Here is a 70,035-nt window from a genome sequence, read left to right on the forward strand (position 1 = left end):
CAGCTCAACGCCCTTGATGTGGTACTAGTTCCTGCTACAATAAGCACCTGCAAGCAAAAAAATAATAATAATAATAATGAAAAGTAACAAATAGAACTATGCATGTGTACTTTTTCCCCCATTTAAATGTATTATAATAAAATAACGTATTTCCAACCGTACAATTACCAATTTTTTTTATTATAAAAGAATTATGCATGTATAGTAAATTATATTAAGTTTGAATTTCATTTTAAATTTCGTAAATTTCATTTTAAATTTTTTTCCTAACAAGTTTGAATTTAATTTTCTGAAAGTCATACTTATAAATGCGAAATCTAACAAAAAAGTTAAATACAATTTTTGGAGGACAAATTTATCAAATGCGAGCTATTTGCAAAATTTTAAATATTTGCAAAATTAAAAAAAAAACATTTAGGAGCTCGCATTTAGCTCTTACTATTTTCTGGAAAAAATTCTCTAGCTCGGACATCCACTCATGATAGTCAGCTTCGTTTCTTTGCTTTGCCTGCCCGCTATTTCTGAAAGAAATAGAGTCAAGTGTAATTTTTTTTTCTTTTTGGAAGATTTGCAGTTCAAGAAAACTAACATTGAAGTCTCTGATGCCTCCAGTGCGGGGTGAATTCTTAGTTTGTGATGAAAAAAAAAAAGAATTCTATAACGAGGGCGGATTTTGAAGTTGTTTCTACAAATGGGGTCTTCGCATTTTGAGAATGCGAGCTCAGCTCATGAGCTCGCATTCTCAAAATGCGAGCTCAATGCGAGCTCGCATTTTCAGAATGCGAGCTCACCGAGCTCGCACTATCCTGCATCCAGCGCCAAGACCCATTTCGAAAAAAAAAAACAAAAGTGAGTGGGAGAAGCAGAACACAGAAAGAGCTGGTTGAATAGCCGTCGAACAGCAAAACAAAGAATTCGGAATTGTTGAATAGCAAAACAAAGAAAACAGAGCTGGTTTCTGCACATTGAAGCATCCAAAGATCGGAGCAGACCGGAGCATCCAAAGACTGGTTTCGCGTTTGCCGCTTCCCAAAATTTGCCAGCATTGCCGTCCCATTGCTACTGTCAAACAGCATAAAGGTTAGGCTTTTGCACCTGCAATGCCTCACGTATAGCATTTTAAGTTTAATGAATACTTGAATACTTTCATCCAAGGGCAAGTTCAGATTTGTTGTGAAATTTGGGTGTAAATGTGATGTGGGTTGTGCTTATTTTTGCAATTTTTGTGGTGGATTTGAGGAAATACGTTATATTTTTTGAATTCGGGCAATTTTTGTGTTTCCAATTTGTTGCAGTTTATTTGCAGTTTCTGCAATTAGTGCAGAAAAAGCATGATCCGTGACAGGTGCCGAACCTGTGCAATAATAATTACTAAAAAGTCCTAATTACCACCTCAATTAAATAATTATAGAACAAAACCAAGTACTGGAGCAGGGACCCTAGGTGTGCAATGGGTTACTTGATTCACCCTGTTCCCGAAGAGTTTGCTTGATCCGATATACCGGGTTTATCTATAAAAATACTAATTTTGCGTACAATGGCAAGTAGGGTCGATTCCACAGGGAGCAGGTAGGAAATTATTTCTTTCCAAATCAGTAGAACAAAATTGGGGAATTTTCAATGGGAGAGAAATAAATAAAATAAAAGTAAAATAAAAATAAAGCGAACTAAATTCAAAACCAACTCACAAAGCACAATTAACTAAAAATAGCAAGTAATAAAAGTCTACCCAAAGGATCAACTGCTCAGGCACGGTCCAATTAAATGATCATCGATGCAAAGATATTTCACCCATTCATCACTAGGTTGGTTATAGTTATCAATAAGCTCTGACAACCAGTTCTTCCTTACCTTTTCGACAGTCAAGGTACGACCATTGACTGCTTCCCTAAACAGATAACAACCCTAGGTACGACCATAGGAATTTAATTACCCAATTGCATTAAAGTTAGAAGAACCCAACCCTAACCAATAAACACGCTAAGAGGGTTTATTTAAGCTAGATCCTGCGTTTTCCCATCATAAAACCAATTATGGTGGTTGCCACGGGGTGTTAACTAAATGAACAATTACGGATTCTATTTAATTAACGTGGCAGTAGGCTATTAACCGGAGCTCATCTTTAACCTCGCATTTCATGAATGCGAGCTCACTGACTCGCATTTCGCAAATGCGAAGACCCTCGGACGGAATGCTATGCCAAAATCACCCCTTTTGTAGAATTTTTTTAAAATTCATCACAAAATTAGAAATTTCTCTCCAGTGCGGGCCCCCTAACGCTTTTGGTGCTAACAGGGGCCTAGCCATCTTCTGAGCTAGCCTTTCCAGTTCATGACGATTGGTGCTAATCAGGGAAGTGGAATTCATTCTCTGACCCAGGAGCTCCTTTCTTTTTTTAGGAATATAGAGGCTGCTAGAGAGCTCTGGGGGAGCTAGTAAAAAAAATTAAATTAGAGCTCGCATTTGCGGAATACGAGCTCAATAAGTAGAGCTCGCATTTCGCGAATGCGAGCTCTATTCTAACCTCGCATTCGTGAAATGCGAGCTCTACTGAGCTCGCATTCCACGAATGCGAAGACCCCCGGACGGAATCCATTACTAAAATCACCCCTTTTGTAGAATTTTTTTAAAATTCATCACAAAATTAGAAATTTCTCGACACCTCTTTAGACTTTATAGTTTATTCCCATTACATGTTTTCACATGTAATGGATTTGGTTCTCGGGTGGTGACACTAAGATATAGTAGTATTCAAAGGATGTAGATGCTAATATAACAGACGTAGGCACTAACACAATAAAATGAAAAAATACCATAGAACCTTGGTCCCGAACATTGAAGGGACTAAAGTGATGGGATAACTATTTGTTTATCCAATGTGGGCTGATATTGCTACTAATGCAACCGCTGTTGTCTGTAAATGTCAAGAGATGTATGAGATATCTAACTAGAATTAGGTTCATCCTGTAAAGATTATGTGGTGAAATTTTTGCCTTTCAATATACTCCAAACTTGAATATGGGAGATACGCATGTCTTGAACTAACTAACGAAATTCTGAGAAGTACATCAAACAAAGGTTAAAAATTTCTTGCTTAAAAAAGAATAATGAATTGAGGAGTAGTATGAAATTCTTAATTGACACATTGTAGTTTGCATGCATGGCATAGGTGGCTCCTCACTCTATTGGGAGTGGTATTTATATATGGTTTTGAACACACTTTCCTTGACTCATTCTTTAACCGGATGCAGCAACACCAACTAATCAAGCTTAAAGGAGTACGTAAGAAGGGAACCCTATATATGGCCATTGGTCAAATTGCATTACAATTCCTCAACATACTTCCACTGTCACATCCTTCCACAAATTCCACTATCATGTAGTAATAATAATATTCTATAAATGATGCCATTGTGAGTTAGTTACACTCTCATGTAAACTACTCCTATTGAGTGAATGGCCACATAGTTCGCATAATTGACTGTTTCATTTAGTCTATTTGGATAGTGATTATTTGTTAAATTTTGTTTATTTGTATTATCGACATATTTTTCCATCATATTTTTATTTCACATAAATCAGATTAAAAAAAGTGCTATAATTTTTTTTTTCAAAAAATTATTCTAAATAATCTACTATCCAAACTTAGCATATTAATAATATGATGAGAAATGTCTTAGAGGATGAAATTTTACTGTACTTTTAAGTTAATTGTTCCACCAAAAAGATATCAGCTGAATGTCTTAGTGATTGTTCCGATATATAATACTAATGAAAAGTGCGTCCTTTCTTTTTAGATTAAATACCACATTTTCTCGACATTTTACGAGGCAATAAATAATATAACATGTACTCCTCACTTAAGAGGAGGGCAGTATCGGAGAAGAGAACATAAGAGGAAATTATTACTCCTATAATTAGGCATTTTAATATGTATCTTGGTCTGGTTGTCAAAGCCTGCAATCTATATATTATCTACAAAGAAATCTTTTCTTTTTTCAATTCCCTGCACAGAACTTGAGATACGTGGAATTTCTTGCTTTTGACTTGTTTAAACAAAGCAGTGGTCATTAGATTTATTTCGGCACACATTTGCTTACAACTGACCAGGAATGTCGCAAACATTAATTTATGTTTACGATAGTTTGCAATGCAAAACTGACGTACCATATGGTCCTCTGTTTGCACTTTTGGAATATCTTATTTGATCGACTGATGTTCAATCCTCAACCAATTAGTGTATTCCCTCCTTTATTTAATATATAGGATAAATTATACTTTATTCCCCTATAGTTTAGCACTTTTTTACGTAACTCACTATAGTTTTAAAAGTTATATATATAGCATTCTCATGGTTTGAACTGAAGTGTTAAAGTGACAGAATTTGCATTTCATAATGGAATCAACTAAAATGTCAAAAATACCTTTATGTAAAGTTAGAAATCATTTATTAACCATAGAGGGGTTATGCATATATTTTAAAAACTATAAGGGGTTATGTGGTAAAACACTAAATCGTAAGGAGTTTCGTGGTAAAACATAAAACTATAAGGAGTTAAAGTGTTATGCATATTATGCATATATATTTTGGTTACTTTAACCATTTTAATTCTTGAATAAGAGTAATCTCGACATTTTCGTGGGTTCCATTACAAAGGATCATTTTCATCAATTTGACACTTTAATCCAAATTATGAAAAATTATATATAACTTTTAAAATCACAGGACGGTCATGTGAAAAATTGCTAAACTACAGAGAGTAAAGTGTATTTTTTCCTAATACACACACATACATACATGACCTATAAGTGAGAAATTTTGGATTTGAACCTTTAAAAAAAATATATGAAACGGTAAAATTAATCTACACCTTTTCTGATATGAAAAATAGGAAATTCATGTTCACTAAGGCATAGTTATAGACTGTAACTCAACGCTTAATCTCTACTATAGCTAAATTAAACTTTCAATATTTATAAGGCATATAGTACTTAGAGAACAATTCAAGATCAGCCGATCAAAATTCAAAAGTCTACAAGAAGACCAAGTAAAAGTGTTTATTGACTTAATTATCAGGCCAAGAATGAATCTCATAATATTTATTAGGAATCCTTTGTGCAGGGGATTACGCATATATAATATGACGTTGACTTCAATCTGATCACAGTAGAATTGGGCAGATGTAGAATTGGTCAGTTCCTTCTCCACAACGATTAATCTAATCACGGGAGCATAATCCTGAGCTCTGTTAATCAAACATTTTCAATTATGGAATAACATCTGACGAATGAAATGCGACCTTTTAACACACGGTCGGGGATGAATGTCCATACGCAGATAGCTAAAGTATGAGTTTGTTATATCTCCAAAACCATTGGTGGATCCCTAGCTGCAAACATTAGAGTAATTGAATTTGACCTTAATTAGGTAGGAATCCCATGGGACTAGGAGTCATCAATTTTCTGAATTTTGGCAGCTAACTTTTATGTTGCACTGTATCCCACTTTTACAGATAGTTGGGATGCCCGTCTGGATTGTTATCGTTATTAAAGGGAGTTTTTTCTGTAGAAAAATGTACCGTAAAAATTTGATGCATATGAGATAAAAAATGATTTAAAAAAAAATAGCAATCCAAAGTAGGATAACCCTCTATCTTTGTCCTAACTGTCTTTTCCTAACTATCGTTACATCCCATGATCTTCTTCCTTTTTATTTTTTCTATTTTTTTTTTACAGGTTACAATCCATAATCTCTCCAAATCAGAAAAGAAAGAGAGCCAGAAAAAGATAAAGAAAAACAAAAAGAGACAGCAATTGTATTTCGTAGAAGTGAAGATATGTGGTAAGTATCCTTGTGTTATCATTATTATTATCATTTTGTTTTGGAAAACCAAATTTGACGCTGTCCCGGAACGATCTTGTGGAGGTCAATCAACACACACTAGAGTATTAATCAATGGCACTATCTACCTCAAATACATATTTAAAGCAGCACGCCAGTTGGAGTGACCGCTGTATTTTATCTAGTACTACTAAAGAATTGAAGAAGAAACGAGACCCTCTATTTCCTGGGCACATCAATTGGATGCGTTAATAGTACAGAGTATTAAATTCTCAGCAACTAATTGCCCCATAGTGAAACTTGAGGTCACAAGTTCGAGTCTCCGCGCTGCTGGATTCCTTCGCGCACTTAACGTGTTCGGGCCGAGTTGGGGCGCCGGGCCCGGGCTGCAGGGAATTAGTCGGGCCCCGTAAGCATTGACCCGGACACCCTGTGTCGACAAAAAAAAAAAAAAAAAAAAATTGCCCCCAACAATTCTCCTTTTTTTTTTTCATTTTTTGCCACCAAAGCAGAAAAATAAAAATAAAAAAATTGGTTCACCAGCTTTTATTTTATAGTAATTTTTACTATACCAATGGTGTATACTCTTGCAGCACTGAAAACATACTGTATTTGTAAAATTTAAAATTCAAATTCAAGTTTGCATAACTTATCATGCATGCAAACTTATTATTCGATTAGTGTATTATATATTGACTTGTTATCGAAAAGATTAATCTTTTCATTTTACACATTATACATAGTAAAGTTGTGTACATAGTACTACAGTTGGTGCTGTTTGCTGAACAACTGGGTGATGCTTCAGTTGCATCAACACGCAATATGTTAAAGGTCTCCAATGTTGTCAAATTCAGATCAGAGCGGGATCCACTTGAACACAACTTGAAGTCTAAACCCCAAAGTCAGCAAAGTTGTCAAAAATAAAAAAAAACCACGTCTTAGATTTTGTTTGTCTTTTGCTTTCATACTATAGATTAGCTTACTTTTTATTTATTTGGTCGGTTTCGAAGCTCATGCCTTGCAAAAGCCGACACAGTGTTAAACATGGTGTCTGCAACGAGGGTGCGAATTTCACCTGTAATAAAAAATTTTTTAAAAAAGTGTCAAAATAGTCTTTTGATTTGATCGAATTTGTGTATCTATTAATGTCTGATATCTTCTTTAATCTAGTTGGATCTATATACTTGCTAATCCCTAATATAATCTCTTTAATCTTCTCTTTCTGTAAAATATGATATATTAGCTTATAAAAATATTATTATTGCGGCAAAAAAATTCTTTTATTCAACTTAATAAAATTTAAGCTTGGCATCCTTTTCCCGTGCACGAGATTTTGCCCAAAAAAAAAAAAAAGGTGTCTGCAATGCAACCCTGAAGGTCAAGAATTATAGCAAGTGATGATTTGTTTAGTTAATGGGGAGTGATGATTTCTTGGTAATTTGATAGTACCTTAACGGTTTCAATTTGGACCAAAAATTTTCAACCTTTTCATACCGATGAATCTAACATGTCGGCAGCTTTCAGTTCACGATTTTCTCGTCCGAATTTTGTTCTTCTAGAAGGCGATTAATGAGAACCACCAGGTACTAAAGGGGAGACATTAATGTGTGTTTGAATTTGCTACCAATTCATAAAACAATTGGTAAAGGGGAGTAGTACCATTATGCATGTAATCTTGCTTTGCTTCTCCATAAACATATTCTAAAGTCTAATAATACGCAGAAAATGGCCTTCTTCAGAGATGTCCATTTTTACTGGATAGTAATTAAAGAAACGATAAAATTTTTCTACAATGACAAAATATACACATTATATTAATGTGAGTGATGCTTTAAGGAAAAGCTTGTGAGATTACTGTGCCACTAATCCCACTTTTGTTATAAGATGGATTATCCAAGCTACAAATGTAATTTCATTTTATCTGTTCTGCTGTAAAGTTAATGCAAAATACCGTCCTACCACATGAAATTTGTTTTTCCAGTAATTTTTTTTTTGGTCATTCATTCAAGAAATTCTTGTCATTTCAAGGTTGCAAGATTGTGTTAGAGCTTAATGTTCAATTACATAATTTAATGGTAGTGTAGGATCACTAGACACAAACAGTTTGAGGAGGTAAATAGTGTAAAATAATATAATTTGATGGGCTTAAAGTGCAATGCTGCAAGGTCGAATGAAAGACTAATTGGTTTTGACTTGTTACATGATCACTTGGTCTTGTCAAAACAAGAAAATAAAGACAATAAATTGCAACCTACTTGGTAAGAAAATTAAGACATTTTAATTGTAACTAATAGATTTGAATTATTAATGGGATAAGTGGAGAATCACCGTTAATCTTCTTTAAAAAAAAAGGTAAAAAGTTGGGGAGATTACATCTTAATTAGGGAAGAGCTTAATGAGCCTGATGATGCACTGGAAATTTTAAATTTAGGCATAGTAATATGTATGGATGTATGTATGTGTGCATGTGTAAGTACGTATCTATGAAAGCATGCATGCGTGTGCCCATATATTTTGATAAAGAGACAATTACATATTCACTCAAAACTGCTATATTAATGACAACAAGTATATCAAAGAATACAATAAATAGAAATAAATTTCTTCAAATTTGAAGGAATAATAAAAGATACTGATATAAAACTCTAAATTTTCTTACAAACAAATACTAACCATTACTGCTTTTCTAGTTGTTGGACAATTTGATTCGAATAATGTTTGAATGTATTCATTGATAAGTTGTACACTATGACAAATTAATGAGTTAAATACAGATTTAGTTTTGAAATGGTGTCAAATTAAAAATCTCAAATCAAACTAATGTAATGTGACAAAATCAATTGTCGTCCAAATTTAACTGACGCAGTAATAACTTTTATTTCATCTCTTTTTTTGTTTGAAAAAAAAAATTTAACTATACAAGGGAGAAAGAGGATATTCACGTTCAAAGAGCTAAAAAGTCAATTGTCATCCAAATTTCTATCCTATGTTTTTTTTTAAAAAAAAACCCTAGAATTCAAAATTAGGTAAAATTTGTCCATTAAATTTTTATGTACCATTAATGTTTGTGTGTACACATTAGCAAATGTAAATGTATACAACACATGCATAAAGTAAATTTTAAATTTGAAATTAGATTATGTAGCTTTTATACTTGCTAGTGTAATTTTAATTAATATTCCTATACGAGTAGTGCATTAAACATTAATTCAGAAATTATTCCCAAAAAATACAAAAGATTAAACCATTATTTGCAGATATTTTTCTCTTCTCTTGAAGATTAATTAGCTAACACAGACACACGCACAGAGAGGGAGAGAGAGAGCGAAAAGAGAGAGAATATTCACATTTAAAGACACTAAAGCAAATTATTGTCCAAACAATAATCCTAACAACAGAAGATCCCCATTAAGAATTAATACTCATAGCCATTATATTACCCTAGAAACAAAATTAAAAAAAAAATCCCGCAGGAATTTAACAATACAGAAACGGCCCACCTCGCACGCGCTTTCATGATATAAACAACTTAAAGCCGCAGAGAAGCTTCCCAAACTTGGTCAAAAGATTACAACAAAAAACCACTTTTGCCCAATTAAACAAATTTCTGCAATTATCAAGTCAAGAAACCTCACCCAAAATGTTCCCCTACTCCTCACCACAGTCCATTCCCCTACATCTCACATCATGACCGTTCATTCTCATCTGGCGGTCACTATGAATCCACACCACCAATTGCTGCCCTTTTTTGAAGTTTCAACGTTCCTTCATTTTCAACCGCGGGAACCTAACTGCTGGAACTGGATGTGCCCTCTATTTGACCAGGCCTTGAGTAATGAATACAGTACTCGAATTCAAACGCTTTGCGATTTCTTTCTTTCTTTTTTTTTTTTTTTTTTATAATTCGCCCAGAACAAAGAAGAGTTCTTGCTTTATTGCTTACCTTAACGGTTAGCACTTAGCACCCCACATTGACTATCTAAGTGTGTATATATATAGCTTTCTAAACGAACAGTCTGTTAAACACAACATCTCAGTTTCTCCTTTGGCCAAAAGGGCTGCTAGAGAAACTGACTGAACACGAAGAAGTTGGGAATCAAGATTCAATTCGTTCATTCTTTGTGCACTGTTGGTAGTCTTGTAGCGTGCAGTTTTCTGTCCCTGGAGTTTTATTTCTGACTTTTGTTGTATAGTTTGAGGTGAAGAAAAGAAAAGAATAGAAGGGGTCTCGGAAAGGAAGTGATCAGCGAGAGTTGGAAACAATGGCTGCTTTTGCAGGGGATGATTTGTCGAGGGCGACGAGTAGTAGGAGGAGTTGGGGGTCAGGGAGTGTGAGGGGGAGTGTGAGGGAGATTTGGCAAGGTCCACCTGATATTTTTGTTAGGAATAGTACTAGGAGAGAAATGGTGGATGATGAAGAGGAGCTCAAGTGGGCTGCTATTGAGAGGCTGCCTACTTATGATAGGATGAGAAAAGGGATGCTTAAGCAAGTGGTGAGTAATGGAAGAGTGATCTCAAATGAGGTTGATGTTACTAATCTTGGTGCTCAGGATAAGAAGCAGTTATTGGATAGTATTCTTAAAGTTGTTGAAGATGACAATGAGAGGTTCCTTACAAGACTCCGAGATCGAACTGACAGGTGAATGTTCTCTCAGCTATCTTGCTATTGTCATCTCTTTGATTACTGTAAAAAAAATGATGTTAAAAGTAGCTTTGGGCTTCACAATTTTGGAACTTAATAGGTTTCCTGTTTTGATGCTTTTATATGATGATCAGAACAATCTTGTGAAGGTTTTTGACAGCTTTTGTTGGGATTTGGAGATAACTAATGTTTTGACTTGTTTGGTCGAGTGCAGGGTGGGTATTGAGATTCCAAAGATTGAAGTGAGATTCCAGAATTTATCTATAGAGGGAGATGCATATGTTGGCACCAGAGCACTTCCAACTCTGTGGAACTCCACCCTCAACACGCTTGAGGTGATTAGCTGTTCTGTTCCTCCCCTGCGTCTTGACACAGTTCATGGAACTAATATTTAGTTGAATGGGATTTCCCACAACTTAAGTTTCTTAATTCTCCGGTGTTAGTTTTATTGGTAAATAACGGTGAATGCTTAATTAGATGCACTACGTCGAAGAACTGCAATTTTCGTTAATAATCTTATCAAGGGGAACATAGGAAAATGGTTGAAATAGGGAAGATAGAGCTTTTTATACAGTTTCTGAAGTAGAAAGATTGAGGGGTTTTACATTTAAGCGTCCTGTTATGGTTCTTTTCCAGAATTTATTTTTTTGTCCGATAATTGCTGTATCCTAGTTCTGAAGTATTATTCCATTCATTTTTATGTTTGATTAGGCTGCTATTGGATTGATTGGACTTGCTCAATCAAAGAAAAGAGTTGTTAGAATTCTTGAAGGTGTGAGTGGAATTGTTAGACCAACAAGGTATGCTTCTCAGAATTTCTAATTAGAACTCTTTTTTTTTTTTTTTTAAATTAGTTTATCTAACTCTTGGATATTGTCTTTTAATCTAAATTTTAAGATTAGCTCTTCCATCATGTTCTTACACTTCTGCTTGAAATTTACTGCTTTTTCAGGATGACACTACTGCTTGGGCCTCCCGGTTCAGGAAAAACTACCTTACTGAAAGCTTTGGCAGGCAAAGCTGATGATGATCTGAGAGTATGTCCCCTCCCCCCACCCCTTTCCTTTTAGACGTTTTCGTTATTTGTCATTCTTGATGAGTTGCTGATTGTAAGTGAATGAACAGGTCACTGGAAAAATCACCTACTGTGGTCATGAATTCCATGAATTTGTTCCTCAGAGAACAAGTGCTTATATCAGCCAGCATGATCTTCATTATGGTGAAATGACAGTACGTGAGACAATGGATTTTGCTGGTAGATGCTTGGGAGTAGGAACCAGATATGATATGCTGGTGGAGTTGTCAAGAAGGGAGAGAGAAGCAGGTATTAAACCAGATCCTGAGATTGATGCGTTCATGAAAGCCACAGCCATGGCGGGACAGGAAACCAGCTTGATTACTGATTATGTGCTGAAGGTCCGTTCCTCAGAACCCTTTTTTTCTTTGGGGATTATGATGTCATTCAGACAAGACTAATGTGCTCATAATGTTCCAACAGATTCTTGGATTGGACATTTGTGCTGATATTATGGTGGGAGATGACATGAGAAGAGGCATTTCTGGTGGTCAGAAGAAGCGTGTTACCACTGGTATGCACGCATCGATTACCGAAAGCTCTAGGCAGTATAAAACGATTCAAGTATCACATATTTGAATAAAATTCTAATGTGCAGCTCCCGATTCATTATGCTTTTCAACTAGAAGAAAGATACACTACTATGTTTTGAATTGACATTTTGCAGCGTAAACAGGCTTTATCATCTTTTGAGTTTTAAGTGATCTTTCTTCACGCATCAAATCGTCTGGACTAACGTTGTGATTGTGTCAAATGCAGCTGAAATGTTGGTAGGACCAGCAAAAGCATTTTTCATGGATGAAATATCAACAGGACTGGACAGTTCCACCACTTTTCAAATAGTGAAGTTCATGAGACAGATGGTTCATATTAATGATATAACCATGGTCATCTCTCTCTTACAGCCAGCGCCCGAGACATTCAATCTTTTTGATGATGTCATCCTACTTTCTGATGGGCGGATTGTCTATCAGGGTCCACGTGATAATATTCTTGAGTTCTTCGAGTACATGGGATTTAAATGTCCTGAAAGGAAAGGAATTGCAGACTTTCTGCAGGAGGTTACCTCAAAGAAGGACCAACAGCAGTATTGGTACAGAAAAAACCAGCCTTTTAGATATGTCTCTTCAGAGGATTTCGCAAATGCGTTCAATTCCTTCCATGTAGGACAACGACTTACAGCAGACCTTAGAGTTCCTTATGATAAGGCCAGAACCCACCCTGCAGCATTGGTTAAAGAGAAGTATGGAATTTCGAATTGGGATCTCTTCAAGGCATGCTTTGATCGTGAATGGCTGCTCATGAAGCGGAGTGCTTTTGTTTTCATATTTAAAACAACACAAATCACTATCATGGCCTTAATTGCCCTGACGGTGTTTTTAAGAACAGAAATGAAAACTGGTCACGTGAATGATGCTGCTAAGTTTTGGGGAGCATTGTTTTTCAGTCTTATCAATGTGATGTTCAATGGAATGGCTGAGCTGGCCATGACAGTTTTCAGGCTTCCTGTTTTTTTCAAGCAGAGGGACTGTTTGTTCTACCCAGCTTGGGCATTTGCTCTGCCAATTTGGGTCCTCCGTATTCCCATTTCAGTCATGGAGTCCGTAATATGGATCATTTTCACGTATTACACCATTGGTTTTGCGCCTTCTGCAGCCAGGTAAGTTCAAGTTCATGCAATTTCGTTGAAGCTTTTAGTCAATTCTTGGCAGGCATCTAATAATGCTTTTCTTTATTTTTATCTTCAATGTATCAGGTTCTTCAAACAGCTCTTGGCATTCATTGGCATCCATCAGATGGCTCTCTCTTTGTTTCGTTTCATTGCTGCAGCTGGAAGAGCACAAGTTGTAGCAAACACGCTTGGAACCTTCACCTTGTTGTTGGTCTTTATTCTAGGAGGCTTCATTGTTGCAAAAGGTGAAAGCATGATTTATATATACCACAATTTCTCGCAATGACATTTTGTAGTCTAGATATACTTATTGTCGGTTGCGGAAAATCAGTTGCTCCATGCTTGGATCTGTCTTGGCTGCTTTATTTGTAGCAATATAATTGAATTGCTAACCAATTTTATGGAAATGTAATTCATAGATGACATCAAGAATTGGATGATATGGGGTTACTATGTTTCTCCTATGATGTATGGACAAAATGCCATTGCCATCAACGAGTTTCTTTCTGAAAGATGGAGCAACGTAAGACCTCCTGATAATTGCCTCTAAATGTGTACATTCTTTCCAAGATCTGTAAAGCTAGAGGATACTCTATATTGATTTTGATCGTGGTTCTTAATTTTCATTCTACAGCCCTCCAATGGCTCTGAACCTACAGTTGGAAAGACACTTCTAAAGGACAGAGGTCTATTTACCACTGAAACTTGGTACTGGATTGGTGTAGGAGCTCTTTTCGCTTTCTCCTTGTTGTTCAATGTTCTTTTTATTGGAGCATTGACATTTTTAAATCGTGAGTACAATAGTCCACCTTGTTATCTTACATTTGTCATCTATCATTCTATACTATATGATACAAGAAGTTCATGTTTTAATACGTGATACGACTTAATTATCAGCAATTGGAGATACTAAAGCTGTTCTTGTTGAGGACGATGATGAGAAAAAGACTAGAAATGAAGCATCCAATTCTGCAGGTTTGTGGTCTATTAAACTGCTCCTTTTTGTATATGTAAGTAAATTTTGTAAAAATCATTGGATTAGCTTGTCTCCCTCTTTAAAATAAGCTTGAACAACTGTAAAACATCAAATGTTAAAAGTTCTCCAATTCAATACTCATTTCCACAGAACTTAATCGGAGGATTTGGCACCAAAATGTATGGAAAAAAGGTGTTCACATCAGTTACCATATTTTACAGTTTAAGAAGCAAAAGAATTTTTGATACTTTCTTTCGTTCGTAGCATTGTCATGGATGTTAGTAAAGGGAATAGGCTAAGAATTTAACACTCCAAGCTTAAAGCACCACTGAATAAATTCCTCTTTTCAAGGCTTTCAGTTATTAAAAATAATTCAGGGCCAAATAAATGTGTTTCTCATACGCTGTCATTGCTACAGGAATTCAAATGGGTGTAAGAAATTCTCAGGCAAATGGCAACTCAATGGTTAGTGCAACAAACAATCAAGCAACTAGAGGAATGGTTTTGCCCTTCCAACCGCTCTCACTTGCATTCAATCATGTGAAGTACTACGTGGACATGCCTGCAGTAAGTCTCGTCCATCCCTGTCCTTAATTTTGTGAAATTGCCCACATCTCATTTCTGTGGTCAGACTCTCTGAAATTTTGCATAGGAAACAAACATAATATTGTTACTATTTTTCTAACTTGGAAATTTGATTCATATCAGGAAATGAAGTCACAAGGGATTGAAGAAGATAGATTGCAACTTCTGAGAGATGTTAGTGGTGCTTTCAGGCCTGGCGTTTTAACAGCACTGGTGGGTGTCAGTGGTGCTGGAAAGACCACATTGATGGATGTCTTAGCAGGTAGAAAGACAGGTGGCTACATTGAAGGAAGCATAAGCATTTCAGGCTACCCAAAGAACCAAGAAACTTTTGCCCGAGTTAGTGGTTACTGTGAGCAGAATGATATACACTCTCCTTATGTAACTGTTTATGAATCGCTCCTCTATTCTGCCTGGCTGCGGCTTGCTTCTGATGTAAAGACAGAAACTCGAAAGGTAAGCATAGTAATTACTAGAATTATTACCTTTGACTCATTGATACACTGGTGCATTAATGTGCATGCCTTTAAATCAACAACGCTTTCTATGTAACTTGCTGAAGTTTCATTTTCTTTCTTACTACAGATGTTTGTTCAAGAAGTCATGGACTTGGTTGAGCTCAATGCTCTGAGGGACGCTCTTGTTGGACTTCCAGGAGTGGACGGCCTTTCAACCGAGCAGAGAAAGAGACTTACAATTGCTGTTGAATTAGTTGCTAATCCTTCCATCATCTTTATGGATGAGCCCACTTCAGGACTTGATGCTAGAGCTGCTGCAATTGTCATGCGTACTGTCAGAAATACAGTGGATACTGGTAGAACTGTGGTCTGCACAATTCACCAACCAAGCATTGATATATTTGAAGCTTTTGACGAGGTACACTTAATTGTCATTTTTCTTACACTAGATATTTTTGGGCACTCAGCATTCTTTAACACCATTCTTATACCTGCAGCTGCTCTTGATGAAGAGAGGAGGACAAGTGATATATGCTGGACCTCTTGGTCGCCATTCTCACAAACTCGTTGAATATTTTGAGGTGAGGTTCTGCTCCTATTGCATTATTGCTTGGTTGCAAACACACTGTCTGTGCACTAGAATTGAAATCCTACCCAACTTGCAGGCTGTACCTGGTGTTCCCAAGATAAAAGAGGGTCACAATCCAGCTACCTGGATGTTGGATGTCAGCACCTCAGCAATGGAGGCTCAACTTGGAGTCGATTTTGCAGAAATATATGCCAACTCTGATCTCTACAGGTTAAAGAAGGGTTAACTTATACAGCGTAGAAAGTTTTCAAGAATCAAATGTCTCTATATGTGCTGCAAGATCATTGACCTGTTACTTCGTTTACGTTTCCAGGAGGAATCAGGAGCTAATAAAGGAACTGAGCGCTCCTGAACCGGGTTCCAGGGATCTATACTTCCCCACCCAATACTCTCAGTCCTTTTTAGTTCAGTGCAAGGCTTGTTTTTGGAAACAACACTGGTCATATTGGAGGAACTCACAATATAATGCAATTAGATTCTTCATGACTGTTGTCATTGGAATTATGTTTGGCGTTATCTTTTGGGACAAAGGAACTAAAATGTAAGTCCAAATTTTCCTTATCTCGCAACCTTGAATGATAAAAGAGCCTACTCAATTCAGTTACATAATGCTAACATTAGCTTCAATACTGTGCATCTGTTAACAGATTTAGACAACAAGACTTGCTTAACTTACTCGGAGCTACTTATGCTGCTGTTCTTTTCCTTGGAGCAACCAATGCTTCTGCCGTGCAGTCTGTTGTGGCGATTGAGAGAACAGTTTTTTACCGTGAAAGAGCAGCAGGAATGTACTCTGAGTTGCCTTACGCATTTGCTCAGGTAAAGCATTCAGATCCCTTTTTGCCTGTCTACTTGTCACATTATCATTTTCTACTCGCAAATCAAATAAAACCTTCCAGTTCTAACATCCCTTGTGTATCTTACAATTGCAGGTTGCAATTGAAACTATTTATGTTGCAATTCAAACTCTGGTTTATACACTTCTTTTGTACTCGATGATTGGATTCGACTGGACTGCCGAGAAGTTCTTGTATTTCTACTACTTCATCTTCATGTGCTATGCCTACTTCTCAATGTACGGGATGATGGTTGTTGCATTGACTCCTGGCCATCAAATTGCTGCTATTGTCATGTCCTTCTTCTTGAGTTTCTGGAATCTGTTTTCTGGTTTTCTCATCCCGCGTCCGGTGCGTGAAATGCTAAGCTATATTTACCTTCCACTCCACACATGAAGCTCCAAATTGTACTGTACTGTTCCATTGAATTCTTGACTGACCATACCACCATTTTGTGTTAAAACAATTTGCAGCTTATTCCAGTATGGTGGAGGTGGTACTACTGGTGCTCTCCTGTTGCATGGTCAATTTATGGCATTTTTGCATCTCAAATTGCTGACAGAACAACTGGTATTGAAGTCCCTGGTAGTGACACAAAAGTTCCAATCAACCAATTCCTTAAAGAATACTTGGGCTATGACCATGACTTCCTCATTCCAGTGGTCTTTGCCCACGTCGGTTGGGTCCTCCTCTTCTTCTTCGTCTTCGCTTATGGCATCAAGTTCCTGAACTTCCAAAGAAGATGATCACTTCTCAGTTCACATGCGGAGTATTTCTTTAGGTTTATAGACCAATTGTATATCTTTGTAGCTAAGCATATAGGACCAGCGATCTTTCTCTCTTTGTTTATAGGTGTCTTTAGAAAACTCCGACCAATAGTCCAATATTCCCATTTGAGCGCAATATAGCTGCAAGAACGGCTCATATGATACGAGTCCTTAAAGGTACAAGTATAATACGAGACGGGTATAGTATGTGACATAATATGTATGTATTGTATGATTTTTTTCAAGAGTATAATTAAAAGTTTAGCGTAAAAATATTGGCAAAATTATGTATTATATACACGCATGTGTATGTGAATTCATACGTAAATAATATGAATATAATTGAAAGTTACGCAAGTCAAAGAATAGATAAAATTACTGTGATTTTCAAATATTTTACGATTACATTGATACTAATTTTAACTCTTATAGATTTTACTACATTAGTACTAATTTTAACTCTTATCCTCGTGTATAAAACGTAAATTTATTAAAATGTTATCATTTTAGTGCTTCTAATGTGTAAATTTGCATCATATACAATACATGTCATTATTACTTTGTATAAAATTCGGAATTTATATATCATTAGTTTTACCTAAATTTGAAAATTTTTCCAAAAAAAATTGAAGTATAATACGTTAAAAATTTATTATGTGCTTCATACAATTAGTTAAACAAATGTAAATATTTTTTAGAGTATTTTTGAAATACACAAAATATACATATTGTTTTTAAAACAAATTATACGTACAATCGGATATTATACTCGTATGTAATAAAGAGGATTCACTAATTATGATCCCCAAAACGCAACCCGCCGGTTTTATAGTAAATTCGTCCATCCCACAAACTTGTCAAGTAAGAAAGATAAAAGTAAAACTAAGCGAAATAGCAAATGCAAAGAGTTAAATGCTGGCCTTGTTTGGATTGTCGGTTTCCGTCGAAAAATTACGTCGTTTTTCGTGATCACATTTCCCTATTACCTTTTTCCCTCACATACATCAAATCGCTACAGTAATTTTTCCATGAAAAATCACCAAAAATGCAATCCAAACACAACCTAAATCGAAAGCATCTGAGTACTAAAAGTTAATGAACCAGAAAGTTTGCAGTAAAGACGGTCCATTCAACTGAAAACACAATCTATTTCGTCTTCATAGACCTTTCCTCCACGGTTAAACCTAATATAGTAACTAGAGTATCCAAAAGTTCCATCCAATTTGAGGTGATGTTCTAAAATGCCAAGTCAAAAGATCCATCAACTTTAATCCTCATCATCATCCCAAAAAGAGTGACTACATATAAGAAAGCAGCACTGGCGACAAGCAACAAAACGAATGAAAACGAGTTGAACTACACGTTCACACAGCCTAAAACATCCCTGCAATTGATTGTTTCGTCATTGTGTCTTCATGGAAGCCTCTGCAATATCCTTAATTGCTTTCCTGCTCTTCACAACGCGACGTCTTTTGGCATCAAAATCCAGCTTATCCAGATCTTCTGCAATCCCCAGGTAACCATACAGAATATTTTCCATATTGTTCACTGGAGCAGATATTGTTTCCCCAATCTGGTTGATCCGTAAGAACTCGGCCCTCCCATGATCGTTTCCAGCATAAACCTTGTGAAGCCTCTCAGCCTCTTGCAACCCCGACAGCCGACCAGTAAACTCGACCACCAAAACACTTTGATTTGCAGGTTTTCCACGGTACACCTTAGTCTTGTCTCCAAAGCCCATTTCTGGGGAAAAAAATTACAGGAGAATAAAAAAAAATGAAATAAGACAAATGAAGACAACAGACCAATGAATCTCACTGTACAACGTGAGAAAGTCTCAAGAGTATGCAAGACTCCATCCTTGTTAAGGCTGCAAAATGGAGATGAGCATTTTGAAGATAGACACACAAACAGAGAGGCATACAGCAATACAAACCAAAACCAATTCTGACATGACATCCAAAAAAACTTGTGCAGTTCTGCACTTCAAATGGTCTGTGGAATTGACAATTGTTCGGACAATTTGCAATCCCAGGGCCAAAAGGACATACCTTCATTGAACACTTAGGATTTATCCAGGTACAGACTCATCCACAAAATGTACACTCACATTTGACGGAATAACTATACAATCTGTGTGGTTGAAACACTAAATCCTCGTACGTAATGGAAACTTACTTGCCAAGTGTCCAATTATTCAAGACAATTGTCAAACAGAGACTTTCAATTGACATACTTTTTGAAAATAATATAAAGATGACAAGCCGAAGTTAAAAGATAATAGTAACTTCGTCAATCAACTCAAGCTACGAAATTCTGCGTCCTGCGACAGTTATATCCAGTGCCACCATATACCAGAATATTGCTCACAATGGCATTTTGAAGCATATCATGAGCGCCAATACGAACTTAAAGTAGACAAATTTAAAGTCTAAAAGCAAGGAAAACCAGAGCTTATAACAGAATACCTACAAAAGTAATAAAGTCATGACTGATTATGATGGTGTTTCATGTTCAGAGAAGGAAACGTACCTCTTAGTTTAGTTTCAAGTTCTTCAATAGATACAATAACCTGCTGATCAGGGCTCTTATTTCCAATGGTACCGTTGTGGATAATCACCACTGGAGGCCACAAAATGAGGTCTTCCTTTAGTGTTAAATTTTCCGCATCAGACAACATTTCAGGTGACCATGTAACATTTGGCTTCTCTGCACTCTTCCATCCCATAAGTGCACAAAGTGCTTTATGAAAACCCAAGTGACGCGATCTTAAGCCAATTTCTTGAGATGTGAATGCATGTGTTGCCAAACCCTCTGTGCCAACAAACTCTTCCTGGCTGCAAGCAAGCAAATCTCAAGTAGTGAAAATCATGCAATTCATCAGCAGACCAACTTAAGAAAACATCAAATCTACAATACATAAAAGACCAACTCAATTGCTATGAGTTATTTAGAGATGAAGAACGTCCCGTCCTTGATAGCAGATGCTAATGATGATTCTCATTTCCAAAGTACATCCTTTTCCTAAAGCTTATGCTCATACTCTGCTAGTAAAATTGTTTAGATTCTTTGTTGGGGTAATGGCAGACACGAGAGATCAATGTCACTATCTAAACATTTCTCATGCCAGTTTTCTTCTCTGTTCCTTTATTATCTTTCTTTTGGTACCACAACAGACACATCCATAATCAAACAACAAGAAACCATCACAAGAGATCAATGTGACTAAACAATTTTCACACAAGTCTCTTCTCAGTTCCTTTGTTGTTCAGGTTCTTTTCTTTCTTTTGTACTGTAACAGACAATAACAATCGAACAACAAGAAACCATTGCACCATGCCTATATTTTACAGAGTCACATACTCCTCCGCAGGTGTAATTATTAGTCTCTTGGCAGCATTACACAAGGATCTTTCTCAGTGAACATTAACAGCACTAATCATCAAACTCACAAGCTAGAGGACTCGGTGGAAAATGACATTCAAAAAATAACAGTGTCTGTTTCATGTTCAAAAGAAATTGAAATTAGCAAGTCAACATCACTGTATGGCTACTTTAAGTTATAAGACTACTAATTCTTATTGGAGTGTTCAACTGTATATCAATGAGTTTATGTTTCTCTCAGCCTAGGGAAAGCAACATGTTTCAGCCTAAGGAAAGAAACATGTTTCCATGAGGCAATCCAGCCAAAGCATATTGGAAGCATAAAAACTTCAAGCAAAATTTTCAACAGCACAGGTTTCTATTATTAAGTATGGAGAGAGAGAGAAAGCAAAAAGGACATACACAACTAACTATTTGCATAAAAGAATATTCAGGAAAAGGTCTTCCATGTAAAGTGCGTATTCAATGTTTAATTACATCGCTTGGAAATGTGGTGAGACTAAAAATGGGCCCCAACAGTACCTACAGACTGATATTTGCCTTCAAAACACAATCATTATTGTAAATAGCCTAATGTGTGTAAAGTCCAACTACCAAACCAAAAACTTCATGAGAACTGATTCTAATCCTCATCAACCTAAACTTTCATACAAGAAATTCTTCTACTCTTCATTGCAAAAGAAACTTCTCTCAGGGCAAAAACTAATAAAGCTAGACTAGGCACCTAGATAGCTGATTTCTTCTCCTATAACTTGAAAAACATTTTTGAAATTAATTCTACACACCGACAATTACTTCAAGTAACTATGGAAAGAACTGTAACTTCCTTTTCAGCAATACTCTTATATCAGAAAACCAAGACCATCAGACCAAAACCACATCTGAGGATTTAACTAATGCTCCAATAGCACAACCAACACATTTAAAAGATTTATCTTCTTCATTCTTCTGTCCCAAGCCACTCAAAATAGTGACAATGAATTTTTATCTTTGTCCTTATTCTGTTCCTTTCTCATGATTCTTTTCGTGAGAATTGTTCACCTGATGTAACTCATATGTCAAAAATCACAATCTGCGGAAAAATATAAGAATATCATGACAAGCCCTCCATTTGAGCAGCAATATCATAAAGTTTAAACTCTTCCAAACCATCTCCAAGGGGACTATCATAATATTGAACAGAAGTCTACATATCACACTCTCTTTGAAGTCATGGAAGCATGAGACCAGTAAAGGACAGCAAAATCCAGGAGCTAGCAACATATTCTGGTAAACATTTGCTTGTCACTTCCTCATGAGCTGATGATTGAAATCAGTAGCAGGATACTTCATTGTAGCATAAGAGCAAGAAAAAGTTCAATGAAAGACAGGAAAGAGTTTCTCCATCTGTAATAACATTTCATGATGTAAAACACAGACCTGCGGCACACGATGCACTTCAAACTACCAGAAATTGCCCGCTCCTTGTATTTTCTTCTTTTAGCCGGAGTATCATTCAATTGTTTGACAAACTTGAAGAATGCAATATTCACCAGCTGTTTAAAATCCTCGGACTTTTCAGGAGGTTCGGGCTTTGCAAGAGTAACATTTTCTGCCTGGGGATCTTCCCCTTGATCATGATCGCTTCCACCTGAACCATCTTGAATTCTTGGCAGATTGGCAGCATTCAGATTCTTCAGCCATGGGAGAGTAACACGATTCTTTTGAGGACCAGGTCCTAACCGTTTTCTTAGTGAAGGCTTGTACTTCTTTGCTAGACGTTGGGAAACATGAACTTTCTCAGCAACTGGCCCAAGCCGTTTCTTTATATCTCTAGGGCCAGAAATCTGGGTTTTTCTTGTATGAACGGATGAAGAGAATGTATTTGTGCCAGAGGGTGATTGATGGTGGGCTGCCATATTTAATGTCCTTCTAGACTTCCCATATCCGGAGTTACCCACTTTCAAACTCCTTGAAGGTATGTTTGAATCCACATTATCATCCCAAGGTTCACGGGCATCCCCTAGATCATAACTCGTACTTCCATGCTGAATGAATTGCTTTTCTGCATGTTTCCGCTTGAGCCTGTTCTTGGACGGTTTAGACAAATTCATATTCCCCAAGACCAATTTCTCGTGAGATCCACCATCAGTATCATCTAAGAGTGGATCATATTCTCTAGATGGTAATACATCTGATCGCCTGTGATGAGACCGAGGACCATGAGCTATCTCAAGATCATGATTATGCTCTCCTACTCTGGAACTTTCGAGGCCATGATAAATTTCCCTTTCATACTTAGGTTGAGCACTTCCATAACCTTGATCATCCACATCCTTCTTTCTTGCATGGAAGGATTGCTGTGCATCATAATGGTCAGAAATGGGGTGTCCAAGTGAAGCAGGATGGTGGTCCAACATCCTGCTCCCTCTAGAATATCCTTGATGAGAGGATTCATCACCTTCCAAAATGCCCAACCTTGATGAATCTTGTGACCTGTAGTCTTCTCCAATGCCAAGACTCTTTCCATAAGAGTCAATTGACCTGGGAAGTGTACCACCTCCATTGCTGCTGCCAACTAGAGGGTATGCATTGTCCATGCGGCTCTCTTCAGCAGCACCAAGATATGACCTTGAATAACTCTTAAACTCTCTTAATCTCCCTTCATGATCCACAGGAGACCTGGTTCGTGACTTCTGTCGACGCCCATCATAGCCAATAGAATTAGTCTCAACTCCAGTGGTGATTCTAATTCCACCAGAAGGAATGCGAAGTTCATCCCTCAATGCAGGTGGGATATCCTCTTTGAAACTCCCAAGATGCACTGGATCAAAATCCTTCAACCGTGATGATGGCACCATATAATCAGTATCCATGTTTGAATAGGTCAAGGGCTTATCTTTATATGATTCCCTTGCCAATGGATCCCTCAAGACTGGCCTATCTTTAACTAACTTCTCTGAATCAAACTTGGCGTGAAAATGGAAGTCTTCACCTTTGTGAAGACAATTAATTGAATAATGTGATGATGTTGACATGCCACTTCCAAATGTATCAACATGGCCAGAACTTTTGGTTGGAAAGCTGATGTTCATAGGATAAGTGGAGGTAGAATAATCCCTTCCCCTTTCAGCTTCTACCAACAGAGGTTTGGAATCAAGTACCAATCCATCATACCCCTTGTCAAAGTACTTATGCCTCTTATAATCGTACTCCAGATCAGTCCTTACTCCTCTGCCAACAACCCCATTATCCAACGAACTTTTGAAGCCATCTGATTTTCTGGTTTCACTGAAGAGAGGATCCCATCTGAACTTGGAGGAAGTTCTTTCATTGGATTCATACACACGCCGTGTGTACTCCCCACTGCCACTTGACTGATGCATACTCCTTGAACGCCCATCATCTCTATCTCTTTCTCTATCACCATAATCTCTAACTCTATCCCTATCTCCACCACCACCACCACCACCACCACCACTGTAATCTGATATCCTCATCCCTCGACCTCCACGACTAAAACTCCTAAAGGTATCTCCATCCCCATCTCCACGACTAAATCTCCTACCATTATCTCCATCACCACCTCCACAACTGAAACTCCTATCCTTGTCTCTATCCCCTTGGCTGAAATTCCTGTCATATTCCCTCTCATTCCCTCTATCTCCACGACTGAAGTTCCTCTCATACTCCCTTCCTCCGCGATCAAAACTCTTTTCATGGTATCTATCATAATCTCTCCTTGAATGTCCTCCTCCATCACGTCTCTCATCCTCCACATCCATATTGTGCCGCCTCCGTGCTGGCGGAGGAGAGTATCTGCGGTCCCGCAACCTCGCTGGGGGCCGGGGCGGAGATAGTCTCCGAGGCGGAGGTGTTGGGGACCGAAACCTATCCCCTCCGTATCTCCTATCCCTCATCATTTTCCCTTCTACTAGCAATCAGCAATAGCTACTGATAATCAAGGCGAAAAGCTTTGCAAGTCTAATTGTGAAACGACCAGCGAGCAATCAGCAAATGATCATAAACATCAAAACCCTAACCCTAATAAAAGACAAACACCCAAGTCTACAACGACAATCCAAGTGCTAAACAGTTTTTCCTTTTCATTTTTCTTTCTTTTTTGCGACTGATAACAAACAATGAGCCCTAGAAAATAGAAAAGGAGACAAAAAAAGGGAGCGAATTTCGCGAAACCGGACTGCAAATACAACTAAATTAGTTTAAACAGTAGCAATAGTAGATTTTCAGACCTCTTGAATTGGAGGACTCTGATTAGAGAAGCAAAAGGAGCCAGTACAAATCGCAGAAGAGGAAGAAGTAGAAATCATTTCTGTAGCTTGAAATTCTTTGGTTTTTGTGGGGAATTTAGCTATAAAGGTTGTAATCCAGTGATGAATCAATGGAAGCAGAAAAAGGAAATTCTTCAAATCATCGGCAAAATTTGGATTGTAGCCGGCGAATTTGAGAGCGCTTTTTTTTGGCTTTGCAGAATTTGATAGCTTGGATAGCCGCTGCTGGTGGTCGTGGGCCGGAGATGTGGGGGAGGAAGAGCTGGAGCGGGCTATTCATGTACACGTGTTGCTTTTCTACTTGTCCAATTAGTCAACTATATTCCTTTTTTTTTTTTGGGCTAAATTTGGCTTTGCTCTTGTTCAGTTACGGATTTCTTTTTTCCTTAGGTTATGAATCCTTGAGCCCAATTTCGCCCATAAATTTTTTACTTGTGTCAATTTAGTTTCAAACGTTTATTCATACCCAATTTGATATGTAAATTTATTTTGCGGTTCCAATTAAGGAGTTTTGTAGCCGGGCCACCACTTAACACTGGCCTGATTCCTAATTAATCAACTAAATAGAAATATTTTGAAAATATTACTCACAAGACCATAAATAAATCAAGTAAATTATATAAAAAATCACAAGATTAAATTTTAAAAAAGTTTTATTTGATAATTTTTTATACGATTTAAAAGTTTTATCTGGTATTTTTAACACGATTTACTTGTTTTATTACAATTTCATGAGTGATGTTTCCATAATACCCCTGTTTAATTAGTCAATTAAGAATCAAATCGGTTTTAAGTAGTGGTGCCACCACAGAGATCCTTAATTAGTATGGCAAAATAAGTTCAAGTATCAAATTGATTAGAAATAAAAGTTAGGGATTAAATCGTCACCAGCGAAAAAGTTTAAGGATGAAATACTAATTCTAGGAATTTTCAAATCTCAATAAAGCCTATTCTTAGAACTTCGGAGGATATTAACACGACAGCACTGTATTAATTTCCATATTAAAGATTGAATTTTTGCACTTTATTATTGTCTTAGTAGATATCTATCTGTTATATAATATATGAGAGAAGGGTGTCCCCGTGTGATATAAACTTCCCCTCGCGTAAGTTTTCTATTTATAACATTGCATTTTCAAGTCCTGCTTGGTTCTAATTATTTTCTTTGAATGAATCAGAGAATAACGATTAAATCAGTTTTTCAAAGCAATTTTACTTAGGCTACACATCTTTTTTTTTTTTAGTTTAAAATTAAATGGTTATTCTGCTAAACTGAATTTTTGAGACATAAGGCAATAAAATTTTTAAGCACTGTGGGAAAAAATTGACCGAGAAACATGAACTAAAAGTTTTTCACAAAATCGGGATAATATCTCATCATAGGTGGTGAAGTAGTGATTTTCTATACAATTATTAATTACTACAACCAAATTAAACGACTTAATTTTATGATTGGTCACATATCAACTTATTCTTTTGGCAGTCCCGTTCGGATTGCTCTTTCTTTTTTTTTTAGAATTTTTATAAAAAATGTAGTGCAACAATTTGATGTATGTATGTTAAAAAAGTGATCGAGAAATGTGTTTACGAAAAATGTAAAAAAAATTTTGTTAGAAAGCTACAATCCAAGCATAAGAATGAATCAAGAAATCCACATATTTTCCCAACCAACCAAGTTGGCACAACCAATGAACATCAGTACTGTATAGAAAATTATGCACCTGCACTAAAAAGAGGTTATTTTTTCAGTTCTAAGTTTGCCTTTTATTTTCACGAAACCATTAGGTTTCACCTCAAGCTATAGCTAACAAAATCTAGTGTTAATTCGAAATACATGGACAGGTGTAAACATTTAAATCTATTCCCATGTTGAATCTATCAAGCTTGCAATTGTTGTATTAACCAAAATATGGGAACTTGACAGGCTCACTCAGTTGTTGCAATACTCTTCAATTGGTTCACTTGCTTCAAGAAGTGGAAAACTAAACCTAACCACCTTTAATCTAGAAGCAATTAACCAACAGTAAAAGTATGGTCAGCCTAAACAATTTCTGTCAGAATCAAATACCAAGATGAACTTCAAAGTTAAAACGAGGACAAAGTTTAACTACTGTCACGCTAATCAAGACAATGAGGTTTTATTACCTCCAAATTAATAATCTGTTTTACAAATACGTAATTGGAAATTCAAAACCCTTTTTAAATTCTGCACAAAGAAGTAGGAATTCCAATAATCAGTTTGACAAATCCAGAGTTGGAAATTCATTACAATAATATTTCTAAATTCCGTACAAAGAAGCTGTAGGAATTCCAACGCTGAATATAAAGACTACCCCAAATCGTACAAAGAACTATAGCCTTCTTAGCTGCTGTCTTCTTCAATTGCCGTGCGCTTGCAGATTGGACAAACGTTCCTATGCTGCAACCATCTGTTGACGCAATCAGAATGGTATTCATGTCCGCATCCAAGTTTTGCAATTATCTCCTCGTCCTCGAATCCACTTTGGCAGACAACACAAATATCACCCGTTTCATCTCCATCACGATCAGCCGATGTTCGATATTGTCTGGTCCTGAGATTCTTCAATATGGTTTCTTCATTCAAATTGCTATATTGGCCAGATCTTTCCGATGCTTCCAGGAAAGATATCTCTGAAATCCTGATGAACTCTCCATCCAAATTAGCCAACTCTTCTTCATCACCCATCATAAAGAGAACTACTAGTGGCTGTGGCTGTGGCTGTGGCTGATCATCATCGGATTCTTCTTCTTCAACATGGTTATCCTCAGCGGGATAATTTTCCCTTTGAACCTCATCCTCCAAACGAGGTTGAATGTTTTCTCGCCCATAATCGGAATCCACCCGAGGTGTTGAGTAGTACTCTGGATGATCATCATCGTCCCAAGCTGATTGGAGGTTGTGAGGACGATTTTCTTGCATGTAGCGTTCTTGCACCATCATCAGGCGGTTGAAGTAGAGAGGGTCAGGATTTGTTTGGCTGCAAAAACTAACTGGCTGTCGCTGCATAGTTTCAGGAGATTGCATGCTGACTATTGAAACTATAATCCCTGAACAGATTTATTTCTTCAAGTCTTCTTCTTCTTGAACTTCGTTTTGCTGATAGCAATGGTGTTCAAGTCTTCTTGCTGCAGAATTATTGATGACGGACTCCTTTAATAAGCAATGAATAATGATTAGCAGGTCAAATCAACAACGCTGTGCACACACACATATATAGCTTACATTTACCGAATCCTATTCTGTTTTGGTGCAGAATTCTAGTCAGTTTTGGTTTTGGCAAACATCTTACGTGTCGGTTAATCCCACGTTTGTTTAGAAAGTCCTAATCTGTTTTGGTTTTGGCAAACGTTTTAGGTTTTGGTTAATCCTAAGTTTAATAGAAGACGTCTTTTCTTTCTTAATCTTGGCAAATATGAAATAAAGCCCAGAAGTTACCCTGCATAACCTTTTTTTTCGCCCCGGGAGGGTGGGGGTGGTTAGAATTCTTGTGTTATCTTTACCGTGATTTGCTCAAGAAGAAAGAAAGAAGACTAATCTCCGATTGGACAAACCCCTTATCAATCTAGATATCTTGATTCTCAATAAGTGTACAGGTTACAAACTACATGGTTTTAAAATCATCCAGCCATCTAGTTTCAAACTTTCAATGGCCCTACACCTTTGATAACCAAACTTAGGCTCCGTTTGATAACACTGAATCTGAATTCTGAATTCTGAATTCTGAATTCTGAATTCTGAATACTGAAATAATTAATATGCTGAATTTTAAGCACTGAAAAGAGATATATGAATGTCTGAATCTTAATGCTGAATCTATTTATACTGTTTGATAAATATTCATAATTTAATGCTTAATAAGCTAGATTGTACAATTTTGCCCTTCTATCTTTTAATCCAAAAAGGAAATAAAACCTATGATTTAATTAACTTAAAATTGTTAGGTATGAAAATGACAATGATTGTGAAGAGCAATGCATACAATGACAATGTTTCTTTGTGTGGGAAAAGGGTATGGTTTCATCGTTTTGAGAATGGGAAAACGAGTTTTTAATACTCTAAAAGCACGTTCAATTACATTTCTCAATCTTGCATGTGCTTGGTTAAAGTGTTCTTCTTTTGATCTTGGACAAAAAGCATTTCGAAAATCAGACAACCAATATCTAATATTTCGATATAGTGTCATAAAGCCACGTGTGTGTGGATAAGCTACATCACATAAATAATATTTATCTGTACAAAAAAAATATATATCAAAATATAAATGTTTGTGGATGAAAATTACTGCAAAAAAAATACTATTGTTAAAAAAAATTTTGAATAGAGAATATCAGGTTGTTTTGTTTAATTAGATAAGGATTTTGAATAAGGAATATTAGGTTGTTTAATTAGATAAGGATTTTGAATGTAATTAACAAACAGGGATATATTTGGTAGATAAGATAAAGTAGTTGAAGTAAATCTCTTGATTCTTATCAAATTAAGCATTCAGCTACGATTCTTGTGCTAAAAAAAATACATACAAATTCAGCACCACTTAATAAGTTCAGCAGATGAATTTTTATTTATCAAACACCCACAACATCTGAATATCTGAATGAATTCAGTTTCAACACTTTTTTATGTTATCAAACAGGCACTTACACTCCAATCACATTTTAATTTTCATATGTTGCACACCAAAAGGCTATAGGCTACTACATTAGAGAAGCTGGCAAGGAATCAGTGACATAATGACAGATAGAGGGGGATGGGATTTAATTGCTCTTAGGTAGAGAAAGCAGCTTTTATTGGATTCAAGTAATAAACAAAAGATACAGAGGAAAAGCGACAAATGATGCAAGATGGACTAGTTAAACTAAAAGCAAACCCGGACTGTGTTGGTGGACGACCCTGTAAGCGACCTATGGTACTGAGGGCATGTCCTCATCCGTGGTGATAATCGGAACCGAACCCACCCGAACTTTTTCCTTTAAAAAAAAAAAAACACTCAGATCAAGTTGAACGTAGCCCAACCAAGAACCCTAGTGGAATTTGCTGGACTGAACTGGCCTTAGCTTACCGCTTCCAGTTCCAGTGGCTCTGAGAACCCTGTACAAGGAATTCTCATTATGACATGGGGCCTGCAGAAAAAGAGGCATCAAACTATGCCAACAATGTTGTATGAAAGTTAATAAGAAACTCAGGTCCAAGTAATCTGGGACATTATTGTATATGCATCCGTTGAAAAAAGTGTTACAAAAAAAAAAGTGCATCTCACCCTGTAAATATACACATATTCGATCGAGTGTACAAAAAATACGGTTGAAAGAATATAATCAGATTGTCCCACAAATTGAATGTGCAAATTCTGTAAATCCAAATCTGCTGCATAGACGGTATAAATTGTTGCTAAATCAAACATCACATCCTAAGAAACGTTGCAAATCACATGAAATTTTGGTACAGTTTTTGAGCAGTCAAAAGGTGCACGGGAATGTTGGTTGAATGGAAAATGTCATAAAAGGATTTTCTGCTGCTCCATCACCATCAAATTTTGGATTGCATGCAATCAAGGAATTTTCTGAAGCAGCCAAGCAGGAAAACATTTGTGTAAAAAGTCGAGGTGGGCCTGAAGAAACAGACTAATCATTCACTCCATAGACGTTAAGATTGCAAAGTAGAAGTTAATTTATACAATTGGCCATTATGCAAAAAGTTCTCTACGGGGTGCATAATCTGATTAAGGAGTACACAATCTTTTAACTTTTGCTGTGTTGAATAAAATAGGCATTCAGTCTACGTTAGACAACTGATCAAACCTGTCTCCACCTCAAAAGAAAAGCTTAAATGAGGAAAAAGAAAAAAAACTGTATCATTTTTTCTTGCTGACGAGAAACTTAATTTGAACAAGATCAGATTTTCTTAGACAGTAGCTCAGCGAGGAAATTGGAGGGAAACTTTATCATTAAAGCCAAAAATAACTAGCCAATACCAATATGGAGTTACAACTTACAAACAAATTTTGGTACAAGCAAGCATCTCTTAGGGAAAATTTTGAACTGGGATACAAAATGAAGTGGGATAGGAAAGCAGAAAATGGGAAAGGTGCTGGAGATTCTTGTACAAGCCCCAGCTAAGTTGGAAGGTAATGATGCCTGATAAAGTGAGCTACAAATTTTCACTTCTCTCCTACACATTCTTGGCCTCTAAGGCTCTCAATTTCATCTATTTCAGTGTAGGTGAGCCCTAACCATCAACACTCTTTAAAAAATTGCACATCGCTGCCAAACATTATTGCATTTCCAATTAAGTCTTCTAGCATTGAACACTAAATTATTTAAGTGGATACAAACAATTTATAAACTGCATTCAGTATCCTTTCTTGTTGCAGCATGCATTAATTAAATCAGACATGGTAGTACTAATATTCCTACGTTTTTGGAGGACCCTTAATTGTTTAATTAAAAGCTTCTATAATGATTATATAATAGTTTTTAGATGGAATAAGAAATTCTAACGAGGGTCACTGAATAGTCAATATAAGGAAGGTCACTCTGGATATTGCAGTATAAAGTGCATTTGGTTCAAATTTACCAATTTCTGTAGATGAACTGCAGTAGTTAGATGAGTTAGCCAAGATACCTACTTTGGAAAACGGTTGTTTTACCAGAAAGATCTCTAAGTTTCATGTTTGGCTGAGAAATTATCAAGGAAAAGGGCTGTTTTGGAAGATGCTTATCAATGATTAGGCAGGCCCTAATTCTGAAAGCAGCAACTTTCTTTTTACTAGAAGCATAAAGAAAATGTCTCAACGTTCTTGTTGTAATCTATCCTGGGCACTATGGTCATTTCCCTCTGATTGAACTATTTAATATAGGTGCTTACTTTAGAGACAGATAGCCTTGTTTATTAGCATCTGTAAACAGGGAAAACTAGACATCATTTCAAAGCATAAAAAGGCAAAGTAAAGAGAAGGTAAAGGGAGGATTTGATTAGAAACTAGGAGTGATTAACAAGGATCTTTTGGCATTGCCAATATTGATGTCTACACAGATACCAGTGTTGGAGCAGCAGCAACAACAGTCTCAAATGATGCGCTTGAAGACTTCAGGAGTCCTGAATTACAGTGGAAGTCCACTGAATGATGACAAAGAGGAGGAGATGACAAAGTCTGCCTTGTCTGCATTTCGCGCAAAGGAAGAAGAGATTGAGCGGAAGAAAGCTGAGGTCAGGGAGAGAGTTCAGGCTCAGTTGGGCCGTGTTGAAGAGGAAACCAAGAAATTGGCTGAAATTCGCGAGGTAAGTTTTGGATAACTTAGCCAAAAGAAATTAATCAATTTTTCATGCAGAAGATAAATTTCAGATCTTATGATTTTTTTTCTTCTTATGCATATTTGGATAGTTTACCGAAGAACACATCATTCTTCAGCTATGAAACTTTGATAATTCAATCTGCATTCTATGACAAGCGTTAGAACCATACCATTCTAAGATTCATTCAAATGGGAACTTTGGTGAGGATGTTCTTTGTGAATAAGCCAAAATTTTCGTCCTTACACATCTGTTCCTTTTTGCCCTTTTAACTTTTGTTTATGTCACTTCTTGGAAAGCAATAACGAGTTGTTAAATCAAGAAAATTGAAAGTATACAGTGATTCTTAAATTGATGCATATGAAACCATATAACACTTTTTAGTCATATAGCAGAATGGTTCCATTTATATATTTCTCCTTTATTGACAAAATCAATCTTTTTGAACATGTATGGCTAAAAATCTAGTAGGAGCTTGAAGCTCTTGCCGATCCAATGAGAAAGGAAGTAGCGCTAATTCGAAAGAAGGTTGATCTGCTTAATCGAGAGTTGAAGCCACTTGGACAAACTTGCCAGAGAAAGGTAAAGACTACAGTTAATTTCTAGAATTATCATCTTTTATAATTATGATATTGAGACACTTTTTTATTATAGAAAATTATGTTGCATTAAGGGGAATTTTGTCTGGGAAATTGAAATCCTAGAAGGGCTAATGCCATATATCTTACGGAAGTAAACTGCAAACATGGTTTTTGACAGGGGAAATTGTCTTGTTTCTATTCCTTGCTTAAACAAATCAAGGTCTGGATGAAGTAGAAAATTGTAATTTTTTTCTCTGCCTAATGAGAGTGTGGTTTTTGCAGGAAAAAGAATACAAAGAGTGCCTTGATGCTTTCAATGAGAAGAGTAGGGAAAAGACTCAGCTGGTTAGCAAACTGATGGAGGTAGGTTTAATACTTCTTGTCTGCAAAACATTTTTATATCACCAGAATAGAGCTAAAGATGTACAATGGCTTTTGCTTTATCTTTATTCTTTCTTGTATTATCTGCTTGGGCAGTTGGTTAGCGAAAGTGAAAAGCTGAGGATGAAGAAACTGGAGGAGCTGAGCAAGAGCATAAATTCCCTGCATTAAAAATTGTGCTAATATTACAAGCAAGATTCCTCTCTGCAGCCTACTTGTGACTCTGCTCTTGGATTTTTGGTTTTTAGATTGTGGTCTTATCTATGTATTTCATTTGTTCTCTAAAATGGGTGGTGCTTTTTTTTTTTTTTTTGTTCCTTTTCCTTTTGGGCTGCTGCTTAACTTTTTCTTTTTAACATTGAATTTCTCCTAGTCCCCTACATGTGTTGTTGTGAAATGCAAAACAATGACATGGGCTCCGCTTTGCTTTCTCTGTAAATGTGAGATGTCTTCTGTCATTCTAAATCAGAATGTCCAGCTTCCAGTTACTACTATGTATGTAAGATGATTGTTTATCCTTTTAACTACATACAAGACTTCCAATTGTCAATTAACTATTTTCTGGTCCTTCACATATTTAGCTTTTCAATTTGGTTCACCTTTGGTGTAAGATTTGTTTCAGTTTTGCCCTTTAAGTCAAGGGACATTTGACATAATTTCAATATTAGAGGAACAACATGCATGGAACAATTCTAAGGCTGCTCCAACGTACACTTTCTGAAACCTCTAAATACCGCTGCTCCCACTTTAAAAAGTGCACTCAAAGCTTATTGTATAAATCTTTCGGGCAGTTCTCTTCCTCTCCTCCTTCTCCCTTTCTCCTCTCTGCTGGATTTACACAACATTTGCTGATTCTGATCCTTTTTTATTTTACCAAGAAGAAGGCTTGTTTAATCTTAGAAAAATATTTCAACCTCTTGAAATAGTTTCTTAAGACAGTGCTATTAAGTACGACTCAAGCTTTATTTTTATTAATTTTAGTTAAAATTGTTTTCGCTATTTTTTTCCACACCTTCCACAACATAGCTCTTTCTGCAACCCTTTTCAACAAATCCTTCAGGTAATAAATACTTCATCAAACTGGTACAAGCGTTTCCATTCTGTGAAACCTAAGCACCCACAAGAAATTCATCATACTCAGCTCTAACCCATAAGCTAGTCACACCTCTTCAATTTTCTCTCTTGATAATAAATATTGGAATTAAGAATTGGAATTAGCCCTTTCAATGTATTTATAAGTTTTTTTTTATGTTAGGCTTTAATTTATATGTATATTAATTGACTGGCTCGAGTTTGTGAAGTCCACAATGTTTGTGATTGGCTCTCATTGACACCAACATGAATTGAAATTGACTGGCATTAAGGATTGGATAAATCTTCATATACCTTTAATTCTCAAAATGCAGGCTGACTTTTTAAGTCTTCATCATCCTAAGTCTCATTTGTACCAGTCTCAATTGACTCTCACAATTAAATGCTAGTAGCAAAATAAATGTATATGATGTGGAAGTGATAGGCATTTTTAATTCTACCAGGGACGTGCCCGTTGGCCAATTATCAACAATTTGGCTTGACCAATAGTTGGTCAATGATCAAGATAAATCTTTTGTGTTGACTGGAATTAAAGGTTAACCAGCATTTTGGGACTTACACTCTCTGTGGTTTGGTGAGGAAAATTGGAGCAACAGCAAGAGACGGAGCAGAACAACATAGTATAGTAAACTACCACCAACGAAAATATTGAGAAGGGAAGATTGCCAAATTTGTCCCTAACTTTTTTGAAAATTTTTTTTAGTCCTTCATATGTAAAATCAGCCAAAAGAATCCCTCAGTTATAAATTTTATGTATTTGGTCCCAAAGCTCTTTTTTTTTTCTGAGTTTTTCTGTCAAAAAATGCATGCCTACCTCATGTGTCCATAATTTCAAGGACAAAATGGAAATAAAATTCATTTTCCTTGACCAAAAATTTAAAAAACACACATATGATTTTCCATTTCCCTCAATTTTCATCCAACAAACTCTTTACACGTAAGATCTATTGCTCGTGCAAATTAGGATCTCATTTTGACCAAACGGTTGTGAAAGTTTTTACTCGGTATGCTCTTGGCCTAGTATCAGTGGTGATAGACAATCACTTTTACGTACCAATGAAGATTCTTACATTGTACCTCTTTTTCTACTAATTTTTTATGCAATATTCTTAACAACAAGTTGGTTACACGTAAAGTAGGCGATAAAGTAGCTGGAAGACACGGAAATAAGGGTATTATTTCAAAAATTTTGACTAGACAAGATATGCCTTATTTGCAAGATGGAAGACCTGTTGATATGGTCTTCGTCCCCCATTCTTACTAAGAAACTGAAAGAAACCTCAAAAACGGAAGAAGGAGTGGAAAGTGATTGATATACCGATTCGATCCGAGCTCTTGGAATTGCAATAAGTTCGGCAGCGGATCACGAATGGAGATTCCGTAAATATTCCATTCCAAAAATGGAAAGTTCGATACAATTGGGATTTTTTTTGGAACTACTGAAATGAAAATCTGAGTGTTCCATTTTGCCTTGACAATTATGGGCACATAAGTTAGGCACTCGTTTTTTGGCTGGAAAATTGAGAAAAAAATGAGCTCTAGGACCAAACAGGTAAAATTTCTATATTTGAGGGACTATTTTGGCTGGTTAATAATGCGAGGACTAAAATTTTTTTTTTTTCTTTTCAAAAATGTGAGGGACTAAATTGACAATTTTTCCTATTGAAAATCGTGTTTCGCTTTTGAGGTGTTCTGTGAAGTTTCATAGAGTTGCAGAGAATATGCTACAAGCCTACAACATTAAAAGCGGGGTTGTTTACCTGGTAATGGTGTACACAAATCGATTATTGTACATTGAGCTATTCGAAAATTCATGATCACTCCTTGACAAGCTGCAGAAGCTTCTCCACTACATGATCAATCTCTTGATCACCTTTCTCCTTTATTTTGTTACTCAATTCTCTAACTTTCTTTCTAACTTCTTTCCCTTCTTCTTGCAAGACCACTTGTTTGATCACTCTTGCAATCTCTTCCTCTCTGAATTTCCCATTTTCCCTTCGTACTTCTATTCCTACACCAAGCTCCGCAACCAATCTTGAAGTCAGGGGCTGATCAAGATGCATAGGCATTGCGATAATTGGAACACCAAATGCTAGACTCTCAAGTGTTGAACTCCAACCACAATGACTCACGAATCCTCCAATGCTTGGATGGCTCAGTATTTTCACTTGTGGCGCCCAACCTTCCACAACCATACCTCTCTCTGCTACCCTCTTCTGAAATCCTTCCGGTAATACTTCCAGCAAACTGGTAACATTTTCTCTTCCATGAAATCTAACCACCCATATGAAGCTCACCATGCTCAATTCTAAACCAGAAGCAATCACTTCAATTTCTTCTTTGGAGAGAAAATATTCAGTCCCGAATGAGACGAAAACAACAGAGGAAGGACCCCTTTTGCTCAGCCACTCCAAGAACACCATATCACTTGATCTATTTTCAGGTTCTTGAACAAGAGGACCCACAGGGATCACCTCTTTTTTGGTCATCTCAGAGAAATAATCCATATGTTTCTGTTCAATCTCACTTAAGGTCTTAACCAGGAAAAAATTTGTAGATTTCTCAATGCACTGGGAGTATCTTTCCTTGTTTGTAAGACCATTTGACACATTATACATGAACTGCACTAGTTCCTGACGCGTAATTTTTGGGAAATTCAGCTCTGGAATTGGATAATCCAAATCAGGATATTCAGTGCAGTGAAACAAGAAGGCACCAATGGATGCAGAACAACTCATAAAATGTACAGATGGGATGTTGTTCTCTTCTTGAGCAGCAGCTGGTGCCCAAGGTTGCAGAAAATCATAGATTAAAAGGTGAGGTTTGAGTTCCTTGAGGATATCAAGAAAACAATCTTTTGCTACATCAAAAGCAGTTTTCAGGGCAGGCATCAGATGGGGTGGAAGATTTTTGGTGGAATGATATTCAGAAGGTAGTTCTGAGGTTGAAGGAAGAAGAATATCTATGAATTGGATTGAAGAAGACAGCTCATATTTTACAGCAAGATTCTCTCTAAATGGACTTAAATTAACAGGGGTGGAACATATGTATACCTGGAAATTCGAATTTCTGCTGGTAAGTTTCTTGGCTAGCTCCAAGAAAGGCGATACATGGCCATGTGCCAACCATGGCAACATCAAAATCCGTATAACATCCTCTTTTGAGTCCATAATTTGATCTCAAACCTCAGCAGCGATGGATGATTTCTTAGAGAAGTGGTTAATTTCGGATTGGACTTTTCAAGGTAGCACAAAATAGCCACTATGATCTCTAGAATGGTCTTCCCCTTCTACTGCAGATTGATTAATAGATGAGCATTAACAATTCGGTTCGGCGGCGGAGTGAACCAACCGGAAGCAGCAGCCGAAACAATGCGCTGTTGACCAGCCTGGACAATACAAATTATGACACGTCATTCCATTTTGGTAAATTGTAATTTACCCATAGAAGTTCATAGAATAAGAGAACATGGCCATTGGGCATTGGCTGATACTCATTAGACTATGAACAAGACTATGGCCCTTTTTTCTTTTTTGGGAGTCTGAAGAGGCTTGTGTTAGGGATTAGTGGGTATACAGACTCAACTAGACTAAGAGAGTGCTATGGCACTACCTTTAGATTTTTTTTGCTGTAGATGAGATTTGAACCCTCACCTACAGTCCAAAGAGGGATTTAAGTCCCTCCCTGGTGGCCACTGAGCTAAGCTTAGTGGTTACTATGCCCTTGTTCTCGTTGTTTTAGATTTTGCAAAATTTAATTTTGGTAAGTTGTTATAGAAACTAATTAGAATAAGTAAAAGCTGCTTTTTGGATAATTATAAATTTTAACTTTTTTTTGGTATTAAAAAATCTATAGTCTAAATACAATATCAAATGAAAACATTTCAAAAATTGATTAATCATGATCAAAATCTGTAATCAACTAAAATAATCAATCGACAAAAAACCTTATTAAGGTTTCGCCTAAAAGGCCAATAAATGTTGCAAAAGATTGAAGTTCAGAATTAAAATTACACCATGTCCAAAAAAAGGAGGGCCAGAAATTCATTATTTTTTTCCGCTCTCTCCTCGGCAATTATCATTTTCGGTCATCAAATTAATATTATCCCTTCTACCAATTTTCCAATGTCTCTCTTGCTTGTTGCAATTAATGTACGAATAGAAAAGTAGAAATCTTTTTTTTTTCTCAACTAAAGAACTTCGAGTATCTTTTTTGAAAATCAAAAGGTTCCAATCTATAACTAATAGCAATTCATTAAACACAATCCGAGTTTATAAAAAGTACTTGAATAATGTAAAAAATGTTAAGTAAAATAACTCTGTTACAAACTTGAAAATCTTTAAAATGATTCGAGAAAGCGTACAAAATAAAGCTCAAAAAAATAGTCGCCTTCAGTTTACAAACCTTTACATTCAAATTTCAACTACAATTTCATAAGCAATAAAATTAGTAAAGGATATCTTTTCTTTTTCTTGAAATGAGAAACTTAAAGAGGACATTAGTACAATTTTAGTAAAGATTGAAACCAATATCATAAAAATAAAAAGGCCAATATTAGAAATACAAACCCTTAATTTTTTTCTTTTATGACTTTCGACCCCTTGAAATTTCGCTTTCGCCATTACTGCTTACCTCCAAAATGTTCTGCGCCGGCTGCGCAGAAGCAAGGGCAGGTGGCAGAGAACCAGAATCTCCAGCACCCGCTCAACCCATATAACTGAACCCGAACCCGGATTCAAGTTCGGGTCTAAAGTCCAAACAATACTGGTAATCATGGGGAGCAACCGGGTCTGGCAATTCCAAACATGCTAAATCATCAACGCCGACTCCATGCAGGTAAGCACAAAACTGAAAGCTTAAATTTTTATTTCTGGGTTTCGTGTAAAGCTTTATAAATTAACTCGTCTCTTTTTCTTTTTTGGGAAATTTGTTCTTTGGCCGTGTTTTAACAGGTATACTAGGGATTAGATGTTCTTACTAATAACGTGCCCAGGGTCTGTTTAGTTTTCATTTTAATAGTTAAATAGTTACTATATTTGATTGCTAATGTGTTAGTTTTAGTGTTCCCTGTTTTGTATTTGTTGATATGGATGTTTGGCTAGGATTGCCACATTGTTTGTTGGGGGCAATCAGCCCGAACGTTGAATTTACAGCTAAACATTTTCGGGATGCTGCTATTATTCCTGTAAGATATTTTTAGAAAAGTTATCAATTTTTGTTGTGAGATTAGTACTTCTATTGCAATGTGAATGTTACTTGCAGCATTTTTGGTGGGATCATTCATCATTGTGAATTGCGGATTATAAATGACGGTTGTAATTGATGTTGTGTTTTTATAATGTCTGCATGTGAATTAAATTGGTTTCAAGTAGTTCATTTTGAATTGAAGGGGCAATGTGGTTAGGTCGAGCTTGAGTGTGTCTCAACCAATAAACGGATGAGGTTCTGCTATGCTCGAATAGGATTGATCAGCACTTGAGCATGGTCAAACTAGAGTTCGGAGTAGTCAATTATTGCTTTTAATCTTGGGTGCTCAAGTGCACTGGAACTTGAGTTGGAGCAGCTGGTAAAGTATTTTTGTTTTTTAACCGAGCTTAATTTAGTAAGTATACCAGTAAAATATTGTTTTTTGGAAATGTATAATATACATGAAGAAATTAGCTTCAACAACTTTGCTAGCCGAGTATCCAACTTGAGTTTGGTTGGAATATGCGCTCAAGTGATTGGTTACGGTCAAGTGGTGTCAAGTTTTTGAGTGTATCAAGCTTGAGCTGCTCGCGAGCAGCTTGGTTTTTCGGTGGAACTAAGCTGAAGTTTGCTGCAAAGCGGCACGATGCTTCAATCTTTTTTGTTGTTGGTTTGTTACAACTGGTAGTGCCTTGCTAGTTGGCTTTGGAAGTTCCAAAATGAGCCAGAAACTCTTACTATGTTTTTCCCGACCCATGTACTCCTTTGAGGTTTCGAAGCCAAACCTGCGCATGAGATGATACAATTTCATTTCACTGATTTTGTGAACTCAAGGGATGAAAATCTTTTATAGAGAAAGCCTTAACATCTTAATCATAATTGACGAAGGACGAGAACCAGTAGGAACTAGGAACAGAAAGTTTCCCCCTTTCTAATGCTGTTTTGTACATCGTTAATAGTTTCACTTTGTCTTATTTGTCTGAGAAGCTACTATTCTCAAGAAGCTGTATTAGTGTGAAATTGTTTCATTATGCATCCGTTCTTTTTGGCCATCACATTCTATAACTTCATTCATGATTGATTTTCTAGATAATCAGGGTGATATGGTCAAATTGAAACTTTATTTCAGGTAAATCTTTATTAACTTTTATGTCAAATTGAAACTGCTCTTCAATCCAGCGTCTAGACAGTTGGACTCTGACAGCCTTCCGGTTATCTTGTTTTTGCTGGCATGGTATAAGATATTACATGTCAAGGAGATATATATATATGCAACTCTTTCCTCCTAAAATTGATATTTCACAGCGTTATATTCGTTTTTTTTTTAACATAATACTGTGTAGACTTTGATACTCCTGTTTCCTCCACCATTCTCTCATGTCTGGGCTCTTGTATGTCCATTCCTTGTGATGAATCTCGAGGGCATGGAAGGAAACTCTTCATTTGGTAATCCTGGTAAAGCTTTTTCTTTTAATATCTACATTTCGATTAACAGATGGCCCAAATATATGTCTGAATGGTGAAATTTATGCGCGTGTGATGCTGCTTTTGACAGGCCATAATGTTTGCAATTGTGTCTCTCTTTTTGGGGGTTTTCCGAAGGTTTGAAGAGTTATGGTTGGAATGAGAGCAGAGATTGCTAAGACATTAAAAGCAATGAAGTTTATTGTAAAATGACACATACAAATCCCTTGTCTTACACTGAATAATGCAAAAATTGATGATCGCTCCTTAACAAGCTGCAGAAGCTTCTTCACCATCTTCTTCTTCTTTGTCCTTTTTTTGGGTAAGTACCTTCTCCTTTAACTTGCTACTTAAAAGAGATTAACCTTTTTTTCTGACTTTTTTCCCTTCTTCTTGCACGACAACTTGTTTGATCACCGATGCAATCTCTTCTCTGAATTTTCCATTTTCCCTTCGTACTTCAATTCCTACACCAAGCTCCGCAACCAATCTTGAATTCAGGGGCTGATCAAGCTGCATAGGCATTGCAATAATTGGAACATCGAATGCTATAAGTGTTGAACTCCAACCACAATGACTCGCGAATCCTCCAATGTTTGGATGGCCCAGTATTTTCACTTGTGGCGCCCAACCTTCCACAACCATACCTCTTTCTGCTACCCTCTTCTGAAATCCTTCTGGCAAACTAGTGACATTTTTTCTTCCATGAAATCTAACCACCCATATGAAGCTCACCATGCTCAATTCTAAACCATAAGCAATCACTTCAATTTCTTCTTTGGAGAGAAAATATTCGGTCCCGAATGAGAAAAAAATAACAGAAGAAGGACCCCTTTTGCTCAGCCACTCCAAGAACACCATATCACTTGATCTATTTTCAGGTTCTTGAACAAGAGGACCCACAGGGATCACCTCTTTTTTGATCTTCAGAGAGTAATAATCGATATGTTTCTGTTCGATCTCACTTAATGTCTTAACCAGTACAAAATTTGAAGATTTCTCAATGCATTGGAAGTATCTTTCCTTGTTTGTGAGACCATTTGACACATTATACATGACTTGCACGAGCTCCTGATGCGTTTTTTTTTTGTGGCAAATTCAGCTCCTGAAACGGGTAATCCAAAGTGGGACAATCAGCAGTGTTCGAAGAAGGCACAAGTTGATGCAGCACTAACTAGGAAAAGTACAGATGGGATGCTCTCTTCTCGAGCCACAGCTGCTGCCCAAGGTTGTAGAAAATCATAAATTACAAGGTCAAGAAAATAGTCTTTTCCTTCATCAAAGGCAATTTTGAGGACAGGCAAGAGATGTGGTGGAAGGATTTTGGTGGAGTGATACTCTAGGAGGGAGTTCTAAGGTTGAAGGAAGATAATGAATGTCTACGAAACGAATCGAAGAAGAATAATTGTATTTTTCAGCAAGATATTCTGAAAATGGACATAAATTAACAGGGGTGGAACATATATATACCTGGAAATTTGAATTTCTGCTGGTAAGTTTCTTGGCTAGGCTAGCTCCAGGTTGATAAAAGAGCACCTGTGATATCTAGAACTGAATGGTTTCCACAACTGGTAAACCAACCAGAAATTAGGAAATCAAAAAGAGTAATTGGCAGCAGAACCCATGTGCAGATATGCAATAATGCAAACAAACAGAAATTAGGAAATTGGATAGATTGATCCACACCAAAACCCCTGTGCATATAAACTATTGACAGGCAAGACAATAAAAATTATGATACTTTACCACTTTTTTTTGTTAAATTTCACTTTAGCCTAAAGAGATTATATGAGCACCCCTAATAGGCTAATACAAAGTTACATATGGATGCTGCTAAGATGAGTATAAACCAGAATTTTATGGTTTGACCTAAAAATCCAATAAAGGTTGCTAAAGATGGAGAAGTTCAAATTACATCATGTCCAAAAAAAAAGAAAAAAAAAAGAAACTAAAGTAAGTTTCCCCTACTCTATCCTTACCATTTAAAACCATAATCTTCATCTTTGGGCTTCTGTCCGCACAAATTTCATCTTTCTTCATCAATTTAAGTATCTGTCCCTTCTACATCTTCAATATATTTTTTCTCTTGCTTGTTGCAATTAAGGTATGAAAAAAGTAGAAATCTTTTCCCTCAACCCAAGAATCGTGCAATTTCGTTTTTCAAAATCAAAAGGTTCCATTCTATTACTAGTAGCATGTGATGGTATCAAACAGTAACTAGGCAATAGAGTTGTTTCCAATGAAATTGATTGAATAAAGGTACTGGACTTAAGATTGATAACATGAAAATCAATAAAGTTCTGATAAGTATCCAATCGAATAGTATTGATATGTTCTGAATCTGAGATTACAGAATTGGTGGTAAAGAAGAGGAAATGATAAGAATGAAGGAAATAACAGACAGAAAGAATGCTAGGGAATGATCCCAGTAATGACTAACTCAATGCTGCCTTTCTGCTTCTGATTCTATCTATATATATATCACTAGCTAACAACTAACTTCTTTGGCGTTTCTAATCCACTTGGCCATGTGAGTGGTTAACGGAATCTGTTACAGAACCACTTGCTTGTTGAGCTCACGTTGATTGAGCTGATTACCAGAAAGGGCGTGTTCCTGATTCCGCGCTTTTGATTCCCTGCTCCTTTGCCTTTCACGTCTTCTTTCTTACTAAAACGTGATATCAGATTTCACGTCTTCAGTTGTTTACAGCTACTTCATAAAGGCGCGATACTTAGGTTCACGCTTTCAGCTTGTTCTTAGCTAATCTTCTGCTCCATGACAATTGCTCCTCCTTCCATTAATCTTGTCCTCAAGATTGAAATTCAGGGAACTCCTCCCTGATTTTCTCCGCATCCTCCCAGGTAGCTTCAGCAGGAGTGGTTCCCCACCAGTGGATGAGCCACTGTACTGCTGCCGCATTCCTCCTTTTGATGCTCCTGCGATCCAGAATGGCTGTTGGAGCCACCCTCAAATGTCCCTTCTCATCCTGGTTTGGAAGCTGGAGGACAGGAGTTGCCTTCTCCCCAATCTTTTTTTTCAGTAACGACACATGGAACACAGGGTGGATTTTGGACCCTTCAGGCATCTTAAGTTTATAAGCTACTTCTCCTATCTTCTGGATCACCTGGTAGGGACCAAAGTATTTAGCAGACAGCTTGGTGTTGTTCCTTAGGTCCACTGACATTTGTCGATATGGCTGCAACCTCAAGTAGACCCAGTCTCCCACAATGAATGACCTTTCGCTTCTGTTTTGATCAGCATAAAACTTCATTCTATCCTGAGCTTCCTGCAGGTTTCTTTTGAGAGTCTCATCCATCCTCTGTCGTTCCTTCAAATGATCCTCTACTGTGGCTACTCTAGAGTGAGAGTAGGGTCCTAATGCCAACTGTGGGGGGGCCATTCCATATAGAGCCTCGAATGGACTCATCTGGATAGCTATGTGATAGGCAGTGTTATACCACCACTCAGCAAGGGAGAGCCATGCACTCCATCTCTTTGGCTCCAAGTGTGTCATACACCTTAAGTACATTTCCAGCACCTGATTCACCCTTTCAGATTGGCCATCTGTTTGGGGGTGGTAGACAGTACTTAACTTCAGTTCTGTACCCATCAAGGTGAATAACTCAGTCCAGAAGTGACTGGTGAACACTTTGTCCCTGTCAGACAGCATGCTTAAAGGAACCCCATGTAACTTACAGATGTGATCTAGGAAGAGTCTAGCTACTGTTGGTGCATCAAAAGGGTGTGAGAGACTGATGAAATGTGCTGATTTAGTGAATCTATCCACCACTACCATGATAGTGTCCTTTCTCTCAGATATTGGCAGTCCTTCAATAAAATCCATTGTGACATGACTCCATGAATATTGTGGTATAGGGAGAGGTTGCAAAAGGCCCGGATAAGCAGTGTGCTCATCCTTACATTTCCTACACGTATCACATTGTAAAATTGTATCCTTGATATCCCTGTGCATACCAGTCCAATGGAATAATTGCTTGGCCCTTAAGTAACTAGCCTGGATTCCAGAATGACCTCCAAGCTGTGAATCATGTATTGCAGTAATGATCTTCCTCCTTATATTCCCTTCTGAGCCCACCAGAATCCTTCCCTTATATCTAACCACACCATCTTGATAAGTAAAATCTGGTTGGCTGTTAGGAGCAAGAAGTAGTTGCCTGATGAGATCCTGGGTTTGTGCATCCCCTTTATAGCTGTCCATCACCTCCTGTATCCGTTCTGGAATGACACAAACTAATGCAGTGCAGTCCCCCTCTTCACTGCTCGCTCTCCTAGACAAGGCATCAGCAACCACATTTTCCCTCCCCTTTTTATATTGTATCTCATAACTTAATCCTAGTAACTTTGTGAGCCATTTCTATTAAAGGGTAGTAGTGACCCTCTGATCGAGTAGATACTTGAGGCTTTGGTGGTCAGTCCTTATTATGAAGTGGTGTCCCTCCAGGTAATGCCTCCATTTAACCACTGCCATCACCAGAGCCAATAGCTCTTTTTCATAAATGGAGAGCCCCAGGTTCCTAGGTCCTAGGCTCTGGCTTAGATACGCCAAGGGCCTCTTGTCCTGCATCAGTACAGCTCCCACCCCTCCATAGCAGGCATCAGTCTCAATCATGAATGGTTTGGTGAAGTCAGGCAATGCCAGCACAGGGGTGTTGCTCATTGCTAGTTTGAGTCTTTGAAATGCTTCATCAGCTTCTGCATTCCATAGGAACCCATCTTTTTTAAGCAGCATAGTGAGTGGCTTGGCTATGGTCCCATAACCCTTCACAAACTTCCTATAGTATCCTGTCAATCCCAAAAATCCTTTTAGTTGCTTAACTGTAGTTGGTTTTGGCCATCCCAGCATGTCTTCTACCTTCTTGGGGTCAGCCATTACTCCTTGATCAGAGATAATGTGGCCTAAGTATTCCACCTCTGTTTGAGCAAATGAACATTTGCTCCTTTTAGCATAGAGCTGATGTTCCCTCAAGATGTTCAGCACTGTGGTAACATGCTCCATATGGCTACTCCAGGTGGGGCTGTAGACTAGGATGTCATCGAAGAAGACTAGAACATACTGTCTGAGCTGGTCCCTGAAGATGTGGTTCATGAGACTTTGAAACGTGGCAGGGGCATTGGTCAAGCCAAATGGCATGACCTTGAACTCATACAATCCTTGGTGAGTTCTAAATGCTGTTTTGTACCTGTCCTCCACCTTGACTCTTATTTGATGGTAGCCAGACCTTAAGTCTATCTTGGTGAAGAATTTGGAGCCCTGTAATTCATCCATCAGTTCATCTATTAGTGGCATTGGAAATTTGTCTTTGATTGTCAGCTCGTTGAGCTGTCTGTAGTCAACACAAAATCTCCAGCTACCATCCTTCTTCTTCACCAATAGGACTGGGGATGCAAAAGAGCTGTTGCTAGTCTGGATGATTCCCATCTGCAACATCTCCTTGACCAGTCTCTCTATCTCAGCTTTCTGTACATAAGGAGATCTGTATGGCCTAATTTGGAATGGTGCTGCTCCTTCTTTTAGTGGAATGGCATGATCATGGCTCCTGATTGGGGGCATGTCCTGTGGTTCTGAAAATACAGTCTCGAACTGCTTTAATAGTTCTCCCATTGCTGTTGGAATTTGCTCCTGGTTCCCTCTACCTTCTTCCACCAGATAGATTTGAGCAGTGATGCCATAAGTCTGCTTCCTTCTCCATTTGGCAAGTTTGCTTCCCTTGATAGCTTTCAGCTTCAGTTTCTCCACTTCCCCTTTTAGCATCACTGATTCCCTTCCCTTCAAGAATTTCATAGTTAGTTGCTGAAAATCAAATTCGATGGGACTGTGTTTGGCCAACCAGTCAACCCCAAGTATCAAGTCACAGCTGCCTAGTTTGAGTGTGTTGAATTGGTGATGGAATTTATGCCCTTGCATTTCCCAAACTATCTCCTGTTGGAGCTGTCTGGATCCCAACTTCTCTCCATTAGCCACATTTACTGTCAAGGTGGTACCAGTGGTCTGGAGCTTTAAATCCTGTGCCAATTTTTCATCCATGAAGCAGTGAGTACTGCCACTATCAATGAGTATTAGCAGCTCCCTTCCTGCAAGCCTTCCTCTCATTTTGATAGTTTTGTGCTTATTTCCCCCTGCTAAGGCATGAATGGAGACTTCTATGCTCTCTTTGCTGATGCCTCCCTCAGGACAGTCACTATACTCTTCAGCATCCTCCCCTTGTTCCTCCAATGGTGTATCAGATTCAGTAGGCTCATCCACTACTATGTAGTGAATATGAGCTTGTTTGCAAGTATGTCCTAGAGTGTAGGGTTCAGCACACTTGAAACACAACCCTTTTTCCCTTCTGTAGCTAAATTCAGAGGGAGTGATTCCCTTATAGTGGGTGGTTGATGGTCCCCCTAGCTTGGTGTTCTTGTTGGCATGGTGGTCTGGTTTCTGGTGATTAGGCCATTTCAGTTTGCTTGGTGGGAAAGTGGTATGTAATGGTGGTGGTGTTGAAGGTTTCTGTATACCCCTACCCTGTGTTTTCCTAATGGCTTCTAGATTCTTTTCCTGCAACTTAGCAGTCTCAATAGCATCTGCTAATGTAAGAGGTTTGGTCATCCTAACCATACTGACAATTTCATCCTTCAGGCCACTAAGGAAACAAGATTTGTAATAGGAATCAGGCTGTCCAGGGAGTGAGGTCATTACCAGTGATTTTAGTGTTTCAAATTTCTCCAGATAGTCTGCTACACTACCAGCTTGTACCAGTTTGTTGAACTCCTCGATGGCCTCCTGTGGGTCTCCCTCTCCAAATCTTTCACAAATTGCCAAGGCCAGCTCTCTCCATGGAACTGCTCCTCTTTCAGAGTACATTCCATGGAACCAGATGTCTGCTCTGTCCTTGAGGTAGAGTTGAGCAATATCAGTCTTCATTTCCTCCTCAACTCCATGTATCTGAAAATACTTGTTAGCTCTCCTAACCCATTCCCTGGGATTGGTTCCATCAAACAAAGGAAAATCCATCCTGGGCAGTTTGGCTCCCCCCCTTCCCTCATTTCTCTCATTTTTCTCCTTAACTCCCTCTGCTATCTGGCCATGTCCGGAGCTACCTTCTCCTGCTCCCTTTCCCTTATCATTCAATTTGGACATAATCTGTGCCATCATGTTCATCATTCCCTCATATTTTTGATCTAAACTTTTTATGGCTTTATCTGTGCTCTCCTGCCTATACTCCATTGCCCTCACAGACTGTTCTATCCCATCATTTTTGTTGGCGAAAGTCCTCACCACACTCCCCAACTCAGTGAGCTCCCTCCTCAGCATTTCCTCCTGAGTTTTAGTCATCCCGTTGGCTCGTAGCTCTGCTCTGATACCACTGTGATGGTATCGAACAGTAACTAGGCAATAGAGTTGTTTCCAATGAAATTGATTGAATAAAGGTACTGGACTTAAGATTGATAACAGGAAAATCAATAAAGTTCTGATAAGTATCCAATCGAATAGTATTGATATGTTCTGAATCTGAGATTACAGAATTGGTGGTAAAGAAGAGGAAATGATAAGAATGACGGAAATAACAGACAGAAAGAATGCTAGGGAATGATCCCAGTAATGACTAACTCAATGCTGCCTTTCTGCTTCTGATTCTATCTATATATATATCACTAGCTAACAACTAACTTCTTTGGCGTTTCTAATCCACTTGGCCATGTGAGTGGTTAACGGAATCTGTTACAGAACCACTTGCTTGTTGAGCTCACGTTGATTGAGCTGATTACCAGAAAGGGCGTGTTCCTGATTCCGCGCTTTTGATTCCCTGCTCCTTTGCCTTTCACGTCTTCTTTCTTACTAAAACGTGATATCAGATTTCACGTCTTCAGTTGTTTACAGCTACTTCATAAAGGCGCGATACTTAGGTTCACGCTTTCAGCTTGTTCTTAGCTAATCTTCTGCTCCATGACATAGCAATTCATATCAAATCCATTTTTTCTTAAAAAAAGAGTACCTCAATTATTTGAGACTTTACGAAAAGGAAACAATAGAAACTTGTATAATTAAAGGGTTCAAGAATTCATTCAAAATAAAGCTTCAAAAATTTGTCATATTGAGTTTAAACAATATTATATGAGTTGTTTTTCTTTCAAATGAAAAAACTCAAAGAGGAGATTATATAATTTAAACAAATATTAAAACCTATATGGTAAAAACTTAAAAGAAGTACCTAACAAAGGGCATATACTAAGAAAATACAAAACCTTTTCTCTCTTTTATTGCATTTCGACCCCGTGAAGTTCCGGTTTCGCCTCCCTCAAAAAAAAAAAAATGTTTCGGTTCCGCCCTCACTTTTTTTTACCTCCAAAATCTTGTACGGCGGCAGAGGAGCAATGGCTAGTGGCGGAGAACCAGAACCTCCGAAAACCGAACCCCCAACAAATTTGAACCCGAACCCACATTTAAATTTGGGTTCAAATTCCAAGCCCAAGGTACTGGTAATCATGGGAGCAACCGGGTCTGGCAAATCCAAACTTGCTATCGACCTCGCCTCCCACTTCCCCATCGAAATCATCAACGCCGACTCCATGCAGGTAAATGCAAAACTAAAAAAGCTGCAATTTTTATTTCTGGGTTTTTTCTTTTTGAAGGTTTACAGATTTATTTGTCTGCTTTAAAACAAAAAATTATTTTTTTTTTGGCTGTGTATTTATAGGTTTACAAGGGATTAGATGTTCTTACCAATAAGGTGCCAGTCCAAGATCAAAAGGGTTTGTTCAGTTTTCTTTTTTTATAGTTGAATAGTTAATATATTTGAATGCTAATGTGTTGGCTGAAGTAGTGCCTGATGTGTATTTGTTAATATGGATGTTTGGGCAGGAGTGCCGCATCATTTGTTGGGGACAATCAGCCCGACTGCTGAATTTACAGCTAAATATTTTCGGGATGCTGCTATTCCTGTAAGATATATTCAGAAATGTCTCAATTTTTGTTAAAGAGATTGGTACTTTCATTGGATTTTTTATATCATTTACAGCAACTAAGGTGGGATTATCACGAATTGTGATTTATGAAGGACGGTTGTAATTGATGTTCTGTATTTGTAAAGTCTGTATGTAGATTAAATTGGTTTCAAGTACTTAAGTTTGAGTTGGAGGTGCAATGTAGTTAAGTTGAGAATCTGGCTTGTCGAGTCAAGCTCAGCTAAAACTGAAGTAGTTTGAGCACTATCAAGCTCACTAGGCCGAGCTTGAGTTTGTCTCAGACCAGTTAAAGGATGAGGTTGAGCTCTGCTCGCATAAGATTGATGAGCACTTGAGCTTGGTCAAATTGGAGTTCAAACTAGTGAATTAATTATCGGTGCTTAAGTGTACTGGAACTTGAGTTGGAGCCGGTAAATTAGTTAACCGAGCTTAATTTACCAAGTATACCAGTACAATAAATATCTGAAAATTTATAAAATAAATGAACAGAGTAGCTTTGACAACTTTGCTTGCCGAGCATCCAGCTTGAGCTTCGTTACAATATGCACTCAAATAGCTGGACCTAGCTCAGACTTGGCCACAACTAAGAGGAGTCAAGCTTTTGACATCATCGAGCCTTAGCTGCTTGCAAGCAGCTTGGTTTATTTGTGGAACTATATTGAAGTTCGCTGCAAACTGGTACGATGCATCAAGTTTTTGAGTTGTTGGTTCACTACAACTAGTTTTGCTTGCTGGCTGACTTTGGAATTTCCAAAATAAGGCTGAAACACTTAAAAATGTTTTTGCTGATCCATGTGCTTTTTTGAGGTTTCACACTTAAACAGCTGCATGAGATTTTACCATCTCATTTTGGTGATTTTCTGAATTTGAGGGATGGTATCTTTTATGTACAAAAGCTTTGTGTCCTAAGCATATCTGACAAAGAAAGTGCACCAGAAGGAACAGGAAGTTACCACTTTCTTTCTCTTTTTGTACATCATTCAATAGTTTTACTTTGTCTTCTTTGTCTGAGGAGCTAATGGTCTCAAAAAGCTATATTAGTGTGGAATTGTTTCTTTATTGCATCCAGTTTTCTGTTTCTTTTTGGCTATCACATTGTATAACTTGGTTTGTGATTGATTTGCTAGATAATCAGTGAGATATGGTCCCGTAAGCGATTGCCAGTCATAGTTGGAGGAACTAATTACTATATTCAGGTAAATTTACCTTTTTTTTTTTCTGCTATTCCATATTGAAACTGCTGCTGGCATCCAGATGGTTTTGACTTGACAGGCTTCCAAATAGCTTTTTTTTTTTCCTTAAAGATTTTACATTGTACGTGAAGTCCAGTTGAGATATATGCTATTCTTCATCCTAAAAATGTTCTTTCACGCGTTAAATTTGTTTTCCAACATTCTTTTGTTGTCTTAATTTTTTGTAGACAATTGATACTCCTGTTTTCTCCACGCTTGTCTCATGTCTAGGCTCTTGTGAGTCCTTTCCTTTTAGATGAATCCAGGGAGGACATGGAAGAAAACACTTCATTTGGAAATCCAGGTAGATCCTTTATTTATAGTATACTATCAAGGTATAAGATGGCCCAGATAAATATCTGAATGGTAGAATCTATGTATATGTATTATTGCTTTTTATAGGTGATAAAGAAGCAGATGAAGCAGAGAATTTTGCCTACACATATGAGAAACTTAGAGAACTTGACCCTGTAGCATCAAATAGAATTCATCCTAATGATCAGAGAAAGGTTAGTATATTGCCTACTCATGTGTCACTGTTTTCTTCACTGATTTTGAAGTATAAGCAGGGAACTCAGTGTTTCAAATGCTTATTTCACTTTGTAAAAGAAAGGATGGAAAAAGAGAGAAAATTGTGATAAATTTGGTTTGCTGAAGGTTCGGGGGATTTGTATTTCCTGATTCTCTTCATTCTGTTTCACATTAATGCAGATAACTCAATACCTAAGTTTATATGCACGGTTTGGTGTTCTTCCAAGCAAACTTCTACATGAAAAGGCCATGGAGGTTTGTTTCTTTGCATGAAATATCTGCATCGTTATAGTTGTCTCTGTATAGAGAGGATCTACATAGTATGGATACTGAGTTCTTTCATTTTTGGCATCTTACTGTAATAGATGATGACCCTTTTGTTGAACTTTTTTGGTATTCATGTAGATGTTCCCTTTTTTTGATGTAAGATATTTTGCTTAATTGTATGCTGTTGCCTTCCACGGTTAGCATGTTGTTTCTTCAGAACAGTGTGAAAAGAAGTGCTATCAGGAAAGAGCCATCTGATGAGTTGCAATGATATACATTGAGGTCTCCTCGTGGTTTTGAATAACTTTCCTACTCTGCTGGTGGCAGGGCAGAACTGGGGTCGTGTTGATAATTGCAAATATGATTGCTGTTTCATTTGTGTAGATGCATCTCTACCTGTACTCGATGACTATGTTGGGAAAAGGGTTGACTGCATGGTCAATTCTGGTCTACTTGATGAAGTTTTTGATATTTATAAGTTGCATGCGGATTGTACACGAGGATTACGGCAGGCAATTGGGGTCCGTGAGTTTGCAGATTTTCTGAGGTGTTATGTTTCTGAATGTGAAAGTCGTCATGGCAATCCCCATTACCTGATTTCAGCTGATAAGTCAATGAAAGCAGATATGCAGCAAATCCTAGATGGTACCAACAAGAACCAACAACTGCAAGACCTACTAACAGAAGCCATAGAAAGAGTAAAATTGAACACAAGAAGACTTGTTCGCCGCCAAGTAAGCCGATTTATGTGTGTATTTGCCTTTCTATAGAGCAAGTAAACGAGTTAATGCCACAGTAATGCTTATGGAGATTCCCCAGGATTGGCAATTTTCCTGTTTATATGATCCTTTCCACACCAAGCATGTTGCACCTCTATCTTGGATCATAAATTCTAATGGGTCGCCATCTTCAACATATGTGTCCAGTTGTGTCCCGTTATCGGTAGTGCAGCAAGTTTAGAAACTTGTTTTAGTTAATAAAGTAAAACTATTGGTCCATCAATAATTTTCTATAGAATCTGCTGTCAGGTAATTTATTGCAGCTTTCACCTGTAAGCTGAACTTTTCACCGGGAAGAAAACAAATCCATGCATATTAAAAGTGAAAAAGGATAGGGGGAAAAGTAATTACACTAGTTCTTTATGCTAAGAGTTGATGCCAAATCAGTTCAAAGTTGCTCCTTTGGTGATAATTGGTTTTTTTTTTAAATTTTTTAAAGTATCCCTCAAAATAACCAGGATATTTTTCCTAATATAAATTTAAAGATCTTACTATGCTGTCCTTGTTATCCACAGAAGAGAAGGCTTGGACGACTGCAGATGCTGTTTGGGTGGAACATACACTTTGTTGATGCAACAGAATCGATATCTTGTACGTCTTCTGATGTTTCAAAAGTTGCTTTTCTGCCTTTCTGAAAGCCACTTTACCTCGTAAGTATGAATTGGATTGCATATGCTCAGCAGGTGTTTCTGATGATTTATGGGCAACTCAAGTTGTTGAACCCTCTGGCAGAATAATCAGATCTTTTCTTCATGACAATGCTTGCTCAGACGAGCCCAGAAATGGTTCTGAAGAAATGAATTTGATTCCAAGGGACCTCTGGACCCAGTATGCATGTGAGGTTAGTAATGGTAGTCAGCAAAGCTTGTAACCTTCCCTGCGCCTTCCCTCCCCAACCATCCTTTACCCCGGTTTTCTTGTGCGTATCTGAGGTTTCTATTTTCTGCTAGGCGTGTGGAAATAGGGTACTCCGAGGGGCACATGAGTGGGAGCAGCATAAACAGGGCAGAAGTCACCGAAAACGAGTATCTCGGCTTAAAAAGTCTGGAAGGTCTGTCTCTGTAGGGTGACAATCAGACAACGTTGTGCAGGTAAATTACTCGAACATGCTATGGTGTTTCATCTCCTTCTGAACGCAAATCCAGTTGCTTGCTACGGAAAAGCGTCGAGAGTTCTACAGCTTAGAGCAGTTGATGCCTACAAAATCCCGCACTGCATTAACCTGGTGGTTTGCTGGGTCGGGCAATCCTTTTCTCTCTCAGACAAACAACGAAATCGAAACAACCAATGCTTCAAAATGTAGCCGGCCTGCTGTAGTATTACTTGCTGGTGGAGTCGAGACCTGTTTCTGTAGGGAACCATTACCTATTTCTTAAGTTCATACCATTGTCTACAATACTATGTGTTTGGATACCCAAATTATTTAATTTTGAATATTATTTTACTTGCATGACGAACATGCTCTTCAATTGCTTTTTTATCTTCCTGACCATTTTTTTTGTTATGTTACATGTAGTGCATCGTTGAAAGTGTTACAGTAATTATTTGAAAGTAATATTCTATATAAACACAAATTCAGCGAAAAAAAAAGGTAAGAGTTTAAGTCCTATTTATCTATTGCAAAGGCTTTCAAACTCTTTTGCTTTTCAAGTGCTATTCTTCTTTTTGAATTCTTGAATGGGTTTAATTCTTTTTAGGGATGGGCTGATTGTACGATTGTATTTTGATTTGTTGAGCATGCAAGCTGGAAAGGGTATTTTATATGATTTCAGAGGTGCAATCATTACTTGAATTTTAAAATTCACGAAAATTTCTTGGCTAATCTACAATTTATTCAAATTCGAGGGGCTCCTAAAACATAATATGACTGCGCCACCGTCATATTAATAAGGGTTAATCGCACTTTATCCCATTTAAGTATAGGCCGTTTCTCACTTTACCCCCCAACGTTTGTTTTTCCTCAGTTTACCCCTTCCGTTAGCAATTGCACCGTTAAAAACTTTAAGATTTCGAATTTACCGTACGAAAAGGGCCGTTGGTTTTAGCAGACAACAATGCCCCTCAATGGTGTCTGATGCTTTTAGCCTACCTTTTCCCTCAAAGAGCCGTTGGTTGGTTGGTTTTAGCCGTTGGTTGGGTTTTATAAAAGGAGGTATTTTGCACCCAATTTTTCTCATACATTCTCAAAGGTTCCAAAGTTTCTAAAATTTCTCTCCAAAGTTCCTAAAATTTCTCTTTGTCAACCAAAAGCATCATAAAATGTCACAAAGTGCTTCAAATGATGTTGGAAGATCACCCCAAAAAATGTGTAGATGTGGTAAAGAGGCACCATTGTGCACGTCTTGGACACTTGAAAATCCGGGAAGAAGATTTTACGGCTGCTCAAATTACAATGTAAGAATTTTTCATTAATAATTTGTTAATATTGTCTTTAATTTTGCTCTATACCTGAATTAGTTAGAAAGAGTTTAAACAACTAATTATTTTTTTAATTTAGAACCGACACGCATGTGGGCACTTTGAATGGGTAGATCCTGAAGTATGTAGCCAAACAAAAGAAGTAAGTGCAGTGCTGCAATCTAGATTGCTGGAGCAAAAGGAGAAACTAATGTACTTGCAAAGGAAGCATGAAAAATTGGCAAATGAGCATGAGAAATTGAAAAGCAGATATGAAGCCTTAAAAACAGAAGTCTGCGTCTTACAAGTTGAAAACCAACAGCTACAGCAACAATACATGATGGTCAAAGCTGCTCGATTTTCATCATGGAGAAAAACACTAGCCATTACATTTCTGATTGCTAGCATTTTGTATATGTACTCTATTTCAGAACCAAAAAGTAACAAAAATCTGCTTTATCTACCATAGTTGTAAGCAAATATGTATGAAAGAAAGTTATATTAAGTTAAAAGTATTTTACACATCAGATTACATCTTAGCATGTATCTGCATGGCCACCCAAACAAAGGCCATTTTAGTAGAACCCAGCCAAAACATGATTCTAGAACATGTCCAAATAATGGGAAAAGAAAAACAACATCAGCATTTCTAACATTGCTGCAAAGGTAACTTCAAATACTAGTAATGACAAAAATAGCAACAGCAACACCATTTCACATCAAAACACATTCAGGTGTGCGCATAACTGTTGAACGTCCAGTTGCAGCAGTTGAAGATCCTTGGGTAGAAAACACAGCATCTCCAAATCTAATACTCTTGGTTTGAACCTACATGGATGAGGGGCATCTTAGTGCATCAAACTACTACTAGGGGTGGTAGCATGTAAACATAGCCAAAAGACTTGAACTCACCATTCCAGTTTTAGTAGCACCTGAATTGGTTTTAGAACTTTCAGTTTTAGCATCACCCAACTTGGTTCTTGGTCTTTTAGTTGTTACTGAAGTGGTTGCTTTTGAACTTGTACATGGTACGCTGGTGGGAGCAACAACAGTAGTTGAACTCAAATTGGCACCAGATGTAGGTGTTCTTGTCCACTGTATCATCAATAGGAAACAATAAGCGAGCACGTATAAAATGGTCATGCATGCAGAGTTTTAAAATGTAGGCTTACCAGTTGGGTTGGAGGGGGCTGGCCAGTCTTTGAAGTACTTGGAATCTGCATAATAAAGGTAGTTTTTAATCATTACAAGTGTCTAAAATTAAATTAGTTACATACAAATACAAAAGGAACTCACCATGCTAGACTCAAATGGGATATATGTTTTACTTGTTGATATCCCTTGACCATTCCAAAGTCCAATGCCACATAGTGGCCCATTGTTATGGTCTGAACCCCTACCCTTACCCCTGCCCCTACCTCTACCTCTCATTTTAGCTCTAGTTGGGCCTCTTGCAGTTGTAGATTTAGTCACATCAGCATTTTGCACAACATCAGCATCAGTATTTCTCTCAACAGCAGCATCAGCATTTGTAGAGTGGCCTCTACCAGCTCCTCTCCCTCGTTTAGTAGGCCCTTGCATCTTGCAATACATCAAAAAATGACAGTCAGATGTAGATAGAAAAAAGCCAAGCAACATATATTGATTGAAGTTACCTGTGCAGTCACTGATTTTCTTTGCCTCACAAATGAACAACCAGTGACCTTGCAACTTCTGGCATTGTGGTCAGTATGACCACAATGACTGCAGTGAATTGGCAGCCCTACTTTAGATAGTTTTCCAACATGTAAGTCCTCCAATGGAGCCTTTTTTCTAACTTTCTTAGGCCTGCCTGAAGCTATCTTCCTACGAGGTGGGAGTAATGTATCACTGCTAGCATTCACCCAATTTGTTTGGTCTGGCATAGGCATAACAACACCAGCATATGCCTTTACATATGTTTCTACTGAGTAGCAATTATCAACATATGCATATGGATCTTTGTTGTCTTGCACAAGTCCAGCACATGCATGGACACATGGAATTCCTGTCATATCCCACTCATTACATGTGCAAGACCTTTGAACTGCATTAACAGCAAAAGTTCCTACTATACCAGTCACCTCATACACCTCTCTTGTAGACACAAGTGCATCAAACTGAGCTACCTGTTTTTTCCTCTCTTCAATTTTCTGACAGATCCTCGGACAAATATGAGACTTCACCTTCTGAATTCAGTCTCTTTTTTCTTGAAATCTGCACATAATCTGTCTTCGAATGGCCTCAAACATAGTCAAAATAGGCTCTTCCCTAGCATCCTTAATGTATTGATTGAAGCTCTCACATATATTATTACTTAAAAGGTCACATTTTGTCCTTGGAGAAAAGGTGTGTCTGGCCCATAGGTTAGCTGGTATGGAACTAAGCCATGCATGTGCTTCTGGGGCTACTAAATGTAACTCTCTCATTTTGCTTTCATAATGACAGGGTAAATAAGCCCTGGCTGCCCCCCACATTAAATCTCTTAGGTGCTTATCCTTGAATTTCAGTTTGAAATTACCATACATGTGTCTAACACAGAATCGATGCTCCACTCCAGGATACTTATTCTCAATGCAATCAATTAATCCCTGACATAAAAACATAAATAACAGAATTAGTGAAAGGAGTGAGTGAGGAATAAAGGAAAGTAAATCAGATTGTAGTGATGCTGACCTTTTGTCTATCTGATAGAAACACCCAACCCCTTTCAATTGGAGTGCCAATGGCATCAGTAAGGCTGTCCAAAAACCACCCCCAACTATCTTTGCATTCAGATTCAACAAGTGCCATAGCAATTGGGAACATCTGGTTATTAGCATCCCTACCAATTGCAGACATAAGCTGTCCTCCCATGATCCCCTTAAGGTGACATGCATCCAGTCCTATTACAGGCCTACATGCATTTACAAAACCTTCTTTTTGTGCAGTAAACATCACAAACATTCTCTTGAAGATTGGACTTTTACAAATATTGGACTTTTCAGTTACAATAAATGCCACTGAACCTGGATTTCTTTCTAAAAGTGTAGCACAATAGTCTCTTAATCTTGCATACTGCTTTGCACATGACCCTTTCACTGCTTCCTCTGCTTTCTCTCTTGCTCTATACATTTGAGAGTTTGTACAGTTCAGGTTATACTTCCTTTTTATGCTCTTCTTGAACCCTTTTACTTTCATATCCGGATGGTCAGCAATGTCCTCCATAAACATCCTAGACAGCCACCTAGAATTTGCACTCTTGTTCTTGAAAGACCATGGACATCTATGAGGTACGCCTTTAATGGACTTCACTTGAAGTGTAACTTTGCTTCCATTATAGCCACTAGCATATATTCTCCATCCACATTTATTTGAACATATAACCACAGCTTTATCTTTGTCATTCTTAGTGAAGGTAACTTCAAATCCATTCAAAATTGAATACATTCTAACTGCAGCTCTAAAATCATAAATATTGCTAAAAATTCTGCCTACAGTCAATTCAGGATTTTTTAGATCCCTTTCCATGTTAAACTCAGGAAATTCATGCTCCATGCCTTCATCATTTGAATCATAAACTGGTTTAAGTATTTCATCATCACTAACATCTTCATCATCGACCAGTTTTCCATGACCTTTGGAGTTAAGGTATGCATTATATTCTTCACTAATCAGTGCCACATACTTAGCATAATCAGTCTGTTTTAGGTGACAATCTACTTCACCACCATCCCTCTCTACATCATCTATAGGGTCACATGCGTCATTTAAATCATCCCCATCTAGGAAAAAATCAAAGTCAGAGTCATATTCAACTTCCCTACAACCATCCCTATCACCTTCTTGTGAAGCATCTGAAGCATCACTTTCGGCCTCATCATTTTGGGGTTGATCAGCATTAGGATTTAGATTTTGTTTTCCATTAACCTCAATATTATCCTCTGCAACAGTTCTATCAGCATGCAAATCTTCTTCAGGGATCTCACCAACATAAAGTTGTATGATGTTTTGAGTTCTATTTACCTCAAACATTTCTATAACAATCTGGTCACTGTTTAACAGTTTAAGACCAACGTTAAAGTCAAGATTCCTAACCCTATAGTACACCTCTGTTTCATGTGATATTCCAGCATCTTTAAAAGCATCTCTTAACTCAAAAATTGACATCAAATCAGGGTCAACATCATCAAAATTAGCAACTTCTCCCCCCACATACTGTAAATTTGGGACATAGGCAAAATGGCCTCCGTAGTGAACCTCTAAAACATAGGTTTTGAAGTCCATTCTTCTGTAATCACACAAAGGTAATTGTTTTTAGTGCATGCACAGGTAATACAGAGCAAGTATCTTTTATTGTCCCACAAAAATAAAAAATCCTAGTTTGTCTATCTAACAGCCAACATATAACCATCCAAATAAACAAAAAATCCAGCAAATTAATAATTAAAAAAGACAAACCCATCGTTTTCCATCCTAACCCGACAATGACTTGTTATGAACTTTAAGGGACCACACTAACAGATTTCAAACAAATAATTGTCTACATATTAAAGCCCATGCAGTCATTAAAAAAACCCATACCATTGTTTCTGTGCAATAAAATTGATTAACAATTACAAATTTCTAAAATCGAGAAAAAAATTGCAAAATCGAACCTCATAGATCTGCCCAAGCTCTCATAATCTCCTTTCACAATCTTCAAATTCAATTCTGCCGTCTGTTAACAACCACATCGATTACCCATTTTTTCATTCAAGATTGCACCAGAATTTTCAATTTTGTTAGTGGACGTTTTGCTAAGGCTTCGGGCACCAGTGAAGAGAAAGTAACCCGACAAAGAAAAAAAGGAAGAGAAAGTGACCCGACATAGTCAAAAGGGGACCTTTGTCTGTTCTGTTCCCTAATTTCTTTTTCTTTTTCTGTCCCATGCCAGATGGAGGGAAATTTCCCTCCATTATTTCAGGGTAATTTTGGAAACTTGCATTTCATAAACCAGCGTATATGGGTATTTTGGGTTGTTCAATGTTTTCATAAGGATATTATTGTCTTTTCAATATTTCGTTTATGTCAATTAGAGTTGACTGTTAGTTTTTGGGGTAGACTGAGGAAAAATAAACGTTGGGGGGTAAAGTGAGAAACGGCCTATACTTAAAGGGGATAAAGTGCGATTACCCCTATTAATAATTGTAGATTGGCTAATCTACAATTTATTCATCGCCACGTGTATGCTTACGTAATTTTTTTAATTATTTTTTTTACACCTTCTAATAAGTATGCATAACATATTATTTTTCTCAAATATTGTTTTGCTTGTATCATGATTACAATTTTCAATCAATTTCTTAATTTTTTTAAAAATTTTGTTTATTTTACTTAGATCACATGATAAAAAATATTACGGTAATTATTTTAAATAATATTTTGAATAATCTCGTGTCCAAATTCGATGAACATTCTACTTTTATGCTGAAGATTGCTGTCAATATCAACGGCCTCAAAATTCTTGGGATGGAACAAGAAGATGAAAAAGTTTTACGACTTGTTCAACAACGCAACGGATCTTCTGTACCACACCCTGTCTCACATCCTGTTCCACTCCTTAAAATCTCGCCAAGTGTCCCTTAATAAACCAAACCCTCAAACAACTCAACTCAGACCATATTAAGTTAATTAATCGATTAATCGGACAAAGAAATTTAATCTCTTTAACCAATATAACCAAAACCAAGAAAAATAAAAACTCTTTAACCAAAATCACAATTTTTCAACGGAAAAAAACCCTAAAATATTAAAAAACCTCTGTCCGAGTTCATCATCTTCACCATTCAGCTTTGACGAAATATTCACGGATAAAACTTCGAAGCTCTTCCCAAAGGTCCTCTGTCCTCTTCATCATCTCTTCCCATGAGAAATAACTTTTTTACGATGATGAGATAAAGCTTCGAAGCTCTTCCCAAAGGTGAGAAACAAATATTTAGTTTTAGTGTAAATTTGTACTGGGTAATGGGTACTTCCGCTTCCGAAGTTTTGTTTGAGCATGCGATTTAATTTTGCTACCTCCAGAATTTGAACGGTTCCGATAATCTTTGCAACTTTTTTTTAAAAAATAATTTGCTTTCAGGGCATTTTCTTTCTAGCTACGCAGGCCAATTTGATGTAATTTGCTAAGCTTAGGCACTTAATCTAGTTTTCAACTTCAAATCGGTATAGATACACACCGTTGAATTAGTTTTGCTATATCCTCAACTGCATGTGTGTAGTAGTAAGAAATTGGTTATATTCTCTAGTGTCTCTGTTTTAGTGTTTTGGAACTTAGGTGTAGATGATGAAACTAGAGGGTAACAAGTTTGCCTTTATCTTTTGCTGATTAAGGGAATTTTTCTTCTAATTTGCAGCTTCCACTCCAAATGTTTCATCTGTTAAATTTTCTGAAAATTCGGTATGTACTGGACGAAGCTCACCAGCTGTTCGATCAAATGCCTAAGAGGAAGATGAATCAAACTATAAGGTAAAAGTCTGACTTGGTTGAGCCCATATTTATTAGGAGGGTGTTTTGCGTTTTATACGTTTGATTTTGTTTATTAGGACTACCTGTAGGCTTGTAATTAGTAGTTAGAAAATATGTTAAAGTTTGCATGATGGTTACTTTTTTGTGCTGGCACATGCGATCCTTGTCTCCCTTCTACTCTTTCGTGTCGCAATTTTATTTGATGCATTTGATAATTAGTCCATGAGTTGAAATTTTTATCAAATGCTGATTCATAATCTTAGATTAGTCGTAGTATTATTGATCAACAATGAATGGATGGTCTTTGATTCATAATCTTGATTAGTCGTAGTAGTATTATTGGTCAACCTGCTGGTTTCATTTGGGAAATCTATCTCTGTCTTTGGCAGATGAGATCATCTAAAACCTGATAAGGCCTAAAGGTAAGTGCTTCTAAAAAAAAAGCTCTTTTTTTTATTCTGTAACTATGAATTAAAGCCAAGAAACATGTGTGATCACTGTTTTCTCAAATGGTTTTCTGGTTTTGGTCTATATGGATAGAGGTGCCATCTTGACATGCATTAGTGTGACTAGTTACAGGGTTTATGTATTCATTCACTTCATTGTTACTGTTTACAAAGTTCAATGTTTATGAAAATTATGTAACTTAGATAATTGTAATCTCTTATTTGCAGAATGTTATGCATAATGAAGCTTCAATCATGTAAAGCTTGTAACTTTTTCCCTAATACTGCAGGGGTATCTGATATGATGATAGGTTTTTGCAGTCAACTGGAACTGATTCGTGTTACTGCATCTGAGACTATGGAAGCCTATATCATTCTGTGCAACCTTGATGATGGACAAGAAGAGCAGGAGAGGAAAAGGTTCTTGCGTGGAGGAGGAGGAGGAGTGGGGTAAGGCAGAGCCATCAACTCTCAAGAATTCGCCGGAGAACAAACTAAGGGAGGCTCTCGAGGAGGCTTCTGAAGATGGGTCACTTCGTAAAAACACATGAAATTCACTCTGAGTCTTTGAATCAAGATGGCTGCTTGGGAAGGTCAATATCTCTTGCAAGGCTTAATGCCCAGAAGGAATTCTTGAGGGCAACTACTCTTTTGTCTGAAAGGACATTTTGCATTGAAGAATCCATTCCTGGCTTTAATGAAGCCTTCTTGTTGGTTCTTGACTTTGTACCCAAAGTTCCAATGTTGAGAAACAATTGACCATTTGAGAATTGACTTTGTACGGGTTGTTTTCTTGTTTTCAAACGCTACAGTATTGGGATTCATCTATATTTAGCTTAAAGGAAATTACTGCAAATTTGAGCAATCATGTACTTCATTGGGGTGCAGAGGAAGGTACTGTGGAGCATGATATTAAAACCAAAATTATGGATTACTTGAACATTCTTGAGAATGAGTTTGTACTTGTTTTTACTATTAGTAGAGGATCTGCATTTAAATTGTTGCTGAATCTTATCCTTCCCATTCGAACAAGAGGCTGTTGAATATGTTTGACCATGAGAGCCAGTCTGTGAGTTGGATGGCTCAATGTGCTAAAGAGAAGGGTGCAAAGGTGTACAGGGCCTGGTTTATGGACATATTTCGGGAATTTCAGCATTGTTATATGGATTATATATACAATTTGGTGTCAACAGTCAAATACGAGATTGGTCCCGAGTTGTTTAGAATCAGAGAACAAGTTTTCGGAGTACCTTGGTAAGGTTATAAGCTTTAGTTGTTTGACTTGTGAGTCTAAGGATCAATCTTAAGACAAGCCTCTCTCCTGCAGAATAAAGTCCGATGCAAAATCTTACTGACATTGAAAAAATAGCGTGGTAGCTCAAACATTAAAGAAGAAGAAAAAAAAAAGGAACGAAAATGCAGCTTTATTTTGCTGGTTTTCTCTAATTTCTGTCTACTCAAGTTACAAAATTAATCTAAAAGCCAAACAAAAATCTGGGTTTTCTTATTGTATGGTTAAACAAATGCAAAGCTGAGGAACATTCAAAAGACGATTTCTTGTATGCATCAAGAATCCAGGGCAGCTCAACTAATATATCTCATGTTCTACAGTTTAGTCAGAAGAACGTTTATTAACAGATATTTGAACAAAAATATCAAAATCAATAAGTATAAGCACAAAGTATTATTCCACTTAAAGGTCTAATTAATCCATGAGCGCAATCCCACAGTCTTGTCCTCCATTTCTTCATAAGCATCTTCATTCAATTTTCCCATTTTCAACAACTTGTTGATCAGAATCATCATTATTTTCAAGTTCTTGCGCCTACAAAAACAGACCCAAAGTTAGCAAATATATTGAATTATAATTGTAAATTATCAAACTAATATATATAAGATTAAATAATTAATCAAGGTTTTTCCTTACTTGGACAAAACTTATTGATGCATGCTGTTGTGCTATTGAACTTGAAGACATCAAATCATAGCCTTGGTAGAAGTTAGGGTCCAACGTCTGTCAGAAAAATAAGACCAAACTAAAAATCCTAAAAATTTCTCAAACTGGAATAAGACCAATACTATTCATCCATCAATCAACATGCAACTGAAGAACATTACAGCCCTATTTGCATGAATACAAATTCCCTGGAAAAAAGTTGCCATGTTTGTTCCTAAACAACGGCTAGGAATAAAAAGAAAAAATGTCACCTTGCAAAGATCCAGAAAAAAAGTGGAGAAGATCTTGAACAAAACCAACATATTCACAACTGCTATGTAAGAATTTGTATTTAGACATCTACTCCTAAGGTTACATAACCTTTGTAATTTTTGAGAATAATGCAGCCACAGGAAAATGGGAAATCAAAAACACAAAAGTAAAAAAAAATGTCCAGAATTGAGAAAAAATTACTCAACATGTTGAGATATATTGCTTCTTATTACTTCCACAAAATTTATAACAATGTTTGAACCTCAAGTGCAGTATAATGAGAAGAAAGGCATTTAAGATCTGCAAAATATCAATTATAGCCTGTTTTGGTCCATTGTTAAATCATGCTCATTGTTCCATCACTTCACTTCTTCTTGCTTTTTCCCAATGTACGAATTTGGTTACATTTGAATCACCTAGAAGACTTTTTTCAGAAGAAGTGGAAATTTCTGGCTATTGATCAATGGGCTTTCCTTAGTGTTTTCTGCGCTTCATTTTGCAAGGCAGAGTGACTAAATAATCCAACGTTGTCGCTTTCGTGTAACGTGTTTTACTTTTATCAGGTTCAGGATTGAATGCCAGCAGCACATATTTTGCTCCTCAACAAATTAAATTTCCAAAAAAAAAAAATAATGTAAACTCGACCATATTTTTTTTTTCTCTTTTAAAAGCTTGATCACTTTTTCTCAGAGTTTATAGAGTTTTCAATATTGCACTCCATTTTCCTTTCTAGCAAGATGAAACTAGAAAAAATTGAGAACACAGAGCTGATTGGAGGAAAAGAAAGTTCGAGACGAACCCAAAAAATCTGCTACGGAAAACATTGATTGAAACAAATGAAATATGAAAATGGCAATTTATCCAAATGGCACATATTTAACATTTGAGGGAAAAAAAGGTTAAAATGGTAGACAACATTTGAAGTAGAGGTTTTGCTCTACTAGCAAAAATATGGGCGCAACCAAGTCAGACTTTTACCTTACAGTTTGATTCATCTTCCTCTTAGGCATTTGATCGAACAGGTGGTGTGCTTCGTCCAGCAGATACCGAATTTTCAGACAATTTAACAGATGAAACATTCAGACTGGAAGCTGCAAATTAGAAGAAAAATTCCCTCAATCAGCAAAAGATAAACGCAAACTTGTTACCCTCCCAAAATCATCTACACCTAAGTTCCAAAACACTAAAACAGAGACACTAGAGAATATAACCAATTTCTTACTTCTTCCCTGCAATTGAGGATATAGCAAAACTAATTCAAAGGTGTGTATCAACAGACCAATTTGAAGCTGAAAACTAGATCAAGTGCCTAAGCTTAGCAAATCACATCAAATTGGCCTGCGACGAGCTTGGAAGAACCCCACCAAGGTTTTTAAGAAATAACTTGTTTCTCACCTCTGGGAAGAGCTTCGAAGTTTTATCCGTGAATATTTCGTCAAAGCTGAATGGTGAAGATGATGAACTCGGACAGAGGTTTTTTAATATTTTAGGGTTTTTTCCGTTGAAAAATTGTGATTTTGGTTAAAGAGTTTTTATTTTTCTTGGTTTTGGTTATATTGGTTAAAGAGATTAAATTTCTTTGTCCGGTTAATCGATTAATTAACTTAATATGGTCTGAGTTGAGTTATTTGAGGTTTGGTTTATTAAGGGACACTTGGCGAGATTTTAAGGAGTGGGACAGGATGTGAGACAGGGTGTGGTACAGAAGATCCGTTGCGGTTCAATAATCAAAGATTAGCTCTTAGATTAGTGGGTCGTGGCGCACTCCTCCGATTTGATGTGCCGTGGTGCACTCTAAGATTAGGGTTCAAATCTTATCTTGGATTTGAACTCCCGTGACTCGCTCGGGGTCGTTGCGTGGGGCCGTGGCACACTCCTCCAATTTGGTGTGTCGGCTCGGGTCCTAAGGGTTCGAGTCGGTCATGTTCCGGTTACCAAAAAAAAAGATTAGCTCTAAGTGCCGATTCCTCGGCTTCATTTCATCGTATGGACTTTTCGATAAAACTTGTGTTATCTTCCGCATCGTTCACTATTTAACCGGACTGGACAATCTTCTCATTTCTCATTTTATACGAAAACAATTAGATTTGCCAGCTGCAGAAAACATTTACCCTGGCCCTTTTTTTTTTTTTTTTGGGGAACTGGCCTCACGATTTTCCCTCCTAAATCTGGTAATATTTCCTTCTTCAAAAAACAAACTTTTCTGCAGCTGTCACCATAAGGGAAAAATGCACTTTTCATCCTCAAAGTTTGGGTTGTTGACCAATTTGACCTCAAAGTTTCTCCCAAAACACATTTCATCCTCAAAGTTCCGTAATTTTGGCCAATTAAGGACAATTGACGGGAATTTGCAAATTTATCGTTAGAACCAACTTTAAACCCAACAAAAAATGGGTAAAACCGAATGGAGCCATTTTTTAACAGAACAATAATTTGCAACGGACAAAAACCAACATTCTTCTCTTTCTTCCCTCTACCTTCTCCCCTCTGCCTTTCTGCAACCCCAAAATTTTTTGTGCAGCTTCAGCCCAAGATTGCATCTCCTGATATGCATCACACAAATGCAGTAACCACATTATATAAAGATCTGGAACGCCTTCTGTAATTTTAGTAGTATTGTCAAAACACTAGCGTATTATTACTTCCTTGGTGATCTTTACTGAAGTTAGGGGCATCATGCAGGAAGTTAAATCCTTTTCGTGTATATATGCTAGTATTATATTTATATCTGGTACTCTTCTTTTTGGAGTTACTATTGTACTAGTCCCTTTAGAGCTGAACAGTTCATAAAATAGTTTAACCCTATGGAAAGCTTGCCTGGCTTCTTTTACAGAGATCCCTTATGTGAAGTAGAATTTAGTTACGAAACAATATGCAACTTCAACTCGCCTCCACCATGCATTATGCATAGGTAATAGGGTAAGGATATAAGGGGCCAGAAATTGGGGCCATTGGTTTGAATTCAACAGCTATCATATACAAGTTACTAGGTTTCGAATGCATTTGTTACTTAGCATCCCCTGAAGACGATAGCATACATTGTTGTTGCAACAATTTTCTTCAATCTTCTGATTGGAGCAGTGTAGTATTATTCATGCTCATTGCTCTGTATGTGGTATCATCACAGCGAACTGCACATTTAGCTGACTTGGTAAGTTAAAAACCGAAGCAAAAGCTTCCATCGTGAATAGCAATGTATAGCACATCACTCAACCCAGCAATTTCCAACTCAAATATTACTGGTTCTTGGGGGAGGATGTCCACTTAGAAATGCTTTGAAAAGTGTGAGAGCTTGGGAGGGAGAAGTGAAGGGGACTTCATGGGCTATTCCCTTAACGGTAGCATATGTCAAGTGTGTATTGTTTTTACTGTTCTCTAATCGACCAAATGATTGACTTCAGCCCCCAACCTGCAGGAGCAAAGGCCAATGCAAGTTTGTAAAAGCCCTCTGCTGCTGCATTTCGATCCACAGTCATAATAGATGCCTAGAAGATTTTTTTATTAATACCATATATTAATAAAAATTCATCATGCATATTATATGTGGTAGGATTGATCATAACATCAAATATACCAGAAGCGCATGTTCCAAGCTAGCATCAAAAGCCAAAAAGAAGGCTGTCAGCAAGATATTTGACCTCAGTCCAGGACCAATGGTTCTCTGATAAATTTTGAGGAACAAAGACAAGTGAATTATCTGGAAGACCACAATCATTTAACAAGTTAGGACTCTTAGATTCATCTACCATTCCCCTCAACGATATTCTAAGAGCGCTTCACCACTTTCTTCAAGTGTTCCATCAGATTTCATCTGAGTCACTTGAACTTCAGATATCAATTCAGAAAGAGTAATAGTTACCATGACCCTTAGCCTAGCTGTTTGCGTGAAGTAGGAGAAAGAGCTCTACAACATGAAAAAGCTAAACTTTACTCAACATGTCAAGAAGCATATTTACTGCTGGAGCCATATAACTATCCTAAGTAAATCAGTAACTATACCCGGACAAGTATATGTAGGCCAGTAACAGCTCTTTTCCTGATACTGTCATTCCAAAAAACTGCAAGACGAAGAAGATGAAAAGCAACTTGCTTCAAGAATCGATCATTTTCCCTTGCCATTAGTGTTGCTCCATGGAGTTCAAAGACACTGTTGAACACAGGGAACAGAGCTTTCCAGAATGCCAGGGGTTGATTACGAGAGAAGACATTCATAAATATAGAATTCAGGCAGTCAAGTTTCCCATAATCAGTAGCGATGCTGTGGGATGCAGCAGTTCTTGAAAATTTCTCAGCTATTTCCAGAACTTGAAGACTGACAGCCGCACTAAGGTTTTCTTCCCAAAGTTCCTAAAAGAATGGAGAAGAAAGAAGGAGAAGAATGGAGCTTTTCCCTTTTGCTATTTTCCAAATTTTCGTTCGTTATAAAAAGTGGCTTCATTCGGTTTGACCCGTTTTTTATTGGATATAAAGTTGGATCTGACGGAGTGTGCTTCTCACGTGCAAAGTTCCGTCCAAATTAAATAATTATTCTTCATTTCCCGTCAATTGTCCTTAATTGGTCAAAATTACAGAACTTTGAGGATGAAATGTGTTATGGGTGAAACCTTGAGGTGAAATTGGTGAACAACCTAAACTTTGAGGATGAAAAGTGCATTTTTCCCGTCACCATAATGTAGAGGTGTTCACATTCTTAGAAATTGAAAACTAATTCGACAAGAAATAATTGTAGCGGCAACTACTTTATTGTCAAAGATGTAATCATGCTTGGCATCAGATTAATTAATTAATGCTTTCTCATTTGGCAATCCAAAAGTTAAACTTGTGATGATTGCATGCTTAATATATAGTGTTAAGATAAGCCAAATAAAATGAATACTTTTTCGGTGAGATGAAGAATGAATATCAGATCGTGACTCACGAGTATTGATTACGGTATGAAATTATAGAATTTGCTTGAATTGTTATTTTTTAGAGTTTTTTTTTTAAGAAAAATATATTATAGCGATTGATGGAACAAGAATATTAAACAAGATGAAAAATGAATATCAGGTCGTAACTCACGAGTATTGAACATTCTTGTTTTATGGCTGAAGATTGCCGTCAATATCAACGGCTGATGGAACAAGAAGAAGATGAAAAGGTTTTACAGATTGTACAACAACTGAGGATTAGCGCTCAGTGCCGATTCCTCTGCTTCATTTCATTGAATTGACTTTTCGATAAAACCTGCATTATCTTCAGTACTTCGTTCATTATTTAATCGGACTGGACTATCTTTTCATTTCCCATTTTATATGAAAACAATTAGATTTGCCAGTTGCAAAAAACATTTACACTGGCTTTTTCTTTTCTTTTCTTTTGAGAATTGGCTTCACTATTTTCCCTCCTAAATCTGGCAATATTTCCTTCTTCAAAGAACAAACTTTTCTGCTGCTATCACCATAATATAGAGGTGTTCACATTGTTAGAAATTAGAAACTAATTCGACAAGAAATAATTGTAGTGGTAACTACTTTATAGTTGATGAGTACAATATAGATAGAGGTGTCAACGGGTTGGGTTTGGACTAGAATTGAAAATTCCG

The 70,035-nt window shown here is 37.2% G+C and overlaps 5 protein-coding genes and 4 long non-coding RNA genes across 13 annotated transcripts; 4 read left to right on the plus strand and 5 right to left on the minus strand.

Annotated features, from left to right (window-relative positions):
* The first annotated feature begins 9,805 nt into the window (after positions 1-9,805).
* Positions 9,806-17,687, plus strand: LOC113706358 (pleiotropic drug resistance protein 2). Its single transcript, XM_027228252.2, has 20 exons — positions 9,806-10,481; positions 10,699-10,819; positions 11,196-11,284; positions 11,437-11,521; positions 11,610-11,900; positions 11,983-12,073; positions 12,319-13,219; positions 13,316-13,476; positions 13,651-13,754; positions 13,866-14,022; positions 14,129-14,206; positions 14,626-14,774; positions 14,916-15,248; positions 15,378-15,668; positions 15,748-15,831; positions 15,916-16,049; positions 16,153-16,380; positions 16,487-16,658; positions 16,772-17,026; positions 17,149-17,687. Exons 1-20 carry the CDS (start codon positions 10,105-10,107, stop codon positions 17,419-17,421), a joined length of 4,374 nt encoding a protein of 1,457 aa, XP_027084053.1. The 5' UTR covers positions 9,806-10,104; the 3' UTR covers positions 17,422-17,687.
* Positions 17,688-18,570: 883 nt separating this feature from the next.
* Positions 18,571-25,414, minus strand: LOC113706368 (uncharacterized). 2 transcript variants are annotated; one of them, XM_027228262.2, is made up of 4 exons: positions 25,059-25,414; positions 22,246-24,789; positions 19,975-20,279; positions 18,571-19,185 (listed from the first exon to the last, which is right to left on the minus strand). In XM_027228262.2, the coding sequence occupies exons 2-4, from the start codon at positions 24,726-24,728 to the stop codon at positions 18,845-18,847; spliced, it is 3,129 nt and encodes a 1,042-aa protein (XP_027084063.1). In that variant the 5' UTR covers positions 24,729-24,789; positions 25,059-25,414; the 3' UTR covers positions 18,571-18,844. The 2 variants fall into 2 exon arrangements, with proteins under 2 accessions (XP_027084063.1, XP_071913916.1); XM_072057815.1 differs by having other exon boundaries at positions 22,246-25,414.
* Positions 25,415-29,888: 4,474 nt separating this feature from the next.
* On the minus strand, positions 29,889-37,859 carry LOC113706376 (flavanone 7-O-glucoside 2''-O-beta-L-rhamnosyltransferase). 2 transcript variants are annotated; one of them, XM_027228284.2, is made up of 3 exons: positions 36,224-37,859; positions 30,179-30,239; positions 29,889-30,086 (listed from the first exon to the last, which is right to left on the minus strand). In XM_027228284.2, the coding sequence occupies exon 1, from the start codon at positions 37,631-37,633 to the stop codon at positions 36,281-36,283; it is 1,353 nt and encodes a 450-aa protein (XP_027084085.1). In that variant the 5' UTR covers positions 37,634-37,859; the 3' UTR covers positions 29,889-30,086; positions 30,179-30,239; positions 36,224-36,280. The 2 variants fall into 2 exon arrangements, with proteins under 2 accessions (XP_027084085.1, XP_027084078.1); XM_027228277.2 differs by having other exon boundaries at positions 29,889-30,239.
* LOC113706395 (uncharacterized) lies at positions 31,961-33,836 on the plus strand. The gene is made up of 4 exons (XM_027228301.2): positions 31,961-32,397; positions 32,881-32,991; positions 33,273-33,353; positions 33,468-33,836. Exons 1-4 carry the CDS (start codon positions 32,140-32,142, stop codon positions 33,540-33,542), a joined length of 525 nt encoding a protein of 174 aa, XP_027084102.1. The 5' UTR covers positions 31,961-32,139; the 3' UTR covers positions 33,543-33,836.
* A 3,866-nt stretch (positions 37,860-41,725) lies between the features above and the next one.
* On the minus strand, positions 41,726-43,545 carry LOC113706402 (uncharacterized). Its single transcript, XR_011817803.1, has 3 exons — positions 43,094-43,545; positions 42,585-42,682; positions 41,726-42,219 (listed from the first exon to the last, which is right to left on the minus strand). It is a non-coding gene; the product is annotated as an uncharacterized lncRNA (long non-coding RNA).
* A 5,810-nt stretch (positions 43,546-49,355) lies between these two features.
* On the plus strand, positions 49,356-54,360 carry LOC113706419 (tRNA dimethylallyltransferase 2). Of its 3 annotated transcripts, none has more exons than XR_011817804.1 (11): positions 49,356-49,692; positions 49,815-49,869; positions 49,979-50,058; positions 51,210-51,278; positions 51,546-51,618; positions 51,717-51,823; positions 52,026-52,100; positions 52,445-52,846; positions 53,407-53,541; positions 53,624-53,732; positions 53,842-53,913. XR_011817804.1 is itself a non-coding variant. In XM_027228330.2 (11 exons), exons 1-11 carry the CDS (start codon positions 49,492-49,494, stop codon positions 53,959-53,961), a joined length of 1,416 nt encoding a protein of 471 aa, XP_027084131.1. In that variant the 5' UTR covers positions 49,358-49,491; the 3' UTR covers positions 53,962-54,360. The 3 variants fall into 3 exon arrangements, 2 of the variants coding, with proteins under 2 accessions (XP_027084131.1, XP_027084125.1); XM_027228330.2 differs by having other exon boundaries at positions 49,358-49,692; positions 53,407-53,482; positions 53,575-53,732; positions 53,842-54,360; XM_027228324.2 differs by having other exon boundaries at positions 49,360-49,692; positions 53,407-53,482; positions 53,572-53,732; positions 53,842-54,360.
* A 1,410-nt stretch (positions 54,361-55,770) lies between these two features.
* On the minus strand, positions 55,771-56,239 carry LOC140021530 (uncharacterized). The gene is made up of 2 exons (XR_011825356.1): positions 56,201-56,239; positions 55,771-56,116 (listed from the first exon to the last, which is right to left on the minus strand). It is a non-coding gene; the product is annotated as an uncharacterized lncRNA (long non-coding RNA).
* A 4,829-nt stretch (positions 56,240-61,068) lies between these two features.
* Positions 61,069-63,251, plus strand: LOC113706441 (uncharacterized). Its single transcript, XR_003452016.2, has 3 exons — positions 61,069-61,247; positions 61,684-61,796; positions 62,533-63,251. It is a non-coding gene; the product is annotated as an uncharacterized lncRNA (long non-coding RNA).
* Positions 63,252-63,778: 527 nt separating this feature from the next.
* On the minus strand, positions 63,779-65,837 carry LOC113689510 (uncharacterized). Its single transcript, XR_003448190.2, has 4 exons — positions 65,674-65,837; positions 65,430-65,542; positions 64,170-64,256; positions 63,779-64,067 (listed from the first exon to the last, which is right to left on the minus strand). It is a non-coding gene; the product is annotated as an uncharacterized lncRNA (long non-coding RNA).
* Between the last annotated feature and the right edge of the window lie 4,198 nt (positions 65,838-70,035).

This window comes from Coffea arabica, chromosome 1e, assembly GCF_036785885.1.
Source record: "Coffea arabica cultivar ET-39 chromosome 1e, Coffea Arabica ET-39 HiFi, whole genome shotgun sequence".
In the NCBI taxonomy this organism is placed as follows: domain Eukaryota; kingdom Viridiplantae; phylum Streptophyta; class Magnoliopsida; order Gentianales; family Rubiaceae; genus Coffea; species Coffea arabica.

Bases quoted from the DNA above. Each gene is read 5' to 3' on its own strand.
- LOC113706358 (XM_027228252.2), top strand. From the start codon at position 10,105: ATGGCTGCTTTTGCAGGGGATGATTTGTCGAGGGCGACGAGTAGTAGG. The intron at 11,901-11,982 runs GTCCGTTCCTCA...ATGTTCCAACAG, and splicing joins TTACTGATTATGTGCTGAAG to ATTCTTGGATTGGACATTTG. The intron at 16,050-16,152 runs GTTAAAGAAGGG...TTACGTTTCCAG, and splicing joins GCCAACTCTGATCTCTACAG to GAGGAATCAGGAGCTAATAA.
- LOC113706376 (XM_027228284.2), bottom strand. From the start codon at position 37,633: ATGGACTCAAAAGAGGATGTTATACGGATTTTGATGTTGCCATGGTTG.
- LOC113706419 (XM_027228324.2), top strand. From the start codon at position 49,492: ATGGCTAGTGGCGGAGAACCAGAACCTCCGAAAACCGAACCCCCAACA. The intron at 52,101-52,444 runs GTTTGTTTCTTT...GTGGCAGGGCAG, and splicing joins TACATGAAAAGGCCATGGAG to AACTGGGGTCGTGTTGATAA. The intron at 52,847-53,406 runs GTAAGCCGATTT...TGTTATCCACAG, and splicing joins GAAGACTTGTTCGCCGCCAA to AAGAGAAGGCTTGGACGACT.
- LOC113706368 (XM_027228262.2), bottom strand. From the start codon at position 24,728: ATGATGAGGGATAGGAGATACGGAGGGGATAGGTTTCGGTCCCCAACA. The intron at 20,280-22,245 runs GTCTGTGTTTTA...GCTTGCTTGCAG, and splicing joins AAGTGCATCGTGTGCCGCAG to CCAGGAAGAGTTTGTTGGCA. The intron at 19,186-19,974 runs GTACGTTTCCTT...TTTTTTCCCCAG, and splicing joins ACTTGAAACTAAACTAAGAG to AAATGGGCTTTGGAGACAAG.
- LOC113706395 (XM_027228301.2), top strand. From the start codon at position 32,140: ATGTCTACACAGATACCAGTGTTGGAGCAGCAGCAACAACAGTCTCAA. The intron at 32,398-32,880 runs GTAAGTTTTGGA...AAAATCTAGTAG, and splicing joins AATTGGCTGAAATTCGCGAG to GAGCTTGAAGCTCTTGCCGA. The intron at 33,354-33,467 runs GTAGGTTTAATA...CTGCTTGGGCAG, and splicing joins TGGTTAGCAAACTGATGGAG to TTGGTTAGCGAAAGTGAAAA.